Raw genomic sequence first — 72,089 nt, 5'->3', positions numbered from 1 at the left:
TAAAAAAATAGTGCAGGGGGGTGGAGAGGAGGCAGAGAGGGGGCGGGAGCTCAGAGCACTGCTCCCGGCTCTTCCAGCCTCCTCCCCCTGCAGAGAGAGACGCCGCATATCGGCCTGCGTGAAAACCCAGCCGATATACGGTCGTCTGAATCCACCCTTAATTGGTATTGTCGTAAACTGAATGACCCACAGAATAATGTTAGCATGTCATTTTTGGCACACCATATACACCAAAAAAAGCAAACCACCAAATAATGGAGCTATTGTGTTTTTTTACCCTACTTTGATTTTTTTTTAAGTTTTTCAATATATTATATGGTATCATTAGAAAATACAACTTGTTTTGCAAAAACAAGCCCCTGTATAACTAAATTGAGAGACAAAAAAAGTTATTTATCTATCTTCTACGTGGGTGACCAGCACAGATTCTGCAAATCAGATCTACCTGTGGACATTGGGCCTTAGTGAATCCTGCACTGAGCAGGAGGTTGGACCCGATGACCCTGGAGGTCCCTTCTAAGTCTAAAAACATTATGGGGTAAAATAAGACCTTGTCTTTAAATTTCTGCTTGACTAACCCCAACATGACTCTTAAATACTGAAACAAAGTAATCCAAGTAACTTGGTTAGTTCTTTCCATCATCTAAGATACCCAACACTATTCACTATTATGTGTTAGAGACCTGGTAACAAAGAGAGCACCAAGAAGGGTTCTTTCATTGTCCTCTTGCATCCTTTTTGGAGGATTGGTCAACCTTTACAATGCATCTGGAAAGTCTTCAGACCCTTTTACCTTTTTTTAACATTTTATTATGTTGTGGCATTGTCTGAATTAAAACAAATAAAGTTTTCCCCCATCATTCTGCAATCAATATCCCATAATGACAAAGTGAAAACAGGGTGATAGTAATCTTTGTACACTTCTTTTTAATTAAAAATTAACATCTTGTATTCAGACCCTGTACTCAGATCGTAGTTGAAGCACCTTTGGCAGCAATTACAGCCTCCAATCTTATTGTGTATGATGCCACAAAGTTTATCCCCTTCCTGCTCCAGAACGTACATTTACGTTCTGGAGCGTCAGGAGATGTATGCAGAGAGGTCGCAGGTCACAGCGCGGGCGTCAGCTGTTTAGTACAGCTGACACCCATGGGCAATAGCTGCGATCGGCCGTTCAGCTGATCGCTGATATTGACCCTTTAAATGGTCAATTAAAGCCCCCGTCCCGTACGGCCCCCTGCGGTGAGATCGGCTGCGGGGGGCCTTCTGAAAGGCCTCAGGGCTGCCTTGAGAGACTGCCTATCAAGCCATCCCCGATAGGCTGCCTGTCGCTATAGCATTACGTCATACTGCAGGAGCGATCAAAGTATCGCATATTGTAGTCCCCCGGGGGGACTTAAAAGTAAAGTTAAAATAAAGTTTTTTTGATTCTAAAAAAAAAGTAATAAAAGTTTAAATCACCCCCCTTTTGCCATATCTCTAATTAAAAAGTCTAAATAATAAAATAAAAATACATATTTGGTATCGCCGCATCCATAAAAGCCTGATCTATCAATGTAGCACATTATTTACCCCGCATGGTGAACGTCATCAAAAAAAAAAAATAGAGAACACCAGAAGTGCACTTTTTCAGTCACCCTGTATCCCAGAAAAAACACAAGAAAAAGCGAACAAACAGTCGTACGTATTCCGAATTAGTACTATCGGAAACAACAGTTCATTCTGTAAAAAAATGAGCAATTGCTGAACTACGTCGACGGAAAAATAAAAAAGTTATTGCGCGCACAAGATGACGGCAGAAAATAATTGAAAAAAATTGAATGTCTTTGAAAAAAAAAGAGTAGTATAGTAAAAAAAAAAACTCTACAACTTTGGTATCATAGCAATCGTACTGACCCGTAGAATATAGTTATCAGGTCGTTCTTGTTGCAGTTTGTGCGCCATAAAAACAAGATGCACTGAAAGATGACGGAATGTTTTTTTTTTAATTTATTTTACTACACTTAGAATCTTTTTAAAGTTTTTCAATACATTATATGGTAAAATAAATAGCACCATTGAAAAATACAACTCGTCCCGCAAAAAACAAGCCCTCATACAGCGACGTTGATGAATAAATAAAGGAGTTATGATTTTTTTAAGGGGGGGGAGGAAAAGACGAAAATGGGAAAAAAAAGGGCCGCGTCATGAAGGAGTTATACACTTTGCTTTGGGGTTTTTCTGCCATTCTCCTCTACCGATCTTCTCAAGCTGCCACCTGGATGGGGACTGTCTATGAACAACCCTTTTCTGGACTCCTTAGAGAAGATTCGATTAGGTTGAAGCCAAAGTTCTGGCTGGGCCTCTCAAGGATATTCACAAAGTTGTCCGTAAGCCACATCCTGGCTGTGTGCTTAGGGTCATTGTCTTGTTGGAAAGTAAACCTTCTGGCCAGTCGAGGTCCTTTGCGCTCTGGATCAGGTTTTGATTAGGAATATCTTCTTAGGGTTAATGTGACTGTCCACAGATGTTTTTTCACCACGTATTATGTGTGCGTTACACTCACGTTTGATAAGCAGTGAGTGGAGGAAATGAAAGTCATTGGACTTTTAGAGTTCCACGGACACCAGCATGTAGACACAGCGTTTACATACGGCAGAGAAATAAATTGCAGCATGCACTATTTCTCTGTGTATGATACAGAGCCCTTCTATGGGCTCCGTATTGAAACTCTGCCCTTACACAGGCATTGTGGGAGGGCAACGCTTTGAAATGCATCCCTGATCTGAACTGAGCAGGGAATTTGAAAACAAAAACTTCGCACTTGGACATATGCAGTGTATACTTAGCCCATACACTATCTCTGCCAGCTTTCTGCTGGCAGAGCGAAAGGGTTGTGTATGTTTAAAATGGCACGAGAGACCTGCACCATTTTACGCATACGCCCGTGGACATAGGCCCTTACTTTACTTTATTTAGCTTTCCATCAACCTTGACCAGTCTCCCTGTCCCAGTCGCTGAAAAACACCCCCTCAGCATGATGCTGCCACCACCATGCTTTACTGTGGGGATGGCATTGGGCAGATGATAAGCCATAACTGGTTTTCCCCAAAGATAATTGAGGCCAAAAAGTTCAATCTTGATTTCATCAGACCAGAGAATCTTGTTTTTCAAAGTCTGAGAGTATGGTCACCTCTCTTGTCAAGGCCCTACTAATCCAATTAGTTAGTTTGGTGGGTTGGCCAGCCCTAGGAAGAGTCCTGATTGTTCCAAACTTCTTCCATTTAAGAATTATGGAGAGGCTACCATGCTCTTAGGGACTTTCAGAAAAGCAGAAACTTTTATTGTAGCCTTCTCCAGATCTGTGATCCGCACAATCCTGTCTCTGAGGTTTACAGGCAAGTCATCCATAGTATGGTTGTGCTGTGTGCTGGTACCTTAAAGCTAAGGCAATCAGACATCATGACCTTTAGTATCATAAGACGCCAGGAGCAGGAACAAGCAATAAAATGAATGCTAGTGTTACAGCCCTGGGAAGTAGAAGGACCAGAATCGAGGGCCAAGGGTACAGTTACAGCCAAAATTAGGATATGAAACACATAGAAATGAGCTGTGCCTATAACATTACTGGTGCAGCTTCTTGTTCTCCACAGTATGTTATCTAGGACATGAGAATAAAATGATTTAGGGGTTCTGATTTCTGACACTCATGAGTCTACAGTGATGTCAGGCAGCTAGAAAACTAGTAGAATGCTCGGCTGCACAGCTAGAAGTACAACCAGTAGAAAGAGAGTGATTGTGATCCTGCTGTATGGAGCTCTTGTGAGACCACATCTAGGATACTGTAATCAGTTCTGGAGACCTCACCTACAGAAAAGTATTGCTAAAACACTGTTGCAGCCGTTCAGAGGTTCCCACCTTGCTTTCAGGCCAGACCAGGGTTTAGCAGTATTCCTACATCTCCTGGAGCTGAGGGGTGTGGTGGCTGCAAGAGTAATGTCAGTCCTCACCTGGTGCTGAGTAGCTCTGCTCAGTGTGTGAGCGGTTGCGTGCAGGCGTCATGTGTAAGCGGTTGCGTGCAGGCGTCAGTGTGTGAGCGGTTGCGCAGAGGGGGCAGCGTGTGAGCGGTTGCGCAGAGGGGGCAGTGTGTGAGCGGTTGCGCAGAGGGGGCAGCATGTGAGCGGTTGCGCAGAGGGGGCAGCGTGTGAGCGGTTGCGTGCGAGTCAGTGGGGGAGCGGTTGCGCGTGAGCGTCAGTGTGTGAGCGGTTGCGCAGAGGCGGCAGCGAGTGAGCGACTGCGCGTGAGTCGTCTTTGCAGGAGGCAGCAGGTGAGTGGCAGCGTTTGAGCGGTTGAGCAGAGGCGACAGCGTGTGAGCGGAGTGTGAACAAGTCTATCTTCACTACTTCCACAAGTAAATTGTAGATCCCCATTAGGATGAGCTCCATGCCTGGCAATGTCATCCAGTGTGCTACTTGTGCAATGCACATGGGCAGCAAGAATGGATGTTACCAATATTCACTTAATGGGGTACTGCTAGGGAAAAGTGATATGGAAAAAGACCTGGGGGTACTAGTGGATTATAGACTAAACTGGAGTAACCAATGCCAGTCAGCTGCTGCAAAACTAATAAAGTCTTGGGGTGCATTAATAGAGGTATAGGGGCGAGGGACGAGAACATTATCCTCCCAATATATAAGGCACTTGTCAGGCCTCACATGGAATACTGCGTACAGTTCTGGTCACCGGTGCTCAGGAAAGATGTTACGGTATTGGAGGGGGTTCAAAGAAGGGCAACTAAATTAATACATGGAATGACAGGACTGGAATACCCAGAGAGGCTATCCAGATTGGAACTATTTACTCTAGAAAAAAGAAGGTTAAGAGGTGACCAAATAAGTATACGCACATGAGGGGACAATACAAGGATCTCTCCCAGGATCTGTTTATACGCAGGACTGCAACGGTAACAAGAGGGCATCCGCTATGTTTAGAGGAAAGCAGATTTCATCACCAATATAGAAAGGGGTTCTTTACTGTAAGAGCAGTTAGACTGTGGAACTCTCTGCCTGAGGACGTAGTGATGGCAAAATACTTAGAGGAGTTTAAAAGGGGACTTGATGTCTTTCTGGAGAGGAAGGATATTATAGGCTATAAATCTAAGATTATTTGTTAATCCGGGTATACAGGCAGGTAGGAACTATTAGGGGTTGATCCAGGGAACAGTCTGATTGCCATTAGGGAGTCGGGAAGGAATTTTTTCCCCAAAAGGGCTAATTGGCTTCTGCTCTTGGGGTTTTTTGCCTTCCTCTGGATCAACAAAACAGGAAGCTAGACAGGCTGGACTAGATGGACATTGTCTTCATTCAGCCTTACGAACTATGTTACTATGTTATTTAAGCAGTGCTAGTATTGACTCCTGTGCTGGTCAATGCTTCAGTTGCCGCTGGACAGCGACTGAGGAACACATCCTGGCTGAAACGCCTCCGTGCGAGCTAAGTTCCTATTTCTGCTTTGTTTGGTTTTCTGTTACCCTTTCTTTTGTTCTAGGGCTCCCTGATAGGGATTTGTCAGTGGCCCAGGCACGCGTGCAGGTCCGCACCTATCGGAGCGATTGGCCCGCCGAGTAGGCAGGGCCCCCTTCCCAGGTTAGGGGCTTATAGGGAGAGGATTTCCCGTAGTTTTATGTTTCCTTTTCACAGTTGTGCCTTTTCGTTTGTTTTGGATATTGCATGTCCAGTTGGACGCAACAAACACACTGAATGGCTGCTCTATTAAAGACACCCATCTAGTATCATATAACACAATATTGTTAGAGAAAAATGTGTCTCCGCGCTACGTGGTACTTGTATAGAATGCGTGGATATACTTTATACTTAGCGATAAGCATAAAGGCGAGTGGTAGTATAAGAAAGATACTTACTGGGAAGGAGGGGGGTATGTAAACAGATGCCCCCTCCTTGAAGTGCTGACTCCAATCACTGATGAAGGTACAAGCTGGTGTGTTGGATCAAGTCCAAGGTTTTTTTCATAATCCACCGGTTGTGGAAAACATAACAGGCAACGCGTTTCGGTGTCTGAAGTGACACCTTTCTCAAGCCAAGTAATGCACACTGACTGTACACTGGTTGATCATCAAAATGCTTCTTGACATCCTCCTCTGATCCCCTTTGTTGATGAATCAGGATCCCCTTTCACTGGATGTTTTTCCTTAATCACATTATTCTTGGTCTACTATCCACACTGATACAGAAGAACACCCCACGAGGTTGGCAGTGAAATCTCGACCCCGGCTAGTCTACCACCGATAATCAGGCCTTGCTGAAAGTCACACAGATCTTCCCATTTTAATGGGGATTCACACTGAAACTGATCCATAGAAAACTTACTTAGTTTTTTCTGTTGCATTCTGGGGTCACAGGTCTAATTTTCATACAGTGAAGCTCCAATTGTGAAAGGGCAAGTGTCTCTAATAAAGTCGCATTCAGTTTGGAATGTCTCCCAAGACAAGCTACCAAAATGTTGGATGGTCTCAAGTACAAAACTCCTCAGGAAAGTCTAACAGAACTAGTTTATGTAGGAAAAGAGGGGGGGGGGGGCATGATGAAAACCTCTATATATGTTAAAAGTTTAAGTAGAGTTTATGAGGGAAGTAACTAAACACTAGAACAAGGGGGCACAATCTGAGAATAGTTGGGGGGGGGGGGAGGTCAGAAGAAATGTCATAAAATATGACTTTAAGAAAAGTACATGCTTGGGACAAACTTCCAGCAGATGTGGCTTGACAAATCAAAAATACATGAATTTAAGCAGCCTGGGATAAGCATAATCTATCCTAAGAGAGAAATAAAAGGGATATAAGGGCAGACTAGATGGACTGGTGGGTCTTATTCGTATTCTGCCATTAGTTTTCTATGCAATCAAGCCAATAATGTGGCTTGATGCGCTGGCTGTCCAATTTACGCATGACCAGGTAGAAAGGATGAACGTAACCTCAGCTGACATTGCAACAACAATTACATTGACTTATGACTGTTAGTACTTTCTAAAGCTTTTGTCCCTCCTATGGAGGAGATTACAGGTAATAGGAGCAGATAAAAGACATCTAATGATCTAATACTTTGCTCCCCTTACGTTTACTATATGTCATACTCATTATTGCTTGCTAGATGCAGCTTTTCAGAATTCTGTCCCCCAATTAGACTGTTCCCCCTCTGAACTATTTGATGTTAGATTTCTCTCTGTGCATTTCCCTCATCGGCCCTCCGTCACGCTGCTCTCCCTCCCCACCTTCTCTCCCTTACCCAGTAAACTTAATCCACACCAGATATTGATCCTGGTTAATGTCTGCATGCTGTGCATCCTTGTTCTCCCAACGGCTGTATAATTTGAAGATTATACTTTAATGAACAGATGATGTATGTTTCAATGCGGATAACAAGAGACGTAATGGAAATCCCAGACAGGTAAATGGGAACTGTGATTACTGAGTGACGGGAAGCAATTCCAGCTGAGATCTGAAAACGCTGCAAAACAAGAGTTCTATATAATGCTCTATATTGTGTGGGGAGGCTTGGGCCAATGCCTCGTCTTACTATAAATGGACGTCTTACTCGCAAACCTCTGATAGCTTTAACTGGCTAATGTAAGAGGTTGTTGGTAGGGACAGTAATTCAGCGGATGATGTGCTGCCTGCTAGTTTAGAATAGAAATAATGATCCTGAATCCTTTTAATGCAAAACTCGGAAAAATGTGACGCTACCGTGACATACGAATAGAAGGTGATGATCATAGATCATGATGATTCTTGCAGTGATTAAACTTAATTGAGAGTACTTGTCCGGAACTATTGGGATATTAGGTTAGAGATGTATGGAGGGGACAGGTTGTGGACTGGAGAGTACGTGTGGGAAGGTATCGGGAAATTAGGTCACTGATGTAGATGTTAGATCAGGACCAGTAGGCAAATGTTTGGACAGGCCCAAGACTCAGCTCAAGGGGGCCAAGGAGACAGCGGGAAAATCAGCAGTTTTGGATCAGAATTGGCCTTGATAGATGTTGCAAGCATCAGCTTCATCGTGTCTGGGTATCTCTGGGCAAATGCGTGTCCACAAAGCCTTCTAGTCTGCATCATCTAGAGAAAGAGACCACTCCATATTGTGGTGCAGATAATGTGAAATCTTTGACATTCCTTGTCACTGGACTAATTATTATTTACTGTTATGATCATCCCTCCCTGCTATTTATCTAAATGCTATTGATCCCAACATGTCTGTGCCCTCTTACCCTCTTTTTTTGGTATGTATTTAGTGCAAATTAAGTTCACCATGTTCCTGCCCTCCCATGTAATCATGTGTATTTAATAAATCCATCTTTATATTTGTTCCATTATTGCCTGAGGAAAGACCCTGTGAGGTCCGAAAGCTTGCTGTAACATCATGTCTTTTTGTTAGCCATTAAAAGGTATCATATCTACAAGATTACTTTATCTCTCTTACTGAGAACAATCACACTTTATTAACTGGGACAATGGTTTCTTTTCCCAGGGTGGCATCTTGGTGCCACAGTCAGTCCAAACAATTTTGTCTGTAATGCACTCTGGAGGAGTGTACAGGTCACACACAATATAAAGCAAGGCAGCACTTGACTCCATGGAAGGTGAAAACTCAGCAATTGACTCTAAATAATGGGCAGAACCCACTGAGCTGCTTCTGTCCTTCCAGTGTTTACAGCAACTGTGCCACACCAGAACTTCTCAGGTGCTTATACACAGTCAGGATTTTGCTTAGCAGCATCAGTACCTGCTCTCCCGGTCCGCAGTACCACAGAACCACATCAGCTCCAGCTCTTTAAGGGCACTTTACATAATGGAAATAATGTTACATAACATTTATACAGTAATCTTCTATTAGAGACTGGCATGGTCACCATCTTACATTTGTAAGAGACAGGTTGTACACAACCTTGCATGTCATTGTTAATAGTTTAAACTGAATTTGCTGGACAATGGCCAGTCACCAGAGAGACTGACAGAGAGGGGAGTCAGAGGAGTAACGAGGGAGGAGGTTGATTTGCTGAGCAACAGAGTTGAGGATGGAGTAGAATGACCCAATGGTGTAGATGAGAGGCCAATGAGAAGGATGTTACGATAGGATAAATGGCAGATGACAGTGGCATACATAAAAGAGATGGGGCCCCATAGCAAAAAATTAAATGGGCTGCCTATTATTTTACCTGATTTTGCCATCTAGGACAGGGGCACAGTGTTGGTTTCCTATTTCATGCCCTTTAAACTGACTCCATGGCAATTCTCTACTTCCTTGTTTTCTAACATACCCTTTGGAGGAAGGTCCTATTCCTATATACTGTATGTCCTCTCTACCAAGTACTAAAAGGGATGATGCAATCGGAGCTGGGACACCCTCTATCCAGGTGCCCCATAGCAGTTGAATGGTCTGCTTCTATTTGTACATCTTTGGCAGATGATGACAGCATTGTTGTTGACTTGAAGTTGAGAAAAGATCTTAACCGAAACATGTTTTTGGGTTGGGGGCAGCAGGTAATTAAGGGTTGGGCTGGATAAAATCAAAGGTTACTCTGAAGCAGTAAAATTGTGAGACTGAGAAAAGTGTGGCCCATGACTGATTGATAGGTCTGATGGGCAGTTGTGTTGTATGGGAAAAGATAAGGAATTCAGTTTTCTCCATGATGAGTTCTAGAATGCAGGAGAAGAAGGAGGATAGGTTTGTAAGGAGACCAGCATGCAGGAGGGCCGATGAGGGAAATGCATAAAGAGGAATCTGATATGAAATGGTTCAGAGGGGGAACAGTTCAATTGGGGGACACTCAGGATAGCAGAGAGAGAGACTTTTAAGGGGTATCCAATGACTCAAACATAATCCCTTGTTAGAATTGGTGATAAGTGTCTGATCAGTGGGTTACTGTTACCATGCAGGGCGGCGCTGGGTCCCGCGGCCGGCGCGCGCCGCTCTGATGTCGGCTCCGGCGTCCCGGAGCTCTGCTGTCGGGGCTCTCCCGGCGGCGTGGAGCAGCCAGCGTGCAGCGGCATGGGCGTGTCCGCCCCATAGGGTGCCGCCCGCTCTCCTCCACCTTCCATATGCAACAGTGGGAGAGTTGGCTCCTCCCACACTCTGCCCCTGGGCGGAGGCTTTAAGTTAAAAGGCTGGCAGTGACCTGAGCGCACTGCCAGTTATTGGTTCTGCTAGCTTCTAGTCAGGTCTGTCTCAGTCTGCTCTAGTTGCTCGTCAGTGTCCTGTCAGTTTGCCTGTGAGCTCCATCTCCAGCCTTACTCTTCTTGTAAGTTCTGTTGGTCTGTTCCACCTGCCTCTTCTGTCAGCACTCTGTCCCCTGTTAGTAGTTCCATCTAGGTAGTCGCCAGGTCCCTAGCCAGCGCAGGGACCGCCGCCCAGTTGTCCACCTGGGGTTAGCCAGGGCCGAGGCAAGTAGGCAGGGACAGTGGGGTGCGGGGAGATCAGGGCACCCCACCTGGCGCTCGGGGGCCAGAGTGCCGTAACATAATAACTGGCCCTTAAAAACTGTTTGTCATGGAGGCGATCAGTTCCCTTATGAACCAGCTGCAGGCCCTGGTGCCTGTGATCCAGGATTTATCCGCCCGCATGGTGGCCCAGGAGCAGCGGGGGGTGTCGCAGGGGTCGGACGCCTCAACCAGCCCCGAACCCAAGTGCCCTCTTCCTGAGGTGTTTTCTGGGGAGAGGAACAAGTTTTTTGTTTTCCGACAGGTGTGTCGCCTGTTTTTTCGGATGCGTCCCCGTTCTTCCGGGTTGGAGGCTCAGAGGGTCGGGCTGATAATGTCCCTGCTGCGGGGCTCTGCCCAGACATGGGCTTTTTCCATCCCCGAGGGTTCCTCCTGCCTGCAGTCTGTGGACTCCTTTTTTCAGGAACTCGGGGGTATCTTCGAAGAACCGGACCGAGCAGGGTTGGCGGTTTCGCCGTTGTTGGCGCTGCAGCAGGGGTCGTCTTGTGTGGAGGATTATTGCTCCAACTTCAGACGCTATGCGGGGGATACGACATGGAACGATAGCGCGCTGAAAGACGTTTTTCTGCAGGGCCTCTCGGACGCAGTTAAAGACCTGTTAATTTCCCATCCCATTCCCGGGTCCTTAAAGGGGTTGTCCCGCGGCAGCAAGTGGGTCTATACACTTCTGTATGGCCATATTAATGCACTTTGTAATGTACATTGTGTATTAATTATGAGCCATACAGAAGTTATCAAAAGTTTTATACTTACCTGCTCCGTTGCTGGCGTCCTCGTCTCCATGGTGCCGACTAATTTTCGGCCTCTAATGGCCAAATTAGCCGCGCTTGCGCAGTCCGGGTCTTCTGCTGTCTCCAATGGGGCCGCTCGTGCAGAATGCCGGCTCCGTGTAGCTCCGCCCCGTCACGTGCCGATTCCAGCCAATCAGGAGGCTGGAATCGGCAATGGACCGCACAGAAGCCCTGCGGTCCACAGAGAGAGAGGATCCCGGCGGCCATCTTCAGCAGGTGAGTATGAAGACGCCGGACCGCCGGGATTCGGGTAAGTACTACCCGGTTTGTTTTTTTAACCCCTGCATAAGGGTTGTCTCGCGCCGAACGGGGGGGGGGGGGGTTAAAAAAAAAAAAACCCGTTTCGGCGCGGGACAACCCCTTTAAGGGAGGCTATGGAGCTAGCGGTGAAGGCAGATAGGAGGCTCAGGTCTAGGAAGCAGGACAGGCAGACCCATAGAGTCAGGGAGGTCGGTTGCCCTGGTCCCTCGTCCTCCTTACCAGTCTCTGTGCCTGAGCCGATGGAGGTGGATCCGCTGGACCCCAAAGAGCGACGCCGGATCCGTCTGTTGCATCGTCTCTGCCTCTACTGCGGGAAAGCTGGACATCGGGTGATAACCTGCCCACTGAGGTCTCAACGCACGCAGCCGGAACCGGCGGAAAACTCCAAGTCCTAGGCGATTGCAGGGAGGATCGCCTAGGACTTCAGGTACTTCCTAAACTTTTGGTACCGTGTCATGTTAGATTCCGGGATTTTTCCCGATCAGGGCGGGCGTTTATCGATTTCGGAGCAGCCGCGAACTTGATAAGTCTGTGTTTTGTCCGTTCTCTGATGGCGGAATTTGTGGCACTGAAGACGCCAATTCATTTTACCAGTATTTATGCTACCCCTCTCTCTACAGGCCTGGTACGATGGAGGACCCCAAGATTACAGTTCACGGTGGGGGTCCTCCACTCGGAAGAACTATCTTTCCTGGTTATGGAAAAAATGTCGGTTGATGTGATGCTTGGTATGCCCTGTTTGGCACTGCACAATCCCCAATTTGATTGGTCCACCCGGGAATTGACGCATTGGGGATCATCCTGTCATAATCACCTGTCTACCATAGCTGTGTGCTCCGCAGATACAGTGCTCATTCCGGAGTATTTGTCAGACTTTCAGGATGTATTCTCCAAAAAACTGTCTAAGGCTCTGCCTCCTCATAGGGAGTGGGACTGTGGTATTGATCTGATTCCCGACAGTCCCATCCCTAAGGGAGCCATTTTCAATTTGTCAGTCCGTGAGCATGAAGCCCTCAAGTCCTATGTCTCGGAGGCCTTGGCCAACCGACATATCCGGCCGTCCAGGTCCCCTGCCGGGGCAGGTCTCTTCTTTGTAGAGAAGAAGGACGGGACACTAAGGCCTTGTGTGGATTATCGGGCCTTGAATAAAATCACTGTGAAGAACCAGTGCTCCTTGCCCCTAATTCCTGACTTGTTGAATCAGGTGGTAGGGGCCCACTGGTTCTCCAAACTGGACTTGCGGGGGGCTTACAATTTAATTCGCATTAGAGAGGGAGATGAATGGAAGACGGCGTTCAACACCCCGTTAGGACATTTTGAATGTCTGGTCATGCCTTTTGTAATGCCCCCGCTGTGTTTCAGGGTTTTATGAACGCAGTCTTCCACGACTTCCTGGGGGTATTTCTGGTCATCTATCTTGACGACATTCTGGTGTACTTGCCTGACTGGGACTCACATGTGCGGCACCTGAGGTTGGTCCTGACCCGTTTGCGCGAGTATCAACTTTTTGTCAAGTTAGAGAAATGTACATTTGGTTCTAAACAAGTATCCTTCCTTGGTTATGTAATCTCACCCACGGAGATCCAGATGGAGTCTGATAAAGTAGCAGCAATCTCCCAATGGGTCAGACCAGACAACCTCAAGGCTCTCCAGCGGTTCTTAGGTTTTGCAAATTTTTACCGCAAATTCATTAGGAATTACTCAGTTATTGCTCAACCTCTGACCGACCTGACTAAGAAGGGGGCTGATTTGGGTAAGTGGTCGCCTGCAGCCCTTGAGGCCTTTAGCCGTCTAAAAAAGGCATTCACGACTGCCCCGGTGCTAATACAGCCGGACGCACGACTACCCTTTTTTATTGAGGTAGACGCGTCTGAAGTGGGGACAGGAGCAGTATTGTTGCAGGAAGTCAGTGGGAGGTCTGGGTATAGCCCATGTGCGTTCTTTTCACGGAAGTTCAATTCAGCAGAGCGCAACTATGACGTGGGTAACCGTGAATTATTGGCTATCAAATGGGCTCTGGAAGAGTGGCGACACCATCTTGAGGGTGCTAGACACCCAATTACCGTATATACTGATCACAAGAATCTGGTATATCTCACCAATGCGAAAAGACTCCCAGCTCGTCAAGCCAGGTGGGCATTGTTCTTCGCCAGGTTTAATTTCGTCGTGACATATATCCCAGGAGAGAAGAACGTGAAGGCGGACGCCCTGTCACAGAGTTTCTGGGTACCGGATAGTGAGACCATGACTCCCGAGAATATCTTAGCCCCCGGCGTGGTGGTGGCAACTGTAGAGTCTAACTTCGTCCCTCAACTACAGGATGCTCAGCAGGACGCTCCTTCGGGGGTGCCGGAGGGCAGATGGTTTGTGCCAGAGACCCTACGCCCTAGAGTCATGGATGAGTCTCACTCGTCGGTTCTCGTCGGGCACCCAGGGTTCCAGGGGACCCTGGAGCTTTGTTCCAGACACTTCTGGTGGCCAGGCATGTCTCAGGAGATCCGCAACTTCGTGAGGGGTTGCTCGGTCTGTGCTCGCAATAAGAGTCGGCGGCGTCCTCCGGAGGGTCCTCTGAGACCGCTACCGGTTCCTTCCAGTCCATGGTCGCACTTATCAGTAGATTTCATCACTGACCTACCAGAATCCCAGAAGTGCACCACTATCTTAGTGGTGGTCGACCGGTTCTCAAAGATGGCACATTTTGTGGCGTTAAAAAAGCTACCCTCGGCTAAAGAATTCGCCATGATTTTTGTAAAGGAAATAATTCGCCTACATGGAGTTCCCCAAAATATTGTATCTGATCGCGGGGTTCAGTTTGTGTCGCAGTTTTGGCGTGCCTTCTGCAGAAACCTGGGAACGTCACTTTCCTTCTCTTCAGCGTTCCACCCGCAGACTAATGGTCAGACTGAGTGGAAGAACCAAGATTTAGTTCAATATTTACGGTTGTTTGCTAGCGAAAAGGCTCATCAGTGGGCAGAGTTCCTGCCGTTGGCAGAGTTTGCACTAAACAACCGCCTTTGTTCTTCCACTGGGGTGTCTCCATTTTTTTGTGTATACGGTCAGCATCCTCGCTTCCTTACAGCAATCCCTACTCCGTCGGTCTGTCCTGCAGCTGATGTCGCCACAGATACGCTTTGGGGAGTATGGAAAGAGGTACAGAGAAACTTGGAGGCAGCGGGGGCCCGTATGCAGTTGCGTAGTGGGAAGAGTCTGTCTGTGTCTGAACCTTACAGGGTGGGACAGAAGGTATACCTGTCTTCTAAAAATCTCAAATTGCGGGTCCCATCCTTGAAGCTGGCGCCACGTTACGTGGGGCTGTTTGCCATCACACGTGTGGTGAACTCACTCGCCTACGAGCTGGGGTTGCCAGCCACATGGAGGGTTCACAGAGTATTCCATAAGTCGCTATTGAAACCTTTTGTCCCTTCGGTGATGGCCTGGAAGGGGTTTCGACCAGAAGATCATTCCTGGGTGGCCGCACGTGATGTTCACTCTCCCGTGTTGGTACGGCGGTTCCACCGTCGTTTTCCGGATAAGCCTGGTCGAGTTTCCGGGGGCCCGGAGGTCCCCCGTCAGATGTAGGGAATGTTACCATGCAGGGCGGCGCTGGGTCGCGTGGCTGGCGCGCGCCGCTCCGATGTCGGCTCCGGCGTCCCGGAGCTCTGCTGTCGGGGCTCTCCCGGCGGCGTGGAGCAGCCAGCGTGCAGCGGCGTGGGCGTGTCCACCCATAGGGTGCCGCCCGCTCTCCTCCACCTTCCATATGCAACAGTGGGAGAGTTGGCTCCTCCCACTCTCCGCCCCTGGGCGGAGGCTTTAAGTTAAAAGGCTGGCAGTGACCTGAGCTCACTGCCAGTTATTGGTTCTGCTAGCCTCTAGTCAGGTCTGTCTAAGTCTGCTCTAGTTGCTCGTCAGTGTCCTGTCAGTTTGCCTGTGAGCTCCATCTCCAGCCTTACTCTTCTTGTAAGTTCTGTTGGTCTGTTCCACCTGCCTCTTCTGTCGGCACTCTGTCCCCTGTTAGTAGTTCCATCTAAGTAGTCGCCAGGTCCCTAGCCAGCGCAGGGACCGCCGCCCAGTTGTCCGCCTGGGGTTAGCCAGGGCTGAGGCAAGTAGGCAGGGACAGTGGGGTGCGGGGAGATCAGGGCACCCCACCTGGCGCTCGGGGGCAGAGTGCCGTAATAGTTACATCTGCTGGGACCCCAGTGATCATGAGCACAGGTTTCTGTGTCCCACCATAAATGGAGTGATAGCTGAGCATTCTTTCTGCTACTCGATTAATCTCTGGGACTGCAGGTGATAGGGAGGCCCGTAGTCAGCTTTTCTTCCGCAGTTCCCCAAAGATAAATGGAGCATACATGCTCGCCCATACTGCAATTTATATTTAGGGACTTTGTGTGATTGGTGGGGGTTCCAGCAGTCAAACCCACTCCGATCAGGCACTTATCCCCTATCTAGTGGAGAGGGAGTAAGTTTATTATATTTATATCTTGGGATAACCCCTTTAACTTGGCATTTAACACATTAAAATATCCTGTTTGAAGCATACCTGAGTTTTCAACAGGTTTTCTCAAATATAACAGCTTCTTCTTTTCCGCTCATTTACTGCTGTTTGCAACCTGTTTCATGTTTATAAGTTCTGATTTCCAAGTGGTCTCCCTCATTTTTCTGCTGCCCTGCTGTTTGCAGTCCAGTTTCAGGCAGGGGGCGTTTAGCAAGCCTAGCATTCTGCCAGTAGTTCACTGTCTTGTACTTCCTTTCCTTCACTTCCCATGCTTCATTGCTCTGTATCTAGTCTAGTCCATAAGGCGGCAGTATCTAAATGTGCACCCCTCTGCAACCTGTACACTCTCTCTCACACACACATATGCTGTAACAGCAGTAGAGGCAGAGATTGTGTAGAGTACAGACACAGTGTTTGCAGATCCCTCAGCTTGCGAGTGCAGTGAGCAGCCTGTGAAGATCGCCCCTCCACCAAGTCCTAGCATCTCATTTACTACAGAAGCTCAGTATCTAGCAACAGGCAGTGGATTGCAGACAGTTTGGAAGGGAGAACCCTAGTGGCAGCCACTTCAAACTTGATTTACAGAGGTAAAACAACATTTTTGATAGAAGTATATAACAAGACCGGTGAGCATAAATTTTCTGAAAAGTTAGTGCCCCTTTAAGCAACCTCTACGATGACACATAGCACAAGAAAATCCATTGGAAAAGTCAAGTTGTTAAAGTTTGCTGTAACTATGTATTTAATGTGTTAAGTGACAAGTGAACGTTTGCGACATCTATAGCCTGCAGTGCTGTACTTGCTGTCAATAAAAGCAGTACTCCAACAGAGACTTGATAGAGCTATGGGATTTACTGGAATCCATGTGAAAATGGATCAGTCATACTGCTTATGACTTGGTTAAGAACTAAAACTATGATGATAGTGTGAACAAGGGCTAAAATGTTTCATCAGTAGCATTTGATGACATATTGTTATTCTAATGGGTCACTTGTTACCTGAATAACTATTTTTCTGGGTGTATATTTACCAGCTCTGCATGGCCAGATTATGCTTTTTAGTTAGCGTGATGTGCTATAATGGTAATTCCATCTGAAAATAGTAGCTGCAACATATTGTTAATGCTCCCTTCTAATTACAAATTACTATTACTTACTTTGCAACAACGCAATTTATAATTGGCCTCTTCCAGCTATCAAGCGACTGTTACTATCTTTATTGTTCTCGCTACTGCTCCAATAATGAGCCTATGTTCTTTTCCAGGTCTTCTTTTACTATGTATGCTTTACTGCCCCAATTACCCTAAAAGCAGGAATGCACATACAAATATTCACATCCTATATATGCATAGAATATTTCCACAGCAAATCCACAAGAAATGCATAGAAATCCACACAAATTATGTGAATGTTGCAATGGATTTGTTGCAGATTTTCGGTTGCAGTTTCTGAAAAGGAGGAAATAAATATTAAAGGAGATGTCTTGAGGAAGCAGTGATTTTTTTTTTTTTGCCCAATCCCCCTAATTAAACATACATTACTAAGCCCCCCTGTAAATGACTTTCCTAGCTGGTTTGTACTTACCGTTCCAGCAACTTATAAAAGTTTCCCCAAGATGGCCGCCGGCTCTTTCCCCGTCGCTCGCTGCAGCCCGACGTGCGCGCTCCCGAGACGCTGCCAGCTGTGTCTCCATGGCAACCGGACGCCCCGCAGCCGCCGCCGCCGACGACGACCAGACGCCCCGCAGCCGCCGACCAGTCACCCACCGCCAGGCAGCAGGTAACCGGCGCTAGCCCCCGGCTCCCCAGCGCTAGACCCTCAGCCCAGGTGAAGGCCCCGGAGCCCAGCGCTGGGCTCCGGGGCCTTCACCTGTCAGTGAACATCACCCCCGACCCATCACTTACCCCCCTGGCCCAGCGCTAGTTCCCCCCGGCCTAGCGACAGCCCCCCCATCGCAGCGACAGCCCCCCCCGGCCTAGCGACAGCCCCCCCATCGCAGCGACAGCCCCCCCCGGCCTAGCGACAGACCCCCCATCGCAGCGGCAGCCCCCCCTCCCCCCCCCCGGCGCATCACAGCGACAGCGGCGACAGCGACAACAGCCCCCCCGGCGCAGCGGCAGCCCCCCCCCGGCCCATCACTTACCTGGACGGCAGGACAGCTGGACGGCAGGACAGCTGGGCGGCTTCTCCGGACGGCAGCTCCAGTTTCTGCACCTTCCTCTAACAGAGGAAGGTACAGAATGGCCGCTCCAGCGCGCTCCCGAGCAGTGACAGCTCATCTGCGCATGCGCAGAAGAGCTGTAGCGGGGAGCACACTGAAGCGGCTCGTGCTGAAAGGAGAAGACCGGACTGCGCATGCGCGTCTAAAAAAGCAAGCTGCCAGCGAATTTAGACGGAACCATGGAGACGAGGACGCTAGCAACGGAGCAGGTAAGTGGAATAACTTCTGTATGGCTCATATTTAATGCACGATGTATATTACAAAGTGCATTAATATGGCCATACGGAAGTGTATAACCCCACTGGGTTTCGCGAGACCACCCCTTTAAGATCCGCAACAATAAATTTAAGTGCAGTTTTATTGCAGATCTTGACTTCCCCATTAAAGTCAGTGGGGAAAATCTGCAACTAATTGACAACAAATCTGCAACATACAGTAAATTAACATTCTTATTCTGCTGCTTTAAAAATCTACAATGCGTGTCAATTAGAATAATAGAATGGTAGAGTTGGAAGGGACCTCCAGGGTCATCGGATCCAACCCCCTGCTCAATAAATCATCCCAGACAGATGTCTGTCCAGCCTCAGCACATGGTGAATTGCAATTTCTACAGCATGTAGATGAGATTTTTAAAACTGCTACTGTATTCTGCTGCAGAGTCTCCATGCAGAAAACCATGCAGAAAATCTGCAGCAGATCTGTCTCAAGTGCAATTATTGTGTCTATCAACCACAATAAAGTCGTTTTTTTTCTACTGATTCCAACCAATGTCTATTTGAGGAGCCATCGGAGATCTATTGGCTTTAAGAGATAAGTGAATGTGGAAAAGAGGTATGTGACAAGTCCCTCCTTACCTCTTTTATAAGTAAATGCAATCCTAAGTGCTTTTTAATCTAATTTTTGTCCTGCTTCTATACAACCCTGAATGTTGATATATTTTTATGCTTTTTTTTAATTTATGAACACTTCATGCTACCAAGACCTACTGGATTCCTGGGACATCTTGAGATGTCTATCAGCGTCCTCCTGTGTGGATGTCAATTTGGATGGGGTAGAAGAGCATTGTATTATACTGGGTGTTTATTCAAGGCTCCTTTGGATTTTAGATGTGTCAGTATATCTGATTCTGGACACTATCGTCATGCCAGATGAGTCTACTTACTTCATATATCTATTGCCTTTTTTAGAGTCAAAGCACTGTCCCTCTCCTCAAGTCCATTTTGTTTGCTAATAGGAAGCAGGTTGAAATTTGGGTAGTAACATTGCTCTAATCCCAGGTATTAGTGTAGTATGTCTCCACCGGAAGCATGGGTTGGCCTGGCTGAGCTACAGGTCACGCCCAAAGCTGACGATTGGCTCCTACACACATATCTTCCTTGTTGAGCTGCCAAGCCATGAGTCCCGAGTGGAGACATACTACACTAGTAGCGATACCCTGAACATCTCCTACATGTCTCCCCATACACACATATACTGTCCATCCCTCTGACAGCACATCACAGCTTAGCCCGACCAACCCATACCTCTGGTGGAGACATACTACACTAATACCCTGATCCCAGTCACATGTTGCACAGCTGCAACGGGAAGACATTCTTTCTGCCAATCACATGAGCTACTCTTGTGTATCCCTGGAACCCTTAGATGGAATAAAGTGAATGGCTATTTCAGGGTCAGTATATTCCTCACACATGTGAGCTTGTTTTGTCTAAGGGGGTAGGCTACTTGAAGATCGACCTATGGAATGTTCTGCCATTGCAGCAGTGCTGGTTGTTACCGGTTATATGACAGGGGTCAGAGCAGAATTACTTTCAAAATTTCAAGGTGCTTCCTATGAATGCTGGGCTGCAATCCTGCTGTTTTTGGAATTTGAGACAACTTCTTAGGTGAGCAGACATCCCCTTTAACCTACTATGTTATTGCTTGGCTGATAAGGCAAGAGTTAAAAACAAAGCTCCTCCAAAGTACTTGCCAACAATGTAGACAAAGGGAAGAAAAAAATCTTTGATTTAAATGGTGCTGAAATCCCTACGTCAGTCATGCATATCAGCGCAAACTAATACTAATAGCTAGTGACAGGGTGGAATCACATGACTTACGTTTCCTCAGCAACTGGGATCCTTCAGGTGTTTATAAGAAACAATATAATGGAGATATTGAACAGCGCAGTGAACAAGTCTTCATTCATAGTTCTGCAGTAAAAAGTGCACATCAGGACAGATCTTTCTGCAAGCAGAAAAATCAGCTTATAGCAATCCTACGCAAGTCCCCCCCCCCCCCCCCCCACTCCCCGCACCCTCCGTTCTTCGTAACCCGACAAACTGTTAACAAGAAATTATTTGTACATTTAAAAAATCCCATTTACAGTCACTTTTCGGGTTATTGGCATCTGGCAATCATCAGGCAATGGTAATTTAGCTAATTAAATGGACTGTCATTTAACGATATGTAAATAGCGACAGTCCTCGTTAGGCAGGCTGATGACTCTCCCCTCATTTAGAAATTCTGATGAATTCCTGGTACTCAACAGCCCTTCTCCCATAATTGATTTCTGAGCACAAAGGGGAAAGAAACTCAAGAGTCTCTGTCCTCTTTCATATATTCCGCGGCTGATAATTCACACTCGTCTGCTCTCTTCTCCAGCTGATCCCGCCATATTTACTCTGTATGTCCCCAACCGATCCCATCTATCATTGTGTACAACAACAGACTCATCCCTCAAAGCAAATTGTTGAGTGAATTCCATTTTGCTTTCACATAGAACCACTTACAACCTCTATTCACTTCCTTTTGGATGCAATTATGTTATGGTTCAAAATGTTTTTATGAAGTCTAAATTTACATGTGAAGAGGACGTACCCTCCGAGAATGGGAAAGGAAAGTTGCAATAAAATATATTTACATGTTACAAAGTAGAAGAATTTTATAATATTTAAAAAGTCATTATGAATTTCCAATATTACTGGGAATATTTAAAAAATCCTAAAGTCGTGCAGTTTTTATACTTATTGCTGTAATGGTGCAGCATCGTGGCTGACATCTTGGCTCACTCGCTCTTGTTGCTGCTGCCACAGCATTCTCACCTCTCTGACAGTAAAGAACCCCCTTCTATGTTGGTGATGAAACCTGCTTTCCTCTAGACGTAACGGATGCCCTCTTGTTACCGCCGCAGTCCTGGGTATAAACAGATCCTGGTAGAGATCCTTGTGTTGTCCCCTAATGTACTTATACATAGGTATTTGATCACCCCTTAGCTGTCTTTTTTCCAGGGTGAATATTCCGAATTTTGATAGCCTCTCTGGGTATTCCAGTCCTCTCATTCCATTTATTAATTTAGCTTCCCTTCTTTGAACCCCCTCAAGCACTGCAATCAATGTCTTTCCTGAGCACCGGTATCCAGAACTGTACACAGTATTCCATGTGAGGCCTGACACAATTATAGGGAGAGAATAATGTTCTTGTAGTTTCCCGAAACACCTATTTCTGGCCCCTCCATAAATGTCATACATGTCATGTCTTCAATGTGGATGCAGTGTGCAAAGTCTCTTGTGTGCTGTTATGTGTATTACACAGCTGCAACATGTAAGGGGTTAATGTCTGAAAGTGTCTGGGATATGTTTTGAAGAGTATCAATATCTGTCTAGTTATATGATGTCTGTACCCAATAAATGTGAGTGATTGGGGTGTGGTAAGGAGTTCCTGATCTTCAACGGTTGAGAGAGGAGTGAGAGTGCCGGCCACATGGGAATACATTCAACCCTCATGTGGTAAAGTGATGGAAGAGGAGAAAAGGTATCCTGAGGCCTTCCATGCCAGGAGCCACCTCTGAGGAGAGAAAAGAGTTAGAAGTCTGCTGTGTAAAGCTGTCTACCAGAGTGCAGAGTGAATGTCTTTCCCCGTCCTCTTCCGAAGTGTTCCCTGTCCAGGAGAGGAGTGCTATAGATAACTGAGACTGAAGACCCAGTATCATCCTGAGTTATCCTACATCACCTAGCACTAGCAACTTGTCTTTCCTGAAAAGCTGTATTCTACCTGATTACTCTACAGCGGGGTTTCCAGTCACTGCCTGCTCCCAGTGGTTGAGGTATTCAAGTTTAACAGTGAGTGGACTCTCTTTATTCATCCGCTAGATAATCTACAGTGAGAAAAGAACGGTGGCGTCACACGAGACAACTTCATGTCCACAACACTTATACAGGTATCCGCTGTATAAAAAATGTCCCTGTATGCCATAAATATGTTGCGAATAGAGCATAGATGATTGCTGCAAACCTCAGCAATACATGCAGGATTCCCTTGGATCCTAAAGCTTTATGCACACGGAAGAACCACATGTACCTATTCTGTTTGGCGCCGACAGAGTCCCTACTATGCTGCAGTACAGTATGTCACTTTCATATAGCAAATGAAAGATGAGAAGAAAAAAGAAAAAGAGGGAGCGGAGCAAATCTATATACCGATGTTTTGTTTTGAAATTTTTGTTTGTTTTGTTTTTCTCCTCCTTTATTCTAGATATGGGAGTGAGATTAATCGATTCTTAATGAGTCTGAGAGAGTGCAGCCAATCCACGAAACGTCACACCTTTCAAGAGGGACATGCAAGTACAGGAGATAAATGTTATTCTTTATATTCATTATGCTACTTATGGTCCTATTAGCTGTTCTGTCAGTTCTCTCTGTACTAACCCCACCCCCCTTTCGACCCTCATTCATATTTCTTGGTCCCAGGTTATTGTCTATACTGTCCTGCCCCTTATAGCTTTTGTTGTTCTCCCTCCAGTCCCTAGTTTAAAACACTCCTCCAACCTTTTAGCCATCTTCTCCCCCAGCACAGCTGCACCCTCCCCATTGAGATGCAGCCCGTCCCTAATGTAGAGCCTGTAGCCGACAGCAAAGTCAGCCAGGTTTTTCCCTAACCCAAACCCCTCCATCCTACACCAACTCTAGAGCCACTTGTTTACTGCCCTAATCTCCAGCTGCCTTTCAAGTGTGGCTCATGGTACAGGTAGTATTTCCAAGAAAACTACTTTGGAGGTCCTCACCCTAAGCTTAAATCCTAGGACCCTGAAATTGTTTTTGAGGGTCCTCTATTAACCTCTAATCTTGTGATTGGTGCCATTGCGCACCATGATTGCTGATCCTCACCAGCCCCTCCCAGTAATCCGATCCGCAATGTGTCAAACTTGAGCACCAGGAAGCAGAGGCATAACTTGAAGCTCCTGGGCCCCAATGCAAAACCTGGAACGGGGCCCCCAACTATAATGCTTTATTCATAGTACTGGGCTCCCTATATGGAAAAGAGAGTCCTTATGGGCCCCCCAAGGCTCCTGAACCCGGGTGCAACCACATCCTCTGCATCCTCTATAGTTACACCCCTGCCAGGAAGGAAACACACAGTTCGACAATCCTGGTATTTGTGGCAAATTGCCCTGTCTGTCCCCCTTATAATTGAGTCCCCCATCACTAGGACCTGTCTAGCCTGCTCTGTGCTCCCCTTCCCCTTCTTACTGGAGCAGTTATCTCCCTGATGTTCAGAAGATATGTTGTGCTGCAGCAGTGCTAATCTGTAATGGCATCCCCCTCATCTGCCAACTTTGCAAACTTGTTGGGATGTGCCAGTTCAGGACTAGCCTCCCTGGTTTTGTTCTCTCTACCTCTCCTTTGAACTGTCACCCAGCTAGCTGCCTACTAGTCCTGCTCTCCTGAACTACCATCCACCCCCTTCCCATCTACCCCAGATTTTCTCCTGCCAATCCCTTCCATGTGAACATAACATTACAGTGAGTCTACGGAAAACGGGGGGGATATTCCATATGCATCTGGGACTCTAAGGCTAACTTTAAACGGGCGAGCATGATTTTGGTTTGCAAATCCCACCCCATATTGCGTTCGCCATCCATGTGAAATCCCTGAGGATGCAATGCATTTCTATGTGAAAACAACCTCGCATCACTCTAGGGAAGAAGGTAATCCCCCGCCACGGTGGGAGATCACAGAGTTTCTCCCATTGTTTTTTTGTGGGAGATCTCGCATCGCATTGTGCACACTTTACACACGGTATGATGTCACCACCAGCTAGCTGCCTACTAGTCCTGCTCTCCTGAACTACCATCCACCCACTTCCCATCTACCCCAGATTTTCTCCTGCCAATCCCTTCCATGTGAACATAACATTACAGTGAGTCTACGGAAAACGGGGGGGGATATTCCATATGCATCTGGGACTCTAAGGCTAACTTTAAACGGGCGAGCATGATTTTGGCTTGCAAATCCCACCCCATATTGCGTTCGCCATCCATGTGAAATCCCTGAGGATGCAATGCATTTCTATGTGAAAACAGCCTCGCATCACTCTAGGGAAGAAGGTAATCCCCCGCCACGGTGGGAGATCACAGAGTTTCTCCCATTGTTTTTAGTGGGAGATCTCGCATCGCATTGTGCACACTTTACACACGGTATGATGTCACCACCAGCCCTATTGAAAACAATGGGCGTTGCAATGCAAGAGCACGCAGCATGATAGATCATGCTGCAATTTGTTTCCTGCAAAGCATTGAAGGAAAACATCGCTCATGTGCATGACCTATTCAAAAGGCTAGGGTTCATATTTGTGCGTTTCGCAAAGCCCCAATCTGCGGTGATTTTCTCAGACGTGTGAAGCTGGCCTAAGGCCACAATCCACAAAATCTTTGATGAAGAAGTTAATTTACTCAGTCTACTGATGATTAATCTCATGGTAAGTACAACGTGTCTAATGAGACTTTTTTTAATCTTGCAGATGGAACCAGGGGACATTAAAAGTAGGTTGAACTTCAAAGTTCAAAGACGCCCAGCGCAATGCATTTTAAAGAGCTGATAGTGGTGTCACATTTGTGGAGTCCCACCAAATATGTAGCATTGTACCTGGAATGGATTAACCTCCCATTGACTTCTATGGGGACCATTATTGTCCTATTTTTTTTTTTTTTTGCACGACCGTGCAGAATGCAGAAATGTGAACGAATCAATTGAAATCAATGGGCTCTATTCTCTGCATATTGCGCATGTAACATTTGTGCATGTAAATACGTCAGTGTGAAGGGACCTTAGAGGTAGCAGAGAGTTTTAATCAACATTATAGTGTACAGATTGCATGCAGGGGGTGGGAAGAGTAGGACGTCCATGGGGTTCAGTTTCAGCCAATAACTCTAGAGCACTCACAGATGTTGGAGGAGGAGTCTTCATTTTGGTAACTTCTTTTAAACCAAAAATGGCCAATAGCTCACACAAATATGTACAGGCGAGGATCGTAATCGCTAAAAAGGTACCTCCTTACATATATTATACTGACTACTTTAAATAGTCAAAATAATCTTTATTCATGAAATAAACACTCAATTAAAAACAAATTGCTCACACAAATTTCAGAATTGTCCAAAATAGCGGCATAAAGAGGGATACCAAATAGGGCGTAACATTATGACAAAAAGACACCATGTAAAAGTGATATAAAAATAATACCCTCATACACAATATAGGATTTATATTACATCAATGTTCTGTTATTGCATATCCATGAGCTGATGCAAGGGCATACTAAAATCTTGCGGCAAGGTTACAAAGCTTTACACATATATATGGGGTATCGATGAAGACATATAACTTAATTTACACCACCCTACTATTTAGCACCTGTAAAGTAATAAATGGAATCTGCGGACTACAATATCCAGAAGGTTATCAAAATTGGGGTTATTTAGTTTAGAAAAAAGGCGTCTGACTGGCGGCCTAATAACTATGTATAAATATATCAGGGAACAATACAGACACCTCTCCCATCATCTAGTTATACCCAGGACTGTGAATGTAACGAGGGGACATCCTCTACATCAAGAGGAAAGAAGGCTTCTACACCAATATAGAAGGGGGTTCTTTACTGTAAGAGCAGTGAGACTATGGAACTCTTTGTCAGTGGACGTGGTGGGGGTGAATTTGATAAAAGAGTTTAGGAGGGTCCTGGATGCCTTTCTTGAGCGATACAATATTGCAGCATCCCGTAGGGTGATCCTGGATACAGGGCATACATTGAGGAGCTGGGAGGATAAGATGCTGGCTTGTCACAGCAGCACTTACTACGCTCCCTCCCTTAGGGACGCACATAGCCTCAGCCAGGGCAGTGCTGGGCCTCTTCTAGACACCCCTAGAAGAGGGAAGCCTGATAAACAGTAGAACAGGGATAGTAATTGTCACGGGTGACGCCACCATTCCATCACACCGGAATGACCATCGGCGGAGAATCAAGGAGCTGCAGACAAATATACCATACCTCAGGTTCTTGGGAACGATCAGGGCCTGGCAAAACTTTACTTCAATATAACTCTAACAGTACAAGGCAAAGTAGACAATCTTCCACGTGCAGGCATCTAGACAGACTTGATTAAGCGTACCTCCACAAGACGATGCAAAACTTCAGGATGCTTAGGCGTGAACAATTGAAGAAGAATACCTCTGCACTGGGCCTTGAAGAGTAACACTCACGTTTCACTAGCTCTCTCTTTGGGGCTCACTTCTCTCTCATGCTAGAACAGTCAATCCAGGGAACCTTTCCTCCTCTTCCATCCTTCACTGCATGAGGGTTGAAGGTACCCCCATGCAGCCGGCTTTCTTGATCAGGAACCCAGAAAAAGTGGACCTTGAATGGACTTCTGAAGAATAGACCTCTGAAGAATGGACCTTTTTCCGCTCTCACACACTCCTACTCATATTCTCACTCATATCACGGGACAGTACATAAATTGATACATTCACAGGCAATCTCCAGGCTTTTGCAGACACTTAACCCCTTACACGCTGCAGCTGTGCAATACATATAACAGAATAAATAGACAGATTTGCACAGCACACCAACATAAGACATGACATGTGTGACATGTATGGAGGGGGCCAGGAAAGCATGTACTGGCCCACTACAATATTCCATGTTATAGCCCTGATTACTTCAGAAGGATCAGTGATCTGGGGACTATTCTGATTGCCAGATTGCAGTCAGGAAGGAATTTTTTCCCTTTGGCTCTATTCACATGGGGCAGTTCGGTTGCAATAAAAATTACACCAAAAATGTATTGGTGAAACCATGTGCGTTTTTACTATGTTTGTAGTAAAATGTGGGAAAAAACACACAGTTTCGCGAATGCACTTTTTGGTGCAGTTTTTTCTACAATCGAGCTGCCTCCTGTGAATAGAGCCGTTGTTGCTCATAAAATGTACTGTGCAAAATTACTGATGTGGATATATCATAAATCACCACCTGCATGAATCAGTGAAATGATCAAAAAGTGCATAAATATCACAGTTACATCCAGCATATAAAATGGTAAGATAAATAGTTCATAATGTAACATACACTGCAATTCATCCAAGGGATAATTCACACATAATTCTCACCCATAGTGGTAAATCAGCTCTCCCTCGTACTCTGTGACGTGCATTTGGTATGGTCTTTGTATGAATTGATGTCCTGATGGACAGTTTTCTTATCATTTTATATGCTGGATGTAGCTGCAATATTTATGCACTTTTTTGATAATTTCACTGTTTTACGCAGGTGGTGATTTATAATGTACCCACACTAGTAATTTGGATATACGCTTGCACTTTACCTTTTATGAGCAATAATGAGATCTTGCGGCAATATAAAATTAGAGGTGTGAGAGGAGAGCGCCAAGCTGTATAGCGAACACAAATAGACAAACCAACGTGGTGAGAAGGATAATGTTACTCACCGGGTGCTCGGGTGAGACTAGGTAATCGACTTAGATCTCACCGGCACCGAAATCCTGGAAGGCATATAAAGCTTTTTCCTTTATCCGTAGAGAGCCGCACTTTACCTTTTATGAGCAATAATGAGATCTTGCGGCAATATAAAATTAGAGGTGATCAACTGGTGCTATACAGTATGGTGGTGTCAATTATTGCTGTCACAGTCCTGGGTATAAATAGATGATGGGAGAGATCTCTGTATTGTCCCTTGATATATTTATACATAGTTAATAGGTCTCCCATTGGACGTCTTCTTTCTAAAATAAATAATGGCAATTTTGATAACTTCTCTGGGTATTGTAGTCCGCCCATTCCATTTATTAACTTAGTTGCCCATCTTTGTAACCGATCAAGCTCCGATATGTCCTTCTGGAGTATCGGCGCCCAAAACTCTCCACAATATTCCATGTGTTGTCTGACCAGTGGCTCATAAAAAGGAAGAACAATGTTCTCGTCATGTGCCCCAACATCTCTTTTGAGGCCCCCCATGCTACTATTTGCCTTGGCAGCAGCGGCCTTACATTGGTTGCTCCAGTTAAGCTTACAGTTAACTAAAATCTCCAAATCCTTCTCCATGTCAGTGTTACCCAGTGGTTTCCCATTTAGTGTGTAATGGTGACACGTATTTCCTCTGCCCATGTGCAGAACCTTACATTTATCAGTGTTTAACCTCATTTGCCACTTTTCTGCTCAACCCCCAACTTATCTACATCCATTTGCATCCATATTCTGTCCTCTCTTGTGTTAATTTCTTTACATAGTTTTGTGCTCTCTGAAAATATTGATATTTTACTGTACAATCCCTCCAAGTTGTCTTTAATAAGTATATTAAGAAGAATAGGGCCCAATACCCCTGTGGTAGCCCACTAGTAACGGTGACCTAATCAGAGTGGGTACCATTAATAACCACCATCTGCTTTCTATCACTGAGCCAGTTACTTACCAACTTACACACATTCTCTCCCAGACAAAGCATTCTCATTTTATATACCTGCTTTTTATGTGGCACAGTATCAAACACTTTGGAAAAGTCTAGATACCCAAGATCCAATGACTCTACCCAGTCCAGTCTAAAACTTACCTCCTCGTAGAGCCTGGTCAGGTTGCTTTGACAGGAGCGACCCCTCATAAACCCTTGCTGATATGGCGTTATACAGCTCTTTTCCTTGAGGACCTCCCAGATAACATCTCTTAGAAACCCTTTAAACATTTTACACGCAATAGAAGTAAAACTTACCAGCCTGTAGTTTCCAGGTTCACTTTTTGACCCCTTTTCGAATATTGGCACCACATTGGCTATCGGCTAATCCAGTGGAACTGACCCCATCACTACTGAGTCCTAAAATATAAGAAACAATGGTCTGTCTATCACATGACTCAATTCCTTTACAACCCGGGGGTGTATGCCATCAAGACCCGACAATTTGTCTATTTTAGTATTTTTAAGGCGGCTGTGCACATCTTCCTGGGTTACATTGTTAATATTTACTGGAGAGTTTACTTTACCCCTATGCATCTCATCTGACATTTAATTTTCCTGTGTGAATACACTGGAGAAAAAACTATTTAATAGATTTGCTTTCTCTTCATCACCCTCTATAATTTTTCCTGCATTGTTTATTAAAGGGACAACACTTTCAGAATTAATCTTTTTACTATTTATATAGTTGAAGAACAGTTTAGGATTAGTTTTACTCTCCTTTGCAATAAGTCTCTCTGTCTCCATCATTGCTGCTTTTATCTGTTTTGTACAGAATTAATTTTTTCTCTATTAAGTTTTTAATGCTTCTGCACTGCCTTCTTGTTTTAGTAGTTTAAACACTTTACTTTTGCTGTTTATTGCCCCCTTTACATCTTTATTAAGCCACATTGGTTTTCTCCTATTCCCAACCCTTTTATTCCTGTAAGGTATGAACCACTCACAAAAAATAATGTTCTATGTCTTTATTGACACCCCATATATATGTGCAGAGGTTTGTAGTAACTTTGCAGTCAGGATTTTAGTATGCACTTGCATCTTCTCATGGATGTGCCATAACAGGACATTGATTAATATAAATCCTATATTGTGGATGAGCGGATCATTTGTTCATAGTTTATTTGATGTATCCCTCTTTATGCCGTTATTTTTAAATATTCTGATACTTTTGTCAGCAATTTGTTTTTAATTGAGTATTATTTCATGAATAAAGATTATTATGACTATTTTAGATATCTAATGTTTTTGTGTATATTTTGCTAACTTCTGTTGCACAGCCCACCTGTAGCCGCATTTGTTACCCTCTGTTTTATCCAGGACCTCTAGTGTTCAGAGCACTTTGTAACATACATTTGGGATACCAGAGTAACATCTTAAATGGCTTCTATGTTGAATGAGCCTAGTAGGTCCATTTTACCGATGTTGCCTGGAATGTCATTTTATGGCCTGCACCGTAGCCCTCTCTAGTAGATATATTGATGACTTTATATTGCGATCTTGAATGGATAATCTCTACATTGAAGCCTGAATAGTCAGAGCAACTGTCCAAGCCAAAGAGGGCCTTATTCATTATATGTGAAAGACCTACATTGCATTTACCTGCTCCTATCCAATGAAGGACCGCTCTCTGGATACCCCGTTGTTTTCAGCTTGCATAGTGGTTACTAAGTTAGCAACTGCTATAATGTCTTAAAAGCAATAAAATTAAATGGTTTACAGTCTGTTATTGCAAAAATATATCTACGGATAAACAGACTGCACAGCATTGCTCCACGGTTTGCTGAAGTTATTGGCACATGGCCATACAAAGGATTAGCAGAACATTTACAGATAAGTGCTAAAAACATTTCTTTTACTCATCAAACATTTATTAATATATCAACATCATCTCATGCTTCCTGACTGCAAGTAAACGTGGAAGTGCTTTTAACAGGATCATTTGTATTTAAATGGATATATGATAGGCAGACAGCAGAGGGCCCTTGTGCAAGAAGAGAATATGGGTCCCTTGCTTTCCAATCGCTCATGGTATTTTTTTAGGAGGGTTGTGCCAATTTATAAAGTTATCGCCTATCCTAGAGAATAACTTTATGATCGATAGGGGTCCAATTGTTGAGACGCCCACTGATCCTGAGAATGGGGGTCCCAGAGATCCCCACCTGAATGCAGCAGAGGTCGTGCAAGCACGCTGCCTTCCATTCATTCCAATGGGAAATTGGCAAATATGAGCACTTGACAGTCTCCGGCGCCGTAAATAAAATGAATGTGCGACCACTGCTTTGTTTATGCAGGATCCTTCTCGAGATTGGTGGGCTCGTAGTGGTTCATATAATTATCCCCAATCCTGTAGAAAGGCGGTAACCTTATAATTTGTAACAATCGCTTGAAGAAACAAGCAATAATTATGAATTATGAAATTCATTGGTTCCATGCCTTCCTTGTCATTTTATTCGTGTTGTAGGAAGGGAGCGCTCACTAATTCAGATGGCCATAGTCGATGAATTATGCTTTAGTCAGATAAATCCTGAGGTCCCAGTTCATGCAGGTAGATGAAGGCTGCAGAGCGACTTGAGATGGCCCCCAACCAGTTAATTGGTGGGGGAAATAATATGCAGTGAAAAGAGAGAGAAAGAAAAGATCTCAGCGCTCAAGAATAGGGTACCAATTAGCTGTAAGGTTAGACGTAGGAATAAACTTACTTCACGGAGGCGTCCGTGAATAGACGCCTCCAATCCCAGAAAGCATATAACAAAATCCTGCGGCAAAAGGCGATCCGTTTCACTGATTTAATTACTTACAATGATGGTAGACGCGTTTCGGCCAGTAAGAATCTGGCCTTCATCAAGTACAGGGTAAAATATGACAAATATACAATATATATAACAATAAAAGAAATAGGTAATTACCTTCTCATGTGGTGTGTGAGGGTGTTGTTCCGTTCTGCAAAGGTCGCGTTTGGAAAGGAAGGGCGCCGCGAGATGACGTAGCAGTGTCGTACTCCTGCCCTATTCCAAAATGGCTAACAGTGACTCAGCTGCGTGATGACGCAGCGAGGCGTAGCTAGTTGGGACAGAGGAATAGAAGTCATGGGAAAGTTGTGAATGAACGTGATGACGTAGTCACGCCAGACACGTGACCGCGCCCGGGGGCGTGGCCACGTGTCCCCGCTCCGTAAACGGCACTCTGCGCTCCACTTACAAAAAGGACATTCACACACTGAGGCATCTGTGTGGAAACCCAATTTAGGAGTGACAGCATAGTCACGTTACAAACGTGGCCGCGCAAACTAAGGGCGCTGTCTGCTGCCAGAGAACACCAACGTCCCTACGTCATAGGGACCCATAGGGCGTGTTAAAAAGGGGATCATGTGATGTGACATCACCTTTGGGGCGTGGAAAGCGTCGCATAGTAACGCGGCACGCTTCCAAAGGATTTGTATAGAAAGTGTGTGTTTAACACAAAGGATCCGTGTCGTTAAGGATCCGTGACGCTTCCTCAAGGTAGTACGACTTATCCATAAGTACCACCCCCCCCCCCCCTTTGTCAGCTTGTTTGATAACTAAATCTTTATCGCTGGCCAATTTATTTATCAATTTATACTGTATGGTAGTCAAGTTGTTTTTTGTCTTGGTGGTATTGGTTCCTGCATTGTCAACCAATTGTTTAAAGTTCGTTAGCACTTTATCATAAAACAACGTGATGTTAGGTCCCTTGGATTCTATCGGGTAAAATTTGTTAGGTGGTTTCAATTCTGTATAAAGAGGAGATATGTCTGTTGAGGGATCTGGGATTATCTCTTGTGGTGGAGAATTATTTTTATTGAGAGAGAAAAATCTTTTTAGGGTGAGTTTCCGTACAAACGTGTTTAAATCCACAAAGAGTTCAAATAGGGCAGGATTATTAGATGGACTATATGACAGACCCTTTGATAAGATATCAAGTTCGCCTCGTGTAAGTTGATGTTTAGAAAGGTTAAAGACTCCCTTTTTTACTGCTTGTTCATTGGAGACTGTACCTTTGGTATCATTTTTATTGTCGTTTGTTTGAGGGTTCTTCCTATTTTTACGGCCTCCCCGTTTGCCCCTCCTTCTGATCTTATAGGGTCTTGGGGGGGGGGGGGCAATCTGTGCGGAGATGCATGAGGTTTGGTGGTTTTTAGGGTGCTCGACCCATTTATCAGAAAATTTTTGGTTAGTGGCACTTTCCCTTTGACATTGTTTATGACGGAGCTTCGAGTGACCCTTATTCCTGGAGTGAGTCTCTCGGCTAAGGGAGACCGGGAGAACCTCTCCACTAAAAAAGGTTTGGGTGAGATGTTGGGCGTCAAATTAGGGGGGAGCACCGTACTAACTTCAGTTTGGTTTTCTACGTTCCCTAAATTTTCTATTAGGTGTCGTTCTTGTGTATCTAAGCATCTAACTAAGTCGGTGGGGCTCCCTGAGATGTTAGCTAAGATAGGAGGGGGGTTGGACGACAACTGGTCAGAAGTGTCCATTGATTGGGGTGTGTGGAAGATATCAATACTGTTCTGGTTTTGTGAGGTATCTGTAATCAAAGAACTTTTCACTAGAGTTGTAGTTGCTACGTTTGGAGGTATATTACTCTCTCTTTGTATATTTTAAATTACACATTAAACTATAGTATAGTCTTCTGAACATGCCACACGCCTCACTATTTTGTCTGGTTGACAATGCAGGAACCAATACCACCAAGACAAAAAACAACTTGACTACCATACAGTATAAATTGATAAATAAATTGGCCAGCGATAAAGATTTAGTTATCAAACAAGCTGACAAAGGGGGGGGGGGGGGGTACTTATGGATAAGTCGTACTACCTTGAGGAAGCGTCACGGATCCTTAACGACAGAGAAAGCTACAAAATTATTCATAACGATCCCTTAACCAAAATACAAAATAAATTATCCTCATTAATTCATAAAGCTTATGAGGATAAAATAATTACCAAAAATGAAAAACAATACCTATTTCTCAAACACCCGGAAACAGCCTATTTTTATTTTTTACCCAAGATACACAAATCCATCACTCAACCACCAGGCAGACCCATCATAGCGGGTATTAATTCTCTCACGAGTAACTTATCTCACTACATCGATAAACAGTTACAAAGGCTGGTAGTACAATTACCAGCCTATCTTAAGGATACAACTCATATTTTACAGTTGTTAGAGAATATCATATGGAAGGAGTCCTATATTTTAGTTACGTTAGATGTCAGTGCATTATATTCCAGTATACCTCATACCCAAGGTCTTGAGGCAGTTAAGTTCTTTCTGGAAAAAGACAGTCTAATTCCTACCCAACAAAAGAAATTCATTTTGGATGAGATCCAGTTTATTTTATATAATAATTATTTTAAATTTAATGGTCAATTTTATATACAGATAAGAGGAACCGCAATGGGGACCAAATGTGCCCCTTGTTATGCCAACTTATACATGGGGGCCTTTGAAAACCAAATATCAGACCCCCATATTCACTTCTATAAAAGGTACATTGATGACATCATCCTCATCTGGGATGGGACCACGGAAGAGGTTACTAATTTCATCCACCAACTCAACTGTAATACTTGGAACCTCAAATTTACGGGTTCTTTCAGTTCAACACATATCTCTTTCTTAGATCTCGATATATATATTAAAGACAATATCATTCAAACCAAAACTCATTTTAAAGCAGTAGATGCTAACTCTTTTCTTGATTTCCACAGCAGTCATGCCAAGCAGTGGAAACTTAATGTTCCATATAGTCAGTTTAAAAGGATCAGACGGAACTGCTCCTCACTGGATGAGTACAATAAACAATCAGACATTCTCTCCCAAAGATTTAGGGATAAACATTATCCGGAGACCCTTATTGCCAACTCTAGGTATAGGGCCCAACAAGGAGGCAGGGGGATTAATTTATCTAACCCAACATTGGATAATCTGAAGGATAGCAGTTCCTTATTAAACTATAACTGTAATTTCATTACACGCTATAATTCTCTCCATAAAGAGCTTAAACTGATCATTAAACAACATTGGCACATTCTTCGGTCGGATCCCCTACTATTACCTGAATTGTCTCCCCAACCCCAAATATTATTCAGAAAAAGTCGCACTTTAGCCAATATTTTAGCTCCCTCCCGTCCAAAACAATTCAATTCCATCAGAACAGTTTCTGGAACCCGCTCCCTAAAACCACCAGGGACCTATAAATGTGGTAAATACAACTGCAAATGTTGCACCATAATTTGCCACAAAAGAAAAGAGATAGAACCGGCTAATGGCAGTATTACATTCCCGATCCAACAACATCTAGATTGTGGTTCTGATTACATCATTTATCTCATCGAATGCCCCTGCCCTCTCAGATATATAGGACGTACCATCAACTCTTTACGGTCCCGAGCCAATCAGCATAGATTTAATATTAAAAATAAATTTTTGAAACACAGTGTGTCCAAACACTTTTTCACACATCATAATTCAAACCCGTCTTTACTTAAAATCACCCCCATAGAACAAATCCCTGCAGGCAATTTTTCAATTTTGAAAGCAAAAGAAATGTTTCACATTTTCCATTTTAATACTCTAACCCCTTACGGGTTAAATGAAATGTTAGAGAAAATTTGATTTTACTGTATTAGATTTTTTTATTTATATTTATATGTATATTTATTATGTATGAACTGTATTATCCCATGTATTTCCAGATATACCTCGTTGGCAACATGTAAACGGCATACAGAGAATCGATATCACTAGGTGATATAACTTCTCTATATCCCAATGTTATGTAGAACACCTATTTTCCATGATACATCTACATTATAGTTTCCTTTGTGTTAAACACACACTTTCTATACAAATCCTTTGGAAGCGTGCCGCGTTACTATGCGACGCTTTCCACGCCCCAAAGGTGATGTCACATCACATGATCCCCTTTTTAACACGCCCTATGGGTCCCTATGACGTAGGGACGTTGGTGTTCTCTGGCAGCAGACAGCGCCCTTAGTTTGCGCGGCCACGTTTGTAACGTGACTATGCTGTCACTCCTAAATTGGGTTTCCACACAGATGCCTCAGTGTGTGAATGTCCTTTTTGTAAGTGGAGCGCAGAGTGCCGTTTACGGAGCGGGGACACGTGGCCACGCCCCCGGGCGCGGTCACGTGTCTGGCGTGACTACATCATCACGTTCATTCACAACTTTCCCATGACTTCTATTCCTCTGTCCCAACTAGCTACGCCTCGCTGCGTCATCACGCAGCTGAGTCACTGTTAGCCATTTTGGAATAGGGCAGGAGTACGACACCGCTACGTCATCTCGCGGCGCCCTTCCTTTCCAAACGCGACCTTTGCAGAATGGAACAACACCCTCACACACCACATGAGAAGGTAATTACCTATTTCTTTTATTCTTATATATATTGTATATTTGTCATATTTTACCCTGTACTTGATGAAGGCCAGATTCTTACTGGCCGAAACGCGTCTACCATCATTGTAAGTAATTAAATCAGTGAAACGGATCGCCTTTTGCCGCAGGATTTTGTTATATGCTTTCTGGGATTGGAGGCGTCTATTCACGGACGCCTCCGTGAAGTAAGTTTATTCCTACGTCTAACCTTACAGCTAATTGGTACCCTATTCTTGAGCGCTGAGATCTTTTCTTTCTCTCTCTTTTCACTGCTTGTCATTTTATTCGATAGTTGTCTAGTTCAAATACAGGACCTGACAGGGTTCTGAGCCTGAAATCACTTATTACTCGCTAGTCACTTCATTTCAGCTCATTTAAACAAAGCGACTAGGGAGCAACTTCTCGCTCAATTTAAACAGGCAGTTCATCTATGAATGACTGCCTGTTCACAGTAAATGGAGGCAGGTAGCTGGAAGAGATCTCCCGCTCCGTCTTCATTCACTGACTGACTATCGCTGCTGTGTGGCAGGGCAGGAACTATTGTCGTCCTGTGTAAAAGTACTCTTTCTTACTGGATCTATGTCCATCTATGAATGGTCATCTTGTAATAGTACATTTCTGCTGTAGTGGCATCTGCAGAGGAAATATTTTATGGCTGTGGCTACCCTGGCAAAATTGGTCCTTTCCTAGGGGTGCTGGCAGTACTTGGGACTCAGGACTCCAAATTCTCAAAGGGGTTGTACTTCTCAAGAATATTAAATCACCATTTGGGACATTAACTCACCATTTAGGACCAAAACACTATAAATGTTACCTTGTTGTTATCACTGTACACACAGGACATATCAGTAATAAGATCCAGTAAGTCATTTGTGAATGAACCCATAAGAGATAGACCCCACTAGTGAGTAATTGGCTACAATGTCATTTCCAAACAAGGGGTTGTTCACATTGACATTACACATCACTACACACTACTGGAAAGGAGCAGAACAAGGAAACGAATGGTAGTGCCAGATCTGGCATATGCTGGACACCAAGGCACCAGTTATACGCCATCGACTACAATAGAGTAGGGTGGGTTTCCGTCATTGTGCCTGGCATATTACCGGGAAAACTAGTGCTACATGCTACAATATTTTGGCCGGTATTTTAGATGAATCTGTGGCACAGATATGAATGAGCTCTAAGGTTGTTTTTGCTTGACCTTTGTGTCGGAGCCCAGCTCCATTGGAGGATCCTCTGGGATTCCAGTAGGACAGTGAATTTGAATACATGTGAAAATGTGGAGCAAACTAATTTATTATGCAGGGAAATCCATTCAAAGCTAGAGTAGTATGCGTTTTTAGCTTGTTGTATTTAATTAGTAGTGTTTATACCAATGAAAAGATTACAATTTTGCTTGGAAGCCACACAATTTTACAATAAACAAGTTTATAAACACTTATCATTTATAGAAATAATAATGATAGATAGACAGACAAAGACAGAGAGCATGATTAATAGCACCACTTAGCGCACATCTCCCACCTGAAGGGCGTTCCAGCGAAGATTGATTTACATGTTTATCAAAAGACTTATTTTGGGATTTTGGTCCAGATACCCCCTCCTCTTACTTTACATCCATTTTAGAGAAATTAAAAATCTGGTAATTAAGTAACACTAGGGGTGACTATATTGTTTGCAAGAACAGGGAAGAAAAGTAGAAAGAACAATATACATAGTACATTGTAAACTATACAATGTCATCAAATATATATAAGGGATGGTCTCAATAGTATTAATGTGCTGGATATTCAAATACATACAATATACACTTTTTATCCAAAAGTCTATATCCGACATACAATCATTGAGTTCTACAATCAATCAGTGGCTAAATAAAAATACCATACAATGTTATAATAATACCTCTATGAGGGGGTGCTGATAAGTATTGAGCCTTACCCAGAAAAAATTGAGTTAGGAAGCTGAAACTGCCACACTATTTTGCATATTCTAACAGGATGTTAATGCACTTGCCACATCTCTCCGGCAGCTTGCATTGATGGTTGAACCCTTTGGGAGGTAGTCCATGAGCAGAAGTCCCTTCTTATTCTAGAAATGGTTGCCATTTGCTTCTACGCTGACCTTTGCACAAAGAACTTCTTTGTCCTGGGGAACCACTGAACCACTATGCCTCCATTCCTCAGACTGTTTCTTTGTCTCTGGACCATAACAGTAGATCCATGTCTCATCACCAGTTACCAGTTTGTCCAGAAAATCTGACTCATTTCTTGCAAAATGCTCCAAAACAGCCACTGATGTCTCCACACGTCTCCTCTTTTGTTCGGTTGTCAAAAGTTTCGGGATCCACTTGGCTGTAAGAATTCTCATCCCCAAGTCATTGTGGATAATGGCACCAACTCACGTGATAATCCCAGATATGTAGCAATACTTTTGGCTGATATTCGGTGGTCATCCGTGATCATATCATGAATGGCTTTCACGTTTGCAGGCAAGGAGACAGAGACCGGCCTTCCACTGGGTTTCTCACTTTCAACATCGAAATGGCCAGTTTTAAAATTTACAACCCAACGTTTACCTATTGCATATGAAGAGCCGCGGTCACCCAAAGTGTGTGACATTTCATCATGGATCTGCTCTGCACCTTTCCCTTGGAGAAACAGGAACTTGATTATAGTCCTATGCTCTTCCACACTGAACGTCTTTGGAGATGCTGCCATGTTCAGGAAAAAAAGATAAGTTAAAATCGTAGGTAGTTGGTTCTTGCATCATTGAATATAGACAAGTACGCCCCACAATTTACAGCTTCCTAGCTCAATTTGTTCCGAGTAAGACTCAATACTTATCAGCATCCCCTTGTATATAGTATCCAAATAATACTACAGTATAGTGTTCACATAACACTGTCACATACACTAAATGCCCACTTTTTAGAAACACCTGACCTTTCATGATTCAAGCTTCTCTGTATGTAAATTAGACACATAACCCCAGGGTGCAGCATAAAATCAAGTCAGTTTTCCATGGATCAGTTTTAGTGTGAAATCCACATTAGAATGGGAAAATACAGCAATTCCAGGGACCTCCAAAGAGGTCTGATCACTGGTGCCAGACTAATCTGGGCCAAGATATCATAAGCTGCCAACCTTGTGGGATTTTCTCATGTAACAATGTTGAGAATATACCGAAGATAGCATAATCGAGTAAAAATATCCAGTGAAAGGGCATCCTGTGGATGTAAACAAATTGGCACTGAAAAGGGTCAGAGGAGGATGTCAAGAATCATTCTGATAAACAGGTGGTGCAAAGTCAAAGAAATGATCAAATACAATGTTGGTGCTCCAACTAACATGTTCGAATGCATAATTCATTGTTCCATAATGGATGAGCTATAACAGCAGATGACCAGTTCCAGCACCATTGTGTCTAAGAGAAACAGAAAGACAAGACTTCAGTGGGTAAAACATCCCAAATATTGGATCACAGAGCAGTGGAAAAACATTGTCTGGTCAGATGAGTCTCGATTTTTGTTGCATCATGGTGATGGGAAGGTCAGAATTTGGTGCAAACACCGTGAATTGATGAATCCTTCATGTCAGAAGGAAAGAGTCCCGGCTGGTTTTCATAGTGAAAAAGAAATTTATAGGTGATGTATACCCTTTTTTAAAAAATTTATAGACTCTTCCATTTGTCCAGATGTCTTCTCTTTACCTTATTAGCAGAATCCACTTACCGCGTCTCTCTAAGTGCTGTGGGACCGCTGCTATGACTGAAGCAAGGAAATGTAAGTTCTCGTAGTACGGGCTGTGCAAAAATTGTACTTGACGTGGCCGCCTCCTGCTACCATAGGGGCAGATCATCCAGGAAGATATCCGCCATTGTTTGTAGAAGGTTCAGGTACCAATCCGCATTGAGCCTTCTTTGAGCACGCTTTCACATAGTCCATATTACAAGAACTTATGTTTCCTTACTTCAGACATAGCGGCAGTCCCATGGCACTTAGAAAGACACAGTAAGCAGATTTCTGCTTCTCCCTTGCTACTCTTCAAATTTGCAATTGGGTTTTTACTCTCCATCTCTTACAGGGGCCACAACACAACATTGAAATCAATGTTCTGGAGCCCCCAGGGGCTTGTGCTCCATATCAACCTATAGTGCATCCATGCCTTCCTATTGAAGTACGCTATTGTTATGTCAGTATTAGAGATGAGCGAACGTACTCGGATAGGCACTACTCGTCCGAGTAATGTGCCTTATCCGAGTACCGCTGTACTCGTGCTGAAAGATTCGGCACGCGCTGCGGAGCGGGGAGCTGCAGGGGAGAGCGGGGAGGAACGGAGGGGAGATCTTTCTCTCCTTCTCTCCCGGCCGCTCTGCCCCGCTCCCCGCTGCGACTCACCTGTCAGCAGCGGAGCGCCCCGAATCTTTGAGCACGAGCACAGCGGTACTCGGATAAGGCACATTACTCGGACGAGTAGTGCCTATCCGAGTACGTTCGCTCATCTCTAGTCAGTATGTGACACTTGTATTGAGATACAGAGCTGGATGATTCTTTTTGACTACAGCTGTATATTATAGAACTTAGTAAAAGGTAAAAAAAAAACCTTGATTTAAATCAGAAAAGTTCTCGCTAAATAGAAAAGAATGATGTATGCATTCCTCATAAGTGCCATCATATTCTATAAACGTACATCCTAGGAGATCGACACTTATAATTAAAGATCTACCAATTGATTACATTTACATCTTAATATGATGGTCATATAACATACCCAATGTGGAGATGAGGCAGCAAAATCTGTTACCCCTCAGTCACATCAACAAGTCTTCAGCACTTGCAAATGAAGCCGTTTCAGTGCTCATACTGACAAGGCTTCACTTGTTTGCAGAAGTTTCCGAGCCTTGTCCATGGTGCTGAACTGTATGACATATACCCTGTTTCCCCTAAAATAAGACGCGTCTTATATTAATTTTTGCTCCCACATATGCGCTACGTCTTATTTTCAGGGGGTGTCTTATTTTGCAGCAGCAAATCTGTCTGTGGCCGCTAATCCCTCAATTGGCCAGCTTTGTGGACGAAATTTCTCAGAAATCTCGTCCACATGGGACAGCAAATCTGTCACGGCATAGCTGGGAGAAGCCAGTGTTGTGGTGCGGATTCACCGGCCACAGAAACAGAAAAGCGTGCAGCCAGGTCGCTTCAAAACAAGCGGCTGAGTGCCGTGGGTTTTGAAGCAGCGCTTTCCCGGCGGAAATCTCGCTGTTTATCGCTGTGGCCAAACTGCGAGATTTCCGCTGGAAATACGCTCTGTGAGAACCCAGCCTTAAGAATCACACAGGGTGCCTGACTCACACACAGAGCCATAAAAAAATAAGGGCTGTAAAGTAACGTACCTGTCTGCAGACAGAAGTTCCTGTACCACTTGTAAGCAGGGATGGTATTGCAGCTTCCGGCCACCAGGGGGAGCTAATCACAGCAGACATGTACAGCAGGAACAGAACGTACAGTATGGACTTTTCAAGCCAGCAAGAGGAGCTCACAACAACACACTCGTACAGCACAGCAGGGACAGGATAATAGCAGACTGTCTGCAGATCTACCTATACATCTGGAGGTAGGAGACAACGGGGATGGCTGCAGGGGACAGGCCTCTTGACTTGCCTGCACACTTTACTATGCCTTACTATCGGGGGACGCCTTATATTTGGGACTTCTGCAAATTTCTGGGGGTGCCTTATTTTCAGGAGGTGCCTTATTTTCGGGGAAACACGGCAGTTATAGATCTGCATGTGGAAATGGACCTGAAGTGCAGCCTATACACAGCCTATATACAGCAGTATGGAGAAATGTATGGCGGTAGAAGACAAGAGAGTATGAACAACCTGCTTATCATTAGGGATGCCAGTGTAACCCCACATATCACCTCACTCCCAGGTTGTCTTTTATACATGATTTGGAATGTCTCATGTGACAAATCAACAGTCTAGTCCTGCTTGCTTAAATGAGGCAGCACTTAAAGGGGTTGTCCCGCGCCGAAACGGGTATTTTTTTTCAACCCCCCCCCCCCCCCCCACCGTTCGGCGCGAGACAACCCCGATGCAGGGGTTAAAAAAGAACACCGCAGAGCGCTTACCTGAATCCCCGCACTCCGGTGACTTCTTACTTACCTGCTGAAGATGGCCGCCGGGATCTTCTCCCTCGGTGGACCGCAGGGCTTCTGTGCGGTCCATTGCCGATTCCAGCCTCCTGATTGGCTGGAATCGGCACGTGACGGGGCGGAGCTACACGGAGCTACACGGAGCCCCATTGAGAAAAGGAGAAGACCCGGACTGCGCAAGCGCGTCTAATTTGGCCATTAGACGCTGAAAATTAGACGGGCACCATGGAGACGAGGACGCCAGCAACGGAACAGGTAAGTGAATAACTTTTGATAACTTCTGTATGGCTCATAATTAATGCACAATGTACATTACAAAGTGCATTAATATGGCCATACAGAAGTGTATAGACCCACTTTGTTTCGCGGGACAACCCCTTTAAATGCGTTGTCCAATCTGGGCAATCTCTTATCTAAACAAGGCCCTGTCTCATATTTAGCCTGCAGTGGCCACTACAGGGGAAATATGGTATTACACTGTACCCTTTAAAATGATTGAGCAACCATGTAAAACACAATGAATGGCCACTTTATTAAATATCCCTCTTGTAATCGCACTTTGGACCTCATTTGGCCTTCAGAATGGCAGTAGCTCATTATGGCATAGATTCTACCAGGTGTTGAAATTGTTCTGCAGAAGTATTTGCCCGTGTGGACAGGAAGCTTCTTGTAGTTGCTGCAGATTAGATGAAGCTAGTGACGTGATCCAAACAGTTGACAGGAAGGGTTCATCAGTTCAAACTGCTTGTGCCAAATTCTGACCTCCCATCAGTATGGTGCAGCAGAAATCTGGATTAATCTGACCAGCTGATGTTTTTTCACTGCTCTGTGATCCAATTTCTGTGCTGTTTTGCTCACTAGAGTCTTGTCTTCCTGTTTTTCTTAGACAGCAATGGTACTGAAATTGGTCATCCATGCCAAAGAACGATGAGTTGTGTGTTTGGACTTATTAGTTGGAATATCAGTGTTGTATTCAGTTGCAATTTGCATGACTGTACAGCACCAGTTCGTCAGGATGATTCTTGGCATCCTCCGCAGACCCCTTACATGGACAAGTTGTCTATGTCCAGAAGATCCCCTTTCCCTGCAAGTTTTCCCTCATTCACACTATTTTCTGTATACTCTCCATGCTGTTACATAAAAAAAATGCACGGCAGTGAAATCCTGCCACTGGCTAGTCTAGCATTGATGACCAGGCCTCATTGAAAGTTACCCAGATCACTTGGTCTTTCCTTTCTAATGTGGATTCACACTGAAACTGATTCCCCAAAAATTAGTTCACCTGATGTCACCCTGGGGTCATGGGTCTACTTTCCCTACATCATGGCTTTGCATCAATAATTTAAAATTAAAGGCATAATATTATTTTAGGGGGGCACAAATAATCCATAAAACTTGGTCAACTTTCCATTGTGAGTGCACAAACTTTTATGCTGTAACATGAATCTATACCATGTCTAAGGAATAGCTCCGATGTACGTAGGGTTAGCCGTGAACCGTCTCTCCGTAAATGCTCAGTCACTTTTCTTGTTGTTCTATTTTGGGAGGGGAGTATCCTGTTCATGCTATGACTGACTAGATGTCGGGATGAAGATATGCAAAAGCTGCCAATCACCTGTCCCTCAGCTTCTCTCATCCTCATTCCTCAGCCATCCTCCTGCCACCTGGATCAGACTCAGTGAGGAGGAAAAGAAAAACCACCTTCAGCACCTGATAATAAAGCCTGGGGTTGAGACTGTGACAGTATCAATTACTGCACAAGGACAAGAGGACAAAACCTAACGCATGGACGGCAGTCACTCCCTGTCACTACTACTTGTCTGAGACATTACTTCAGTCTCGTTCTCCTTCTCCATTCACTCCAGCAGTGGGTAATGTGCAATGCCAGCAATATACAGGATTTCTATGAAGGCTTGCACCATCATATGAAATGCATCTTTTAGCATCAGCCAAGTAGCATTCATATTCAGTCACCGAACATCGATCAACTAAATGTATTTATATGGATGTGACCATTATATGCATTAAATAACAAATGGCCCTGTTTAACTCTTAGGGTACTTTCTCACGGGACCCTTGTTAGGCGCTTCACTCCACCTGCCCACCTCCATTCACAGTAAACAGGCCGTTGTTCATAGATGAATGACTAGTAATTATTAGGGAATTATAGTACCAGTGTTTCTGGTAGCGCAATGCACTACACAGCTGTGCTACATAGTTCATGCATTATGATCCCCACACATCACACACACAGCTCTACTACATCCATCTTGACCCCACACATTACACACACAACACATTACACACACAGCTCTACTACATGCCACACGCAGCTGTAGCACATCCATCTTGATTCCCACACATTACACACACAGCTCTGCTACATTGTACATTCATTATGATTCCCACACATTACACGCATAGCACATTACACACACATCTCTACTGCATGCATGTTGACCCAACACATCCCATTACAGACACAGTTCTGCTACATTGTACATCCATTTACATCCATCCTGACCACACACATAACACACAGCACATGACACACACAGCTCTGCTACATCCTGATTCACACACATAATACACAAAGCTCTGCTATTCCACACATCACCAGAATCTTGGATACAGTGCTCACCCCTGGTCATGTGATTCCTGACTCCACCCACACAGATGATCACATGATGGTGACGTCATCACAGGTACTGGTAGTAGCTGCTGTCAGTTTATCCAGTATATAGTACTTTCTACCAAACTGCACAATGGCTCCTCCCACAGCAGTGATGTCACAGCAGTTCCTTCAGTCCACCGGATCTCTGCGGTGACAGTAGGTTGGTGTCTTCTGTCAGGACCACTGAGTTGTGTCTGAGATAATAACAGCTTAGTTGTATTCTCAGTGTATTATTTTTGTTCTCCCCTTTTCAAGAGCCCTGACTGTGTTGTTCTTCTGTCAGTCTGGCTCTGTGTTTTTTTTGTGTTGTAGGACCTTAGATGACATCACCAGGGGGCGGAGTGATGATGTCACCAGAGGCGGAGCATGAGAAGCACTCACATACTAACTAACAAGTGGTCGTTAGTAGTTTGACTGTCATCATTGGATTTTCATGTCTACAGAAACTGAATGGTTAATGAATTATCATTCGTTGTTCAGTTGCTGCTGGCATTTGCAGTGAACAATTATCGTTCAGATTTCTGTAATCCTAACAATCATTATTCAGTGTAAAAGGGCCCTAAGTAATAGCACAATCATTTACTTTATATTCTAACGTGTATAGTCTTGTGTAAAATGTTTTTTATCCAAAAATATGGTTATGGCCGGCTGCACACGGGCATATTTGTATTACGGAATCCGGAGTGGGCGTCCACCTCTGGATTCCACAGCAAATACTGCCCATAACATGCTATTGAAAAACGCTTTTTCCTCCACATGAGCAGAAATCGATTGCGATTTTCTACTTGTGGAGGAAAAATTGAAGCATGTGGTATTTTTGTGCAGATTCCACTCAGACGGCTTCCACTGAACTCAATGGAAGCCATCTGATCCGCAGCCCTTCTGCAATGACATTGTGGAAAGGTCGTGGATTCTGTGTCATTGCTAGGCGATGACGCCGGAAAAGCAAAAGTTAAAAAAAAAATTGTACTGCGCATGTCTGACTGCTCGCCGTGCGGACCAATCGAAGTACAGAGAAGATACAGAAAAGGCAGGTATGTGCGCATGCCGGCTGGGAACAGGGTTGGATTCTGTTGCAGGCTCCCACATGAGGAATATGACCTGGTCATGTGCAGCTGGCCTACAGGTTTGCAAAGACTGAAATATTTGGGCAAATTGACTAAGCTACTAGTTCTGTTTCATGGGCCCTTAAAGGATATGTACATATGGACTGTGCATATTTTTCATCCCCCAAAAATAAGATCTTTGTTAATAGTCTTTATTAAAAGTACCCTAAGTTGGGCGGCATCATAGGGAGTAGTCTGTTTAAGAGGGTAGGGGGTATAACCAACAGTCTTGGTTGGTTGAAAGAAGTGGCATTAGGAGCAATTTGTGTTGGGGCCTCTTTTACAATGTTGGGCCACATTAAATGGCACCAAGAAGGTATTTTTTATTGTCTTGGGGCTTACTTAGGGAGCACTATTACTATATGGGAGTACTATTAGTGTACGGAAGGCACTAAGGGGGCCCTTTTACTAAGTGGGGTCACTTAGCAAGCACTATTATTGCGTAGGAGCAGTAAGTGAGCATTAACTCTATAAAGGGGCACTAAGGGTGCACTATTACTGTGTGGTGGGCAGAAGAGCAGGCACATTATTTTGTGTGGAACTACAGATGTGCCCAGTGGAAATAGGCAGATGTGATGATTGTGTGGTCCACAGAGACACAACAGCCAAGGCTGGCTTAATGAAACTTTTATCTATAACTCTCTTAAAAGAATACATATTAAAATACTACTTGGCTCATCCTCAGGTCAATGTCCTTGGAGTTTCATTAGACAATAATGATTTTTCTATGGAATCATACAAAAATGAAGCCACAGTCCTTGCTGCAGCACACCTCTGTTCTGCATTAGTAGTATTTTGTCTCACACAGCAAGGTGAGTGCAATTGATCTATATGACTAGCTCTTTTTAAATCAACTCTACACATAAAAGCACCTATCGTGCTTCTTTTATATGAAATTCTAGATTTAGCATTCTTTACCCTGACAATCACAGAGTGCCACTCCATAAAAGATGTGCCCATACACTATTTGCGCAATGCTCTATTATTTTGCACAAGAATGGGCATGCTATGCAAATAGTGTAGAGCTCCGTTACTCACTGTCTTAATTAGCATAGTGTGCCATGTGCTCAAGAGAACAGATGCTACATCTGCATTTTCCTTTGTGGCACTATTGATTTGGCACTATTGCTTACAGGGCTAATTACAATCACAACACTATTTGTAAACTACAATATTTTGGGCGATTTTCCTATATAGCAGGTAGAGTAATGTGGGCACAGGGGCTGCAGCAAACAGTAATTAATGAGAGTGGTAATAAGTGGAGAGTGTGCTGGAAGAGTGAGGAGTCAAATATGTCTTTGCAGAAAACTGCAAAGACAAGCAACGGATGGGAGAGGTTGTGACTGTAATCTGGGTTGGATGGAGAAGAAAAGAGAATGTGATGCTTCAATCAGAAAAGATATTTTTGGATTTCATTGTAACCATTTACATAATCCCATCCTTTGTTTGCAAAGTCACTTCCACAACTATTATGAAAAATTGGCAGCTCAGCTCTCTTTTTATAACTTCCCCGACACAAGAAGTAATGGACAAATAGTAAAACATATGATTGTTGGAGTAGATAGAAAATATAAAATATAACAAATAGGGATGAGCGAGTATACTCGCTAAGGCACTACTCGCTCGAGTAATGTGCCTTAGCCGAGTATCTCCCCGCTCGTCCCGAAAGATTCGGGTGCCGCCGCGGGGCGGGGAGCTGCGGGGGAGAGCAGGGAGGAACGGAGGGGAGATCTCTCTCTCCCTCTCTCCCGCCCGCTCTGCCCCACTCCCCGCCGTAACTCACCTGTCAGCTGCGGCGGCCCCCGAATCTTTATGGACGAGCGGGGAGATACTCGGCTAAGGCACATTACTCGAGCGAGTAGTGCCTTAGCGAGTATACTCGCTCATCTCTAATAACGAACACAGGTAATAATGATATATATATATATATATATATATATATATATATATATATATATATATATAGAGAGAGAGAGAGAGAGACAGACAGACAGACAGACAAAGAAAACTTTGTTGATGCGAAGAAAACATTTGCCTATATAGCACAATAATAGGCTATGCTTCATAAATATTGCTATTCAAGTGGGAAAAATGGGAAGACGCCATGTGTCTATGTTGAGAAAGACACAATAGTTGTTAACCTGGTTCATCAAAGCTTGCAAATGTAATGGCATACAATTTTCAGTCATTTTAACAATTGATCCAGTGTAACGGTTGCTTTGAGGCTAATACAAATTTGTTCCTGTGTCCCATTAATTTACACCCATGAGATTCCTGCTTGAGTGAAAAGACTGAAATTGATCCTGTAACAATTGATGGCTTTTTGCACTAATTCTGGTGGGGGGATTATTGCTGCTATAAAAGAAAAAAAAGTGATATGCACACAACGTACTTAACAGGTGAGAAAAAATAGATTGCATAGACAAAACTAGACTTATATAATGCATTGCTTAACTGGTGCAAGATCTGGTTTAAGCAAAGAGGACATTGCAAATTGCATTTAACATGGTTATAACACCTAAAAAGTCAGCCCGGCTTCATATGGTAATGGTATAGTATGCTGCGGAGGTGTAGATAGAAATCATGGGGCACCATAGCAAAACTTACAACCTTAATTCCCAAAAAGTTGGAACACAGTGTAAAATGAAAATAAATGTTAAGAAAAAAAGAATGCAATGATTTGGAAATATCGTGTAACCATATTTTATGAACACATATCGGAAGATGAAAGTGAGACATTTTTCCATGTCATTAAAAAAAATTAACTAATTTAGAAATTCATGGCAGCAATACATATAAAAATGGGAAGGGGTTAACAAAAGGTTGGAAAAGTGATACTAATAAAAAACAGCTGAAGGGTGAATTTTCTACTAAGTCCCATGACTGCGTATAAAAAGAGCATGTTAGAGAAGCAGAGTCTCTCAGAAGCAAAGATGGTCAGAGATTCACCAATATGTGTAAAACTGGACCTAAAAATCGTAGAACAATTTCAGAAAACTATTTCTCAATGTAAAAGTGTGAAGACTTTGAATATCTCACCATCTACAGCACATAATATCATCAAACAATACAGAGAATCCGTAGAAATTTATCTGCACAAGGGACAAGGCCCACGGTCAATATTGGATGGCCAAGATCTACGGCCCTCCGGTGTCATTGCATTAAAAACAGGCATGATTCTGTAATGTAAATCTCTGCATGGGCTCAGGAATATTTCCATAAATCACTGTCTATGAACACAGGTCACTATGCAATTCACAAATGGAAGGTAAAGCTGTATCATGCAAAGAAGAAGCCATATAGCAACACAATCCAGAAATGCTGGCGTCTTCTCTGGGCCAAAGTTTATTTAAAATGGACTGAGGCACAGATGAATCAAAATTTGTAATCATTTTTGGAAAACATGGATGCCATGTCATACGGATTCAAGAGGAGAAAGACCTTCCAGCTTGTTATCAGCGCAGTTCAAAAGGCTTCCTCTCTGATGGTATGGGGCTACAATAGTACCTATATATAGGTTTCTTACACATCTTGATCGGCACTATCAATGCTAAGCAGTATATAGAGGTTTTAGAACAACGTATACTCCCATCCAGACAATGTCTCTTTCAAAGAAGGTCTTGTATATTTCAGTAAGACAATGCGAAACCACATCCTGCATTCATCACAGCAGCATGGCTTTGCAGAAGAAGACTCCAGGTGCTGAACTTTAGTACTCTCCAGGATACCCGGGGTGCTCAGCTTATGTAATGTTGCAAACAATGTAAATTGCCAGACAATTTGACAGGTAACTTTATTCAAGATAATCCAGTAACTGTATTCACCCCATGACCGATGGACAGCGTGGCATACAACGTTTAAGTCCAAATGTTAAATAGGAAGAGGAATGGATGCTGTCGGCGTCAGACTGGAAATGCACGTATTAAAGAGCCATTGGCTAACTTACAGATGCTTGCACTTGATTTACAGAGGAAGTCACATGGTGGACAATACAATGGAAAAGAGCTCTAGTACCCTGTTGAACGACTAGAGTTGTTCCACCAGGGCCAGACTCACCAGAGGAGAAGAGGCTATTACGTCTCACTTTTAACACACTATCTCACTCTGAAGCAGGAAGCAAAAAGCACTTCCTGAGCTCCACTCCTACCCCTTTCAGTGACCAGTATCAGAAACGACAAAAAACAGAAAAACAGGTCAAACCTCTATAAGATGAATGGGCAATGGGCAGGTGGGGTTGTTAACCCTTTCCAATCCACTGTCTGACGTCTAAAGACATTCTGATTGAGGGCTGTACAGATCCGATGTCGGAAGACGTCCGGCAGGGTATTCTTACTGTAGATTACTGGCCACTCTGTTGTCGGGGGTCTCTCCAGCATGTCACATACCGCAGTATTGGCTATAGCCAGCAGATGGCACCATTGTATAATGGCAGAAAGAGAAAGCCCCCTAGGAAAACCCTGAATCCAAAATTGGATTGCAAAGGGTTAAAGCACTCAATCTCACCCTTAAACCTCTATAGTCCTAGTGTCTTCTCTGTGGTACCCTCCATAGCACTGGTGTTCCCTCTATGGCTCCCAAAGCATGGTGCACCCCCCTCCCTCATGGCCCCTCAAATGACTGGTGCTCTCTTTGTGTCCCCTAAAAACACAACTAACCCCCATTGTGGCTCTCCAAAATACTGTTTTTTTCCCCTGTGGCCCCTCATAGTATTAGTGTCCCTGTTGTGGGCTCTCAAAGCACTGGTATCCACATGTATTACCATCTTCCCCTGCAGTACAAGCTTCATATACGTTCACTTTGCTGTCTCAGTCAGTGCAGGTGGCTCTTCCAACTCTCTCGGCAATACTACACTGAGGGATGAGCTGCCTGCACTGACTGAGACAGCAGTGTGAATGTAACTGAAGTTTGTGCTGCTGGATGCTCAGGGGAAGGATGAAGCAAGTCAATGGTAGGACAGGGGGTGGGGCTTTCTGGCCCCGGGCCCCCTTGGTGTACAGGCCCCATACCAGTTTCATGGTCTGCCTACATTGGCATCATGCCACTGCTGTTTTGGCATAATTAATACCATGATCAGCTTTAATTCTGGTTGAGTTCGTTTTCACAGTACATCCAGAAATTGACCATTTAAATATAAATGACTCTTTACTTTTTTATTCAAGGAAACAGCCAATAATTCTGCACTCATTTCTACTAAAACTAGTTACTATGGTAGATAGTATTCCACATCTTCATAGATCTTACAGTAAAGAAATCTTTAAGAAGTAGGTTGATTGAACTTTTTCCTCCAGCTGAAGATTATGCCTCCGAGCAAACAGCATTTCCCTGTATGTTTCCATTAGAACTTTTAATTCCTATACCATGTTCCATGCTGAAAGTACTTAAGTGTAAATCCTTCCCCATAACCGAGACGCCGTATTAGTTCTGATCACTTTCTTGTACTTGCAGTAACATGCTCTGAAGAAACATCATAAGCTGCATCGCTTAGAATGAGTCTTGCATAGATTGAATCATCGATAGGTAGAAAATGATTTTAAAGTTATCCTGTTACAATCTATATTTTCTATACTTGAATGCCTTATTTGGCTAAATTAGACATGTAGAACACTGTCAAATGCTTTAGCAAAGTCAAAACATACTAAATTCACAGTTGTTTAAGTATCCAGGTCTCTACTTACCCTTGCATCCAAGTTCCTGCTTACCTCCACATTATGGTTGTCCATTTATTTGAATAGCCACCATGTAATACTACTATACCTTGGCGATAGATAGATAGATAGATAGATAGATAGATAGATAGATAGATAGATAGATAGATAGATAGATATTTAATCACCAAGGTGGTCACAGTTTAAGTGGATGTACACACCATTGCATGTAAAGTAAAAATGCATAAATGTATATACTGGCTAGAGTAAAGCATATATTACAGACTCCTTTATTTTATGGGTAACATGCTGAAGTTCTATGATACTGACCTAGAGGGTGCAGATGCGCTACAGCTTCCAAAAATACCACTTATAGGTCTGAAAAATTACTTTCCCCGTATGCCCATTTGCAATTGAGTCTTTACATCCCATTCTTCTTTGAAAGGCTTTGCTTGGATTCGGACTAAAATAGTTTAAACCAAATCAGAACTTTATCAGTACCCTTAAAACTGGCGTATAGCACGGGCAGAGAGCCATAGAAGCCCTGTAATACACTCTTAGGTCACCTAGCAGTGTATCTAAGTACTGCTGAGCTTCTACTAGAACAAAGTTAATGAAGAAAAACAAAAAAAAAGAAAGAAAGAAAAGAAGAAGATGGAAAAGAAGAAAGAAAAAGATTATTTTCCTTATTTTTTCTTTCTTTTTCTCTCCTCCACCTCCGCTTCCCTCTCCTACTTTTTCCTACTTTTTTCTTCCTCCATCTTTTTAAAAAAAGGAAAAAGAAGAGTTTTAGTGGTTTGGTCGAAATTAAACGCCCAAGGTTCGGGTTTGTGCCCAACCAAACTATTAGCAAAATTTAATCTGAAACAGGATTCTACTATTTCGGTTCATTGAACACTATTCTTTGCCATTTGACAGAACCACAATAGGTCCACTAATTAAGAATAAAAAGAAAAGGCCTTTATATCATAGAAACCAGCCCCCTGAATGGTACATTTAGTTACTACAGTGAAAAGAGTCCCACACAATCCAATCTTCTAACACTTGAGTAATGCACTTCACACTTTAAGTCGATTAAGCTAAACTGCAATACCCGACACAGCATATGCACAGGAGTGGCGCTGTTTTATCTAATCAAAACTAAACTGTCTAAGGGCGAGCACCCACTGGCGTTTGCGTTTCCCGCGGGGAAAAAACGCAGCGTTTTCGCCGCGTGTCCCGCGTTTTTCCGCGCGTTTTCCGCGGCGTTTTTCGCGGCGTTTTCGCGGCTTTGCCATTAATTTCCATGGAGAAAAATAAGGACACATATGCAACTGACAGTTCCTATGTTAAAAACGCAAACGCAATGCAAAAAAAACGCCAGTGGACAGGAACACATGTTATCTCTATGCCTGTGCAGGAAAAACGCAAAACGCAAAACGCAGGTAAAAAAACGCCAGTGGGTGCTCGCCCTTACACAGTGGACCATTTTTGCTGAGAGTATTCATGTAAACCTTCTCCTAACATGTCATAAACTATTGTACCTTGAGGCAGAAACCATTTTGCACGTTAGATACAGGAATGATGTCTGAGATCTAGATTTTAGAGTTGAGGCAAAAATAATGTACTGTAAAAAGAGGCCTGCAAGCCTCCACCAGAAAGCAATGCCATTCATGTGTCCTTTATTTTCCTGCTATGAAATGCTGCCACCTTGCTCAGTAAACCGACCTGTTTGGTGCTAATTGAATTGTATGTATGCAAATTGAATTGCAAATTGAAAAAATAAAACTGGAAGTGTGCTGAACTTTAATTTGCATTTATTAACTAGATTCTAATATGGCCTGTCCGAGGATTCATTAAATCAAGCCAAGGTTTGGTCCAAGGATACCTGAACCTACATAAGACTTACTTTATACAGTTTTTGTTGTTATTACTATAGAGCTGGGCACATCTATTGCCATATTGCACTGGCCTATATGGTCTAGGGTCTGTATACAGATGAGGACTGGTCTGGGGTCTGTATACTGGTGAGTACTGGTTTAGGGTTGCCACTTTTGTCACCAAAACATATCGGCCAAGGGAAAAGAAGTCTTGGCTTGGGGTGTATGTTTTTACCTCAATTATTTCAGTGATCCCAGTAGTAATAGTGCTCCTTACTATTGGCCTCAGTAGTAACAGTAGCCACTCACAGAGGCCACAATAGTAATAGTACCACTTTTAGTAGCACCAATAATAATAGTGCCCCCTTTAGTGACTCCATTAATAATAATGCCCTCTTTAATTACCTAAGTGATAATATTACCCCTTTTAGTGGCCCTAGCAGTATTGGTGCCCCCTTCATTGAACCCAGTAGCAATAGTGCCACTTTTAGTGGCCCTAGCAGTAATAGTTCCACCCGTTAGTGGACCCAGCAGTAAACTGCCTTTCCACTCCATAATTTCAGCAACCCTATCACCAAGTTCCAGTCAAGAGAGAACACCGTTGTTGATCTAAGAATTGATCCTTGCCTCCCCCCCCCCCCCCCCCCGCCACTGTCTGCGTTCCAGTATGTACTATATGCAGCTCAGATGCTGGAGAGGAGGAGCAGTGAGGATCTTCTCTGAGCTGCAGCGGTGTCCTGTCCCAACTGGAGCGTAACTGTTAGTTATAGTGCTTGATGATAGGGTTGCTGCCTGGCCAGATAATTATTTTTTAACCACCTATTAATATGGTTGGTAAAATATATATTTTGGCACTGGCCTCTAAGGTAAATTACTGACCTGTGCCACCAGCCAGGTGGCAACCTTACTGTACATGTGGACCAGTCTGGGGTTTATATACAGGTGAGAATTGGTTTGTGGTCTATACATATTTGAGAACTGGTCTGAGTCCTGTATACAGATGGAGAATGGTCTGGGGTCTGTATACAGCTGAGAACTGGTCTGGGGTCTGTATATAGGGGAGGGCTAGTCTGTATGCAATTGAGAACCAATCTGGGGTCTGTATACAGGGTTGGGCTAGGTTCTTATCGACTGTGCTGTGACTACTCAGAGAGGACCACAAGTGACATGGACTAGTGTGTGTTCATAGAAAACTTTGTACTGAAAATACATAGCACAACGTTACCTTCATCTGGTTAGTAGGTAATATTTACCCTGGTTTAGTTTGTAGGAGCCTCCTGTGGAGCAGAGTGTTAAGGCAGCAGAATGCAGTCCTAAGCTCTCACTCACGACCTGAAGGTTGTGGGTTTAATCCCTGCGTGGTTCAGGTAGCCAGCTCAAGGTTGACTCATCCTTCCGAGGTCGGTAAAATGGTAAAAAAGCTTGCTTGGGGCTAAAGATGACTGGGAAGGCAATGGCAAACCACCCTGCAAAAACAGTCTGCCAAGAAAATGTCACGATGTGACAGCACCCTAGGAGTTGGTCACGACTCAGTGCTTGCATCAGGGAACCTTACCTTAGCTTGAACGTTCTCAGGGGCTCGGGATGAGCTATTAGGCCTTTTGAGAGTCAAAAGGCCTAAATAGCAACAAGAAAGGAGAAAATCCAGCATCTTAAAAACACTTCTTTCTATTCCAAACAATGCATAAAGTTACAAATCGTAGGTACCATGTAACGTCATGTCTATGCCCAGATGCATTTCGAAATGCTCAGAGTTGTTATCAAGAAAGGAGTGTCTTTCGACATGCATCTGAGTGCAGGCATGGTGTACCTATCATTTGTAATTTTAGGGATTTTTTGGAAAAAAAAAAGAAATGTTTTTAAGAAGTCGGCTTTTCTCCTTTGTTGTTTGTACTGAAAGCCCTGGTTCACATTTCCACGTAAAAAAGGTTTTAATTTTCTTAGTAAATAAGGGGGTGTGGTATGCAGAAGGGGCGTGTTTTTGTAAAAAGGGGGAAAAGAAAAAAATCTTGCTCATTATTAAATCTCCCTAGCCCAATTTTCAAAAGCTGGTAAGTGTGCTTAAAATAATATGTGGCTCAATAAAGATTGGTGGAGCTTGAGAAAGGTCTCTGCAGCATATTCTAACTTCTGTAACAGCCTCCTATTCAGCTGTGCCTCAGCAGAACTGATATAGACCCATAAGGATGACTATATTAAGGAGTCCTAGGCCAGTAAATCACGGTTTGCGGCCAACGTTACTACTAACATTACTGTGTTCAATTGATAATTATTATTTCCCGACTGTAACGACTTTTTTTCCGCCGCAGTATCCTCATCCTATTTAGCAGTATACATGGAGTTTGACAGATTTTAAGACTTCCCCAGAATAAGACAGGAAATAATGGCGCAAATTTCCTGCCTCACTGCTATTTCATTAAAATTATTCTAGTGGACTGCATTGCATCGACTGGGAAGAGATATATAATTGAAGGTTACAAGGTCACGGCAAATGTGACAAGTCAACGACAGCCATTTTCAGCTACGCTGGAAGTCGAGAGAGGAAGTGACACAGAAATGAAATGATTGTGCTAATTCTTATATAAAACCCATTTCCATTCTTGGAAAGCGTCCCAGCTAAAATGCGTTTGGTAAGCAGGAGGTTAATACGTGGATGTAGTTGTCCCCCCTGACAGCTGATGTTGGAGCTCAGTGTATAAGACACTCCATACCGACAGTGCACTGTAATCCCGCCATCGATCTCTTGCTTCTCACCGTTCCTGGCCAAGTAGATAGTTCTTTCTGACAGGTGAGTAGAGCCGTGACGCTCCGCTGCTGACAGTTATTGATCAAAGATATTTGTCAGGTCTTGTCAATAAGGAGGTGACAATGGGGACATCCCTTGCCCACGGAGAGATGGCTACGTTCTTGATGAAGTTGGATGGCAGCTTTGTGTTCGGAGATGAGGCTTAAAAGACTTTAATAAACGCTCTATGTGCAGCGTAAACCTCATATGAAATGATACGGCTGTAGATTCTGCTCCTGATTTTCCCAGCACGCTCCTTGATTAATGATATCTATTAAATAAGAACACAGAGATAAATTTATTTACTATTATTTGTTGGGAGGCCTCAGAGCAGCAATAAGGAGCTTTGCAAATAAATGGAATCCCTATTTCTTGCCTGTTTTTCTGTCAGTGACACCATCGCAATATAAATTCATCTTTGGCCGGAGATTGTACAACATATGTCATGTGTAAAAGTAATAGAGGGGTTGCGACACAAATTTCTAGTAAAGTAATGCCATAGAAATAAGACTTACTTACAGGGAGTGGACAAAAATAAGGAAATACCATACGAAATGCATGGGATTTTATTCTTTAGCACTGAGCTGCCCTTTTGATCCCTGCTTGGCTGAGAGCTTTTTGACAAATTTGTGTTTACTTCACCTCTTGCCCCGCTCTGGGTGATTTTGGGAACCAGCTGGTAACAGTGGTTCAAAGTCCTGACCAATGGAACCTTTCTAGAGAGCTATGATATTACAGGATATAGACATTAAATACCCGGAGGAGTTGTTGATCCGGGTCTTACAGTCAGGTAGGAACTTTCAAACGTTGATCCAGGGATTATTCTGACTGCCATTATGGAGTCAGGAGGGAATTTCTTTTCCCAAGAGCTTCTTCCTCATAGTTTTTTTTTTGTCTTCCTCTGGATCAGCAAGGGGGAGGGGGAAACAGGCTGAACATTGTCTCCCTTCAGCCTAACATACTATGTTACTATGTTGTTGCTTGGGCAGATGCTCACTTCTGCCCGGCAGCATCTGTGTCATATTATCGCCACTTAAGTTACATGGGATTGTAAATCATATTTCAATAAGACATGTAGAGACTGATTTTAAGACATGCATTTCGTATGGTGTTTCCATATTTTTGTCCACTCCCTGTACATGCTTGTTAGATTTTCATGGGATTGACCAACAAATTAGTATATATGTAGGTCAGCTGACTCAGCCCCAACAGTAGATGTCAGGGGAAAAAAATTATAGAGCCTGTTGGATTTCAACATAGCTGATCCTTTGTCCCCATAGGTGATAGGTCTGTCCAAGGGTGGAAAATAACTTTTTGTCAAATGAACATTCAGCAAACAGAAATGTAATGCATGTGTCCAGCTTAAAATGGTTGGACCACCATAGTAACTTAATCCTTATCCACAGTGATATAGTGCTCGGCTACCTCCGTCAGTTCCATAAAGATGAATGGTGCCACAGTGTGCATGCATAATGACTGCTCCATTCGTATGGAGGGACTTGGAAATGCTTTTCTAATGATCAGTGGGAGTCGCAGAGTTGGACCCCCAGTGATCAGATGCTTACCCCCTATCCTGTAGATAGGGAATAAATTACTTTGGTGGACTAACCCCTTTAAAGATCTATTGTTGGTACTTACTACTGATCCATCTTTAGCACAGTCAATTTCCACAGGGTTGGGCAACCAGTGAAAAAATGTTTCAATATGGGAGTTTAAACATCAGAATGTAGGAGGCTGCACCAAAGTTGTGGTTTCAAACCCGTTTGATTCCACAAAAGCAGATGCCATAATTGTGATCTCCCTTCAACCCTTCAAATTTCTGGAACATGATGAACACACTCCTTGGTAGAGTATGACTCCGTAATTCCCAATGACCTGAGCATGCACTCTAGAGATGCTCAACACAACGATGAGCGAGCAGAGTGTGGTTGCCAAGCTCCGAGCATGCTCGGAGTGTAATGATGAATATGGCTTTCATCATCCCATTGTGTCTATAACTCCCTATATGACAGAGTGTCTGTATTACATGCTTTACATACTTGCATTTGTATCAACTTTGCATCTTACAATGAAATATATGTTTGGTTGTCTCCAAATCACTTTGTCTTTGTAACTGTTGTTTGCTTGGATGCCTCTTTAAGCATCTACGGAGTAACGTCTGTTTCCATGGCTACTTATTTGGTGTGATCTTGTGCAATGAGACTGATACGATCGGGTTTTGTTAACAGGTTGCTAAAAAAGTTTAGTGACCGTGCATGCACAAGAGTGAAGTTACAGGCCCTCTGGTTTGAGGCATACATTCCCTTCCCCTCCCATCCGAAGAAACTAGTCGGGAGCCTATACAAAGGCCTCCTTCTTCAGACCTCTCCTGAGAGGCCCTGGTTTCTCAGGGAATGGGAGAGAGAACTAGGACTCAACCTCAGCAAGGAGGAGATTATTAAAGTATTGAAAAACTCCCACGGCTTCTCCAGATGCGTTAGAATTCAAGAGAACTCCTACAAGATGCTGACTAGGTGGTACAAGACCCCTGCTATAACATCAAAAACTTCTCCTGCAACGTCAGACGCTTGCTGGAGATCCGAGGAAGAAAAGGGAACCGCCCTACACATTTGGTGGCAATGTCCAAAGATCAAACCCTTCTGTCACTCAGTCACTAACTCTATTAATAAAATATGCCACACTTCCTTCTCCTTTAGACCAGAAGAGATCCTGATCTGGCTACCCACTAGTCAATTTCAACCTTCATACAAAAGCTTGCCGACAATTTTGTTGCAAACAGCCAAGCTCGTGGTCCCGCTTTTCTGGAGAGAAAAGGAAGTCCCACAACTATCCCAATGGAGGGAAAGGGTCACTCAAATATTTCGCTTCGAAGAGGTTTTGGCCTGGGAGACGGGGACTAGGGACGACTTAACAGCCCTCTGGACGCCCTGGATTCAGTTTTAAGGAAACAGAAATATCTTAGACAATTAATGTATTAGACGACTTTTCATCAAATGCAATGACCTGCCTTGCCTTCCATGCCTGTCAACAAGTTTTTGCTGTATGTTTTCCCTTACCCCCCACCCTTATACCCTTCCCCCCCCCCCTCCCTGTCCATCGCTCCTTCCCCACACCCGACAACCCTACATCCCACTTCCATTTCAAATTGGTGCCAGCATAACGTTCATTATAAGTGTGATAATGTAGATAGACCATTATGCATCCACCCCTATTGTTGGTGTTATACACGCTTGTTACACCTGGGTTCTGCGAGACTCGAATGTCCTTAATTGCTCCGGCAACTTTCTTTTATTTTTCCAATAAAAAGAAAATGTTTAAAAAAAGAGTGAAGTTACAGGGAGGCAGGCAAGCGCTATGGAGTTTATTGAACGCTCTACTAGGCTTCTGTTTTGCAATAGTGTAAGGTATACGATACATTGTACTATGTAATAGATATACCCCTGGTAATGCATATATTTGTATTTATTATAGAAATTATTTATATTAATGTCACTAATTGAGTCACCTGTTGATGATGTCACTTGGGTGTATGAGTGGATTTGCACTTGATTTTCATACTTGAGACTGAAAAGTTGCATTTGGATTAATGGAATAAACATATGGCGACTTGATACCACAATTCTGTTGCCTCCTCCTACTTCTTGATGGTTGGGTAGTAAGGATAATCCCCCCTTGAAGAGGCATGCATCTACCCTTTGCTGATTGTGAGTGCTGTTCATTCTTTTCTGTATTCAGTGTGAATGATGACATTCTAATGAATACTTATAATGTGAACATTTGCTTTAACCAACGTTTTGCTAAGGGTGGTTTCCCCGAATAGCAGTTATTGGAAAAAAGCCATATTTCTGCAGTGTTTTTCCTCCAACGCAGCATGCTGTAGGCTTGGTGTATTTTGCAGTCGCTTTCTCATGAGCTTCTATATGGGAAAAAAAGCCCAAAGCTTGTATGTATTAAAAAAAAAGTTACCATAAGAGGCTTGTAAAAAAATACATGAAAGTCACAGCATTTTTTACAAGCCACAAAAAAAATGTGTAAAGGACAACCTGAAATGCTGCTCTTTTCTGCCCTGTCCCTTTTGCTTTCATATCTTCTTTTTGCTGTAAGCCAGTGACATTCAGATTGGACAGCAATGTCTACAGCATTTGGCCTCTGTCATTGGTGGGGCAGCAAGCAAAAATAGCAAACTGGAAAATGTTTACTTTGCTTATTTCAGAAATAAAGCAGCCTTTTCAATGATTAGAGCAACGCCATGGGTGACAAGATAATAACGACCTGGTTTAGTTATAGAAAATTTAGCAAAGTTCTTAACTGTGTATTTAAAGGGTATATCCCAAAATAGACATTTATCACATATCCACAGTTTGATCGGTGGGGTATTACCACTGAGACCCTCTTGAGAATGGGGGTTGTGTGTCCTAATTCTTTTCCTCCTCACACACATCTGTTGCAATGCTCAATTCATTTCAGTGGGGCTAACAGAAATAGCGAAGTACAAGAGTTCGGGTATCTCCAGCTACCCCATTGAAGATGAATAAAGCGGCACTGAGCATGCTCAACTGATGCTTCATTTGGTCTCCTCCCCATTGTAGGGCATGCAGTGAGTCCATAGTTAGGAGGAGAGGATGACATGAGGCCTCCATTCTTGGGATTGTGGTGGTCTCAGCGGTGGGACCCCCACTGATCAGACCTTTATTACCTACTCTATGGATAGGTGATAAAGGTCAATTTGGGGAATACCCCTTTAAAGGGGTTGTGCCAAGATTTAAAATGATAACTTTCTCATTGGTGGTAGTCTGACTGCTCAGACACCCCCAAATCCCGAGAACCAGAGTCCTGAATCTCCTTGCATGAATGGAGCAGAAGTCACTCATATTCACTACTGCTTCTTTCAATTCAATGGCACCAATGGAAATAGTCAAGTGTTCCGCAATCTCCAACAATCCCACTGAAATGAATGGACCAGCAGTTTGCATGTGTCAATGCTCCCGATTTTTTTGCAGTAGGCGTTTGGGACCCCATGTTCTTAGGATTGCTGGGAGGCCCAGTGGTCAGACCTATGCCAATCAGAAAGATAAGCCTCTGTCATAGAAGCACCTTTTAACCCTTTCCAATCCAATTTGTATCCTGGTTTTCCTAGGGGGCTTGCTCTTTTTCTGCCATTATACAACAGCGCTATCTGCTGGCTAAAGCCAGTACTGCATGAGGTGACAAGTTGGATAGGCTCCGACAGCAGAGGGGCTGGCAATATACAGTAAGAGAACCCAGATGGTCGTCTTCCAACATCGGAGCTGTACAGCCTTAAATCATAATGTCTTTAGACGTCAGACAGTGGATTGGAAAGGGTTAAGCACTTTTCTTCCAAGACGTGTACTTCACTAATATCTGGGTTCTGCTCTGTCAAGACATTACCCTCACAATGACATCACCATTGAACTTAATTTGCATGATTTTGCATTGTGGTTTTTGGTCCATCTGTTTTACCTGGGCATGTCACACTGCTAAAAACTGCATTGAAAACCTCAGCAATTTACAGTAAAACCATGAGTGGTTTTGTGATGCAGTTCTTGGCCACAGTGCACACTACCAACCCGCAGAGAATCAGGTATTTGCACCTTTAGGGGACCAGTCGTATTTTTAGCTTTCTCTTGATTGCTAGCTGACTTTCTACAACTAAAATGTTTGTTGGGCAGATGGGCAATTCTAACAATGTCACTAATTAGTAATCTACATCATCATTAGCAATCCACCACTGTGGCCAAGTCATGACAAAGTAAAGATAAAGTCCCCTGGTGCAAGCACAGAGTCATGACTGACTCCTTGGGTAATGTCACATCATGACATTTTTTAGGCAGACTGTTTTTGGGGGGTGGTTTGCCATTGCCTTCCCCAGTCACCTTTTCACATCCCAGCAAGCTGGGAACTCATTTTTACCAACCTTGGAAAGCTGAGTCACCCTTGAGCCAGCTACCTGCACCACATGAGGATTGAACCTGAACCTTCCGGTCGTGAGTGAGAGCTTAGGACTGCATTTCGGCTGCCTTTACACTCTGCGCCACACGAGGCTCTCATGACAAATAAAAAATGGGGATAAATCATGCCAATTTTATTGCGCATTTTAACGCTAACTGGCTGCAGATTTCACCATTAGGGCTCCTGCTAACGGGCGATTTTGCATGCGTTTACTGCAGAGGAACCAATTAATTTTGATGGATTCCCTCACATTTAAAGGGGTTGTCTCGCGGCAGCAAGTGGGTCTATACACTTCTGTATGGCCATATTAATGCACTTTGTAATGTACATCGTGCATTAAATATGAGCCATACAGAAGTTATTCACTTACCTGCTCCGTTGCTAGCGTCCCCGTTGCCATGGTTCCGTCTAACTTCAGTGTCTTCTTGCTTTTTTAGACGCGCTTGCGCAGATGCATCTTCTCCCTTCGGCTGGTCTTGGAATCACCGGCATTTTGGCTCCGCCCCCTTGTACGCGTCATCGCGTAGCTCCGCCCCCGTCACATGCCGATTCCAGCCAATCAGGAGGCTGGAACCGGCACACGTCATGGGCGGAGCTACGCGATGATGCGTACAAGGGGGCGGAGCCAAAACGCCGATGCTTCCAAGACCAGCCGAAGGGAGAAGATGCATCTGCGCAAGCGCGTCTAAAAAAGCAAGAAGACACCGAAGTTAGATGGAACCATGGCAACGGGGACGCTAGCAACGGAGCAGGTAAGTGAATAACTTCTGTATGGCTCATATTTAATGCACGATGTACATTACAAAGTGCATTAATATGGCCATACAGAAGTGTATAGACCCACTTGCTTTCGCGAGACAACCCCTTTAAGCTTTTTTGCGCTCTATTTTTGTGTACACCTAAGGCACCATAGAACTTTATGGGGGTGCGCAAATGTACACCCCACCTGCACGAGATCACACACTGAAATGCGCGATTTTGTGGTGTTAATCGATAACACTGTGGACTAAATAGGCTGCTCTTCCAGCTCAATCACACCCGCGGCAGTGTAAACGGGATTGGCAGTGTTAAAAAGTACTGTAGAATGTGTGGATACGTGCACAAAAGCATGTGATAGCGCTCCCTTCGCAGCACAATTACATCACGCTCTCGCGAGCGTATATATGCCAACGCTTGTCTGCAGGAGCATGATTGGGTGTTTTTTGTGTGCACAAATATGCATGACATGCATGCGCAAAAAATACAGTAAAACATACACAGGCACATGGAAAATACACTTATGACCTTAGGCCACTCTCACACAGGCGTAAGTAAAAACTTTTTACTAGGGCAGAGCTGCTATGTGCAGCATTTAGTGTAAGCGCTTGCCTGTGTTGTTACTGCGCTTTTAGCGCAGTAACAACACAAGCGAAGAATGCCGATGACTTCACCACTTTCACTTTTCTGCTGTGTTTTTGACAGTGGTCAAAACGCTCCCCATTGATTTTAATGGGTAACACATCGCGTTTAAAAATACTTAATAGAACAAACAGCGCTCAAAAAACGAACGCTAGTCTGTGGAATAGAGCCGTTTAACAGGCCGTTAGGTGCATATTTGGCCAGTGCGGATTTACAACGTAATTGCCAAGGGGTTTGTCCACCTCCAGATTCCGCCACAAATACCTCCCATAGCATGCTATGGAAAAGTGATTTTTCATGCACATGAGCAGAAACCAACTGCGGTTTCGGTTCGCGGAGGAAAAAATGGAGCATGCTTCACTTTTAAGCGGATTCCACACAAATGGCTTCCATTGAAGTCAATGGAAGCGGTCTGATCCATGGTCCTCCTGCAATTGACATTGCAAAAAGGTTTTGGATTCCACATAATGGTTACACGATGACACAAGAAAAGCAGGAGTTAAAAAAAAGTGTGGACTGTACTTGTCCGACGGCGAGCCATAGGAACCATCCATCTGCAGTACAGATGAAGTGAAGGTATGTGCGGATGCCGCTGCTGCCAGGGCCAGATTCCGCTGTGGGATTCAGCATGCGTAATCTGAACTGCCCATGTGCAGGCGGCCTAATAGTATGGATTGAGATAAGATCTTTCCTGCACATAGTTAGCACTAACTACTAATATTAACTACACGCCAGAAAGATAGGGCAGGACTAGAGAGGAGTGAACGTACTCGTTTAGGGCGATTTCGCACTCGAGCATCGCTTTTTTCGAGTAACTGACTACTCGGGTGAAAAGATTCGGGGGGCGCCGGGGGTGAGCGGGGGGTTGCAGAGGGGGGGGGAGAGAGAGGGAGCTCCCCCCTGTTCCCCACTGCTATACCCTTCTTCAACCAAGCCGCCCTGCGGCGCCCCCCGAATCTTTTCGCCCAAGTAGTCAGGTACTCGAAAAAAGCGGTGCTCGAGTGCAAAATCGCCCTAAACGAGTACAGTCGCTCATCTCTAGGCAGGACCTATCTTCCCGCTGATTTTTTTTTTCTTATTCACGCAGAATAGCACATAATTCATGCACAACTACGCTCTGTGAAGAAGCCCTAACCCGTTGATTGCGGATTTAGATGCAGGTTACCTGCAGATCCGCATCACAATTTGAAGTATACATTTCAAAATTGTTGATTTTTATTTTCCCTTTTTTTGCGGATTTCTCTGTGGATTTCTGCGGAACTTTTCCACCCTCGATCCCGTTCCGTTTGAACCTTCTCTTCTAAGTAGCACTAAATGTATGCAGAATCCAGAGTATTTGAAGGCCAGCGGAGGCTTTCAGAAAATAAGTAGCAGCAGTGACTGATGGTTTGTCAAACATTTCCTAGAAATGGAAATCATTTTGAGACTCGGACAAAGACAAAACAGGAGACTTGGAACATGAATTGTTTGCAGCCACCATCATCCGATAGTCAGAAGAATATATATATGAGCGTCTTTTGTATTATCTTCTCTGAAGAGTTTAGAAAGGTCACAGTTCAGTTCTCCGGCTTTAACAACCGCTTCTTCTTACGCCGCTGTTTGTATGCGGCGCCTGTTATTTATAGCCGGAGCTGCGGAGGGATAATTCAGACGCTGCAGGACGTGCACCAAACCGACAAGCTAGAGAGGGGGACACAATTAAAAACACAAGCTGACTAAATTCCAGCGCAATGTCTTGTAGCAAATTATCACGTTTAGTGATCGGATGCGCAGGAAGATTCCCTCTTTCATCTCTTCTGCAGCTTTGGGAGACAATCAAGCATTTCTGGCTAATATTTTATGCGCACATAATTAGGCATCAACAAGAACCATCTGGGCAGCGTGTTCAGTCAAATATTTGCAGCAACTTCACAGAGGGAGTTAGATACATTTCAAATCCCTCCTTTAAACTTTGTGACATATTGTGTTCGACCCCAGACGCACAGAGAACTGCGAGCAGCAGGCCAAAAATGTCAGTTTGTGTCAGGAAAGCGAATGCCCCCATAGCATATGACAAGGGAAAGTATTTGCTAATCTGGCTTGGTTTTTTGTTTTCCCCTATCTTATAAATTCAAAGCGAGTGACTTCTTCATCCTTGTATTTCATTTACATCTGTTATATTGTGACAAAATAATGTAGCAAATCCACTCAGTCTCCCATTTAAATCAATGCTCTTTGCACCAGATTTTACATTCGGCTTCTAATCAGGATAATGAAATCTCATCTAAACATATTTCTTTCCGTAATGTTTTTTTTAAAATTTATCCTTAAAGGGGTTTTACCACAATTACACAGGATAGGGGATCACTTACTAATTGGTCGGGGTCTCACTGCTGAGACCCCCATTGATCTTGAGAATGGGACTTCCATGTCGTGTTCTCCTCTTACTGTGAGGGTTGCTTGTTCCCCCGCAGTGATGTCACAGCTAATAACATAGTAACATAGTATGCTAGGCTAAAAAAAAGACAAATGTCCATCCAGTTCAGCCTGTTTCCACCACCCATGTTGATCCAGAAGAAGGCAAAAAAAATGAGGCAGAAGCCAATTTACTCCATTGAGGGGAAAAAATTCCTTCTGGACCCCATAATGGCAGTAATCCCTGGATCAACATTTGAAAGTTCTACCTGACTCCAAGACCTGGATCAACAACCCCGCTGGTCCCTTAATGTCTATATCCTGTAATATCATAGCGTTCTAAAAAGATGTCTAGTCCCCTCTCAAACTTCATTGATTTTGCCATCACAATGTCCTCAGGCAGAGAGTTTCACAGTCTCACTGCTCTTACAGTAAAGAACCCTCTTCTGTGTTGGTGATGAAACCTTATCTCCTCTAAATGTAGAGGATGCCCTCTTGTTACCGTCACAGTCCTGGGTATAAACAGATCATGGGAGAGTGAATGGAGTGCTGTCCGAGCATGCGCAGTTAGTGTTCCATTGATTTCAATGGGACAGATGGAAATTCCCAAGTGGGGACTGCCTGGCCATCCCAATGGAAGTAAATGGAGTGCTGGTGTGCTTGCTTCACTTCAATCTCCTGCTCACTGCGGGAAGTACAGTAACCCCTCAGTGAGAAGGATGGGGGACATGGGATGCCTGTTCTTAAGATCGGCAGGGGTCTCAGCAGTGAGTGCCCTACAAATCAGCAAATAATCCCCTAATTTGAAATTCTGGAACAACTCCTTTAAAGGGTTGTCCAGTGTCGAGAGGACTTTGGATGGAAGGCTTAAGGCTTCCCCCATCCTCCAGGTAGGTGTCAGCCTAACAGGCAACAAGTGGACCTCGCTCTGGAACAGGGAGCACCAGACCAAGCTTTATGAGCGAAATGTGATTGTTCCCAGCAAGAGAAACCAAGTAATCTTGTAGATGTGATACCTTTTACTGGCTAACAAAAATACATGATGTTAATGTGAGCTTCCAAACCTACGCAGGGTTCTTCTTCAGGCTTAAATAAATCTGCAGAGGTAAGCATATTTATACACACATACTTATCACAAGGCACAGATATGGATGTGAATAATTTGCACTTAAAAGAACACCACCAGAGAAATATAAACATCTTTAAAAAGACACTGATAAGGGAGTGAGGATTTTATGGTCTCTGAATTAGTGTCAGGGGGTCACCAGGCCAGCAGTGTTATCTGTGCTATAGATTTCTCATACTTCCAACTCATGCATAAAACCTCATGAAGAATTAAGCCCTCTGATGATAGTGTCAAAAGACGTTATAAATCTATATTCCCAAATTCTTCTATGGCTTTGTGAATTGAAATTGCCTTTCAGTATCATAACTTTCATATCTTCTATGTTGCGTCCATGACTATAAAAGTGTGTGATGGCAGGTCACTACTAGAGGTAGACAATTGTTTCCTTTCTTCTCTGTGTATTAGAGTAGTTGATTTCTGGGTATCCTGGTGGCTCTGGTGATTTGGTCATCAGTTGAGGTGGGATGGTAGCCCTGATTCAAAAATGTCAAAAAAGATGGTATAAATGTTCCTCCCTGTCTGTTGGGTTGGAGCAGATCCAGTTGTATCTCATGGCCTGGCTGTAAACAATTGACCTTTTGATGTGTTTATGGTAGAAGTTGTCCCATCTGAGGTATGTGGGCTGATTAATCGGTTTTCGGTATAGGGATGTCTGTTTTACGTTGTTTGAAATTTTTATGGTGGTGTCCAAAAAGTTGATTTCGGTATATGAGTTCCTTAATGTCAGGTTTATGGTGGGGTGGAATGCATTGAATCTCTCATGGAATTTTATTAGTTCTTGTTTGGTGTTGGTCTAGATGATTATGATGTCAACAATGTAGTGGAAGTAGGCCAATGGTTTGCTGGAGCAGGAGGCCAGAAAGTCATTCTCCAGTTTTGCCATGAAAAGTTGGCATATTGCAGTGACATTTTACTGCCCATGGCAGTTCAGGTGAGTTGCCCCTTTGCCAAAGAGAAATAATTGTGTGTGAGGATGAATCTTATGAGTTGTAACACGGATTCAGAGGCAACCCCATTGGCCTCAAGGTGTGCCTGGCAGGCGGTCAAGTCCATCTTCATGTGGGATGTTGGAATATAAGGATTTCACATCCATGGTGGCCAGGATGGCGCCATGAGTGAAGTCATGGTCCCCATCTTCTCCTGTGTGGGCAGATGGGAAAGCAAGAGCTTATGACCCAGTTTTGGCCATACCGGTTTGGGGGAGGGCTGCGCCTGTAAACAGTCTGCAGCCCAGAGAGAATGAGTGCTGTGTTTCCAGATCAGTGGGACACCTAAATAACAACTAGGATCTGCAGAAATCTTGGTGAAGGAGTAATATTGTCCCTGGAATAACCTTGGTCAATCAACTTGAGTACTTTAGCTAGCGACTATCTTACAATAGGTGTACACACGGAAAAGTCTGGCATGCAATACAATTTCATTGGGTTCATTCTCACTTCTTTTCTTTTTTTGTGCATGCCGTTTTTGCGCACACAAATATAGAACCTGCTCTATTTTGTGTGCATTTGTGGACCAAAGAGCCCCATAGAGGTCTATGGAAAGTGCACAAATATACACACATATACACAATTTGCTGCACAAACCCACATACATCAACATCTCCTCTGGCCTAATAGCCATTTAAATCAGAGCAGGGGTAATTCCCCCACCCACGTAAAATAGTGGCATCTGTATTGTTCGCAGTAATACACGCAAAGTACCCTCATTCAATGCGAAAAAAAGTTATGGATGAGGGAGCGTAATTTGCAATACACTCATCTGAAGATGCACTAATGAGTAAATTACACATGTAATAAGCACCAAAATAGCGCATGCTGCAATTTTTTACACACGTGAAAAAACGCATGTTTGAATACCCAAATGCAAATCAATGGGGTTTCAGCATTGCGTATTATGCATATAAGGCCAGAGACACATGAGCGTTTGCGCAAATACATTTGCTGCAGTGTATTTGCGCATAAACAAGGTTTAAAGAGCAACGCAATCAGCCTGCTGTGCATGCCTGTGCATATTACTGTACTTTTTTTGCACACAGGGCCAGTTGACAGGCGCACATGACATCCCCTTTCCAAATTAAATGGCTATTTAAGCCTAATAAGGGTCTGCTGCCTTCTTTTGCTGTGTTTTGCACGGTTCCTGCCATAGACTTCTATGGTAATTTAGTTGCACAGAAAAATAGAGAAGGACCTATTTTTTTGCACAAGCCCGAAATGAACGCACAAAATGCGCTTATGAGAACGAACCTATTGAAATCAATGGGTTCTATTCTCTATGCTTGTGCGTGTATATATTCCGTGTGAAAAGAGGTGCCCAAACACAATGCTGTAAAGGAGCACGAAAAAGTAGGAGCAGAAAATGCAGTGAAAATACGCCTGTGTAAAAAGTGAGCCCTAAACGGAAGCTGTATCACTCTGCCATATATTCCATAAAAGGGGATTGTATGTATTGGTGCTTATAGTAGGCAAGTGTTATTCATTTTGTCCTTCTGGATTTCCTTCCTTTAAGGCCCCCTGTCCACGAGCGATACAAAGTCCTGCCGCCCGGAGAGCAGGAGCCGCTACCGATTCTCCGCTGGTCAGCCCTATCTGATTGATAGGCTGGACGCGGAGAATCGGGGGAATTCGCAGCATGCTGTGAATTGCCCGTCGCGAGCGGAGAATCGCAACGATTCTCTGCTCGTGGACAGGTGCCGGCGCGATTTGCTGGCGGTTTACTGCCGGTGAAATCACGCCCGTGGACAGGCACCCTAAGGGCGAGCACCCACTGGCGTTTTTTTACCTGCGTTTTGCGTTTTGCGTTTTGCGTTTTTCCTGCACAGGCATAGAGATAACATGTGTTCCTGTCCACTGGCGTTTTTTTTGCGTTGCGTTTGCGTTTTTAACATAGGAGCTGTCAGTTGCATATGTGTCCTTATTTTTCTCCATGCAAATTAATGGAAAAGCCGCGAAAACGCCGCGAAAACGCCGCGAAAAACGCCGCGGAAAACGGGCGAAAAAACCGCGGGGAACGCGGCGAAAACGCTGCGTTTTTCCCCCGCGGAAAACGCAAACGCCAGTGGGTGCTCGCCCTTAGGGTGACTACCCACTACAGCTCTTTTTCACAGCGAAATTCGCTGCGCTTTTTTTCTCGTGCAAAATCGCGATTTTGCGGTAAATTGTGATTTTGCCGCGATGCATTTTTAACATTAGCAAGCCCCATAGACACCTGGAAAAAAACGCAGCAAATTCGCAAACGCTAGTGGGTAGTCACCCTTATATAAATCTTTAAGATCTAGTTAGCAATAGTTATTGACTCAGTAAATTCCAAGTTAAAAATGTATAATTGTGCAACCATTATTTATATACTTTTATTGTTTATTACTGTTTCTGTAGTTATCAATAAATATTGTACACTTTGGTTACTCCATCTGCTGCATCATATCCTGAATCCTGAGCTGCACTACCACTTTTAACAGATTTGGTGCAAAACATTTTCATACCAAATTTGCCCCACTGCATTTTCCTGAACAGGCCGTGCAGGTTGATGGCCACTGCCCAGTGCTAGGCACACACCAGGACTGTATGTAAGGGCTTATTCACATGCCTGTCTTTTTTTTTTTTTACGCGGGGAATATATTTGCTTTCAATGGGACCTGCTTTATTTTCCAGAATTTTTGGCCACAAAGGTCCCATACAAGTCTACAGGAGGAGTGCAAATATGCAAGGGAAAGCGTGAAAAACTGCGCAAAAAGCAGAGAAAAGAACACATTTGGACCTCATTAGGCTAACTAACCTTTAATTCCACGAAAAAGTTGTGTTGCGTGTGTATGAGCTGCGCAGAATATACAGTACTATGTGAAGACACGCGTGCGAATCTACCTCTTCAAACTTCGTTCTTCCGCAAATACCCTGCGGCAGTCATTTTTGCACATAGGCTCGTGTAAAGCCATTCTAAATAAGCATTTTCTAGTCAGTATATGTGTCCAACACATCTACATTTCTACCTTAGTCGTATGCACCATCCACCTACTTACAAAAATATCAATTCATAGCACCACAGAAATACAAAGCTTTTCTGCTATCTGTCTGAATGCTGTGGTTAATAAATGCCCTAATATTAGATCTGCCTGCACATAATAAACGTTGGGTAAGGAAGTCGGACTCTCCATGGGAGACACAATAGTGTTTATCCACCTATTGACAGAACCTTGGTTAATCTTCATACAGATCCATTAAGCTGTTATAACAGTGGGAATTCTTAGGTGACTGACATTATTATGTGCGAGGGTATAAAAGGATTCCGGGAGATATGATTAGTGATATACAGTAAGATAGACGTACACAGCTATATGCAAACACACATACACAGCACATTCATTTCTAATCCGCTGGAGCAATATTCTGCATAATACAGCTTTGTAATGAAATGTCAGCAACACCCGCAGACCCTGCGGATTCATCTCAGTGCTGACTTGCAGAGTGTTTATACAGAACCAGACTCTTTTTAATCTGGTTTATCGGGATTAG

This window comes from Eleutherodactylus coqui, chromosome 6 (assembly GCF_035609145.1).
Source record: "Eleutherodactylus coqui strain aEleCoq1 chromosome 6, aEleCoq1.hap1, whole genome shotgun sequence".
Classification (NCBI taxonomy): Eukaryota; Metazoa; Chordata; class Amphibia; order Anura; family Eleutherodactylidae; genus Eleutherodactylus; species Eleutherodactylus coqui.
This window is presented reverse-complemented; position numbering follows the sequence as displayed.